Here is a 72,089-nt window from a genome sequence, read left to right as displayed (position 1 = left end):
AGAAAATGCAAATGTATTCAAATATATTTAATGTCAAAACACCAAATAGCACACATCATCACAAAAAGGGTAAACAAATAATCAAAGGTTTAAAGATAGTTACCCATAGACCCTCAACAGTGTACAAATTGCCTTGTGTGGGATACTGCAACCAACCACCATTCATTCCTCAACACTCATACCAACACATATGCCAAACACATATTCACATTTATAAAAGGAAACTCATATAATTAGATGACCCCAATCCAAGGTATCTAATTGACTCATGCCAACTTGTGTTTCGGCCAGCAGTGTTGAAAACTGAGAAGGTCACACACAGCCTTCATCAGGGCAGGAAAAAGGGGGGAATCAGAAACATCTCTACTGCTCGCACAACTTTGATACAGGCTGCCCCTAAACTGCATGCTACATAGGCTTCCTCCACATGACAACTTGTATGCACAGTCTCCTCGGAATGAAATGAAAGTAAGGCATGATTTACTCTTATACACTCCCCACACTGTTTTGAAAAGACACTTCCCAGTCTGTTCAAAGGTGAAGCCAATCACATAGGAGGGATATTCTATAACACCTGCTGCTGCAATGCTTTACATTAGGATGCAATCTGTCTTGAAGCACTATATAAAACCACTGTATAAGAGGTCTTAAAGATGCTCTTTAAAGGTGGCATGCAAAGAAAAGATAAATGGCAGTAGTGTATGATGTGGGTCATTTTGTTAAAAATGGTAATTACATACACCACCAATGCTTACACTTATATTTTGCTAGTCCCCTGCATGCAATTTTCAACACTCTTAAAGGTGATCATAAAAGTAAAGAGTAAAACAAGGCAAAATCACCCTTGCTCTTTACTTTTACTCTCCGCTTTGAGAAAAATAAAACACCTGCAAATCAAATATGCAAGCGGTGCTTTAAAATGGATTCCAATGGAATCTGCCTGCTAGATAGCAGGTGTAAAGCGAGGGGCTGTACACTGGAATATTTGGTTTTATGCCTGCATGGAAATGCTCTCCTGAGACGGAGCAGAAGAGCAAAGCATAAAATGCTATCGCTACAGCATATTTTATTTATCTATTTATTTCATTTGCAAAGCGTACATACAACCCAGAGGCATTGAGGCGCTGTTGCACATACAAGTCAAGTAGAGATAAGGTGTACATAATTAGTCAGACACTGCTTTTACGCTTTCCTTTTACGTGACGCACAATTAGAAAACGGGGCACTTTGTGTCCCTGCCTGTCTCTTCTGCTTATACTTCATCGCTCTCCTTTGTGTTGCCATTAACTTCTTTTCTTTCTCTCTGCCCCCTCTTACCTTACCACCCATAATTCCTATCTTTCTCAGAATCTATTTCACCTTCTGCTTATACTTCATCGCTCTCCTTTGTGTTGCCATTAACTTCTTTTCTTTCTCTCTGCCCCCTCTTACCTTACCACCCATAATTCCTATCTTTCTCAGAATCTATTTCACCTTCTGCTTATACTTCATCGCTCTCCTTTGTGTTGCCATTAACTTCTTTTCTTTCTCTCTGCCCCCTCTTACCTTACCACCCATAATTCCTATCTTTCTCAGAATCTATTTCACCTTCTGCTTATACTTCATCGCTCTCCTTTGTGTTGCCATTAACTTCTTTTCTTTCTCTCTGCCCCCTCTTACCTTACCACCCATAATTCCTATCTTTCTCAGAATCTATTTCACCTTCTGCTTATACTTCATCGCTCTCCTTTGTGTTGCCATTAACTTCTTTTCTTTCTCTCTGCCCCCTCTTACCTTACCACCCATAATTCCTATCTTTCTCAGAATCTATTTCACCTTCTATTTCTCTCTCCTTCCTCGTTTCAAACCTCCCTGTCTTACTTACACATGTTATCATTGTCCTTCTCTTCTCCCACCAGCTCTCTTCTCACTCCTCTATTCCCAGCTCGCTCGCACATTTATTTTCTTACACCTCCTTCAAACTGCTCTTTCTACCTCTTTCTGTGTTCTCTGCCTCGGGTTTCTCTCTCAGCCCTTCTTTCCCACCTCTCTCTCTCATTTCGCCGCCCTTTTGGCTCCTTGTCTGCTTCTCTCTCCTCTTTCCCTCTCATCCGCATGTCTATGGCTCACTCTTCCTGTTCCCCACACCTCCCCATCCCTCTTATATTCCTCTCTCCGCTCTCCTGCCTTCATTCATCTGTCTTCTCCTCTCTTCCATTGGACCTTGATCATTTGCTTACTCAGCCCTTATGGATAGTGCAACCAGAGCAGGAACACATGACACATAGGCCACCTGGCAGTCATGATTAATTTTCGTGAAAAAAGCCCTACTTTTAAGCACTTCATTCCTCTTTATGGAGACGATCTCGAAATATGCTGTGGATTATGGAATTGTCAATTTAAGAGAGAGCTCTGTGATTACAGATTAAAAACATATGATTGTTCTGTTTTTCAACTGGATTGTGAAATGCACTCGTCATGTTTGGTGCTGGGACTCAACTATTGTTGCAGTTTTTGAGTGGATGTATGGGTGTCATCTTTCGCCTTTCATGTGTCCGAAATGCATCGGCTTTGGCTTCTGCACCAAAATTGAAAATTAAAAAGATAAATACTAGATTACAACATACTCAAAGGACTACTGAATTTCTTTTGACAACTAAACTTTACAAAATTGAACATTTGCAACTTTTGTGAAGTGGTATTTACTACATAATAGGCATCTCCAGACCCAGTGAATATTTCACTGAGCACTTTTCCTTTGCTGTCATCTTTCGCATTTCATCTCACATGAGGGCGTGCAACTTTTGTCTGTGGCTAGTCTCACCCTGGCACACAGCAAATATGTTTGAACACCTTTATTTCTAGTGCAGGGAAGGGTGGATGAACACGTATCAGAGGAGATGGGGGTAAAACCGAAGAGGATGGTCTTTTGGTGAAAATATACATAGAGTGAATATGGGGCTGAAAAACAACTATTGGGCAGGGCAATGGCATTCCTAGTCCTGACCCTCCTTTTCATGGGCCCTACCACTATACTCTACTTCTCTCTCATTTTCTTTTGGCAGCTTGACCTCTGCCATCAAAGATAGATGGCAACTGAAGAAGGATTCACTTGACTCCATCTACGCAACTACCACAAGACCTTTCCGCTGACCACTGTGGGTATCGCACGAATCAGACGTCCACAGAGGTTACTGGTTCATTTATATATAGTGTTTCGAAAATCTATGAAATCCGCACATAAGAGTAGATATGATGCAAGTAAACACTCAAGGCCAGCAATGAGTTACTGGGTAACAAACTAGATGAGCGAAAACCAGTAAGGAAGAGCCGGCATAATGAACGAAGGAGAACATGACATGAAACACATGCAAATTGAAGACATCTGCACTGGGCAAACAGCCCTTCACTTTGCTGGCCAGGCAGATGAGAACCCAAGCCAGAGTTGTTGAGGAAAGAAATACTTTTCATTTCAATACCATACCCAATGTAATCAAGCAACATTTTCAGTACGAAGATGGCAGTATATTTTGGGGTTTGTTAGAATCACATTTTAAATTGTGTTTTTATTGTTACATTGCAAGCTATGTTTGACATCATCTGTGAAAAACTGCATGTTAATTTATTTCTTACATATTTAGATATGTGCTTTTAATTAAAAAAGATATTACAAAATCCTCAGCAAATACACAGTGGAAATGCATTATTTAATCTGCAAACCTCCCCCTGGGGAACACAGAGCTTTACAGGCGCTGCTCGCTCAAGTTATTAAAATTCAGGTTTCTTTTATTCAATACTGTTCATACATTTGTAGCACTTATTTAAAAGTAGGCTACACATATGCTCTCTTCTTTAAAGTCAAACCTGTAAATGGCCAATGCAGTAAAGCTGCATCGATTCAGGAGCTGACCATGAACGTCAAAGCTGGCCCTGGTTGAACCTCTTAACCATAGGTCCACTGCCAACCTTGAACTCCCATATGGAAGTGTGAAGTGACCAATGGGTCCATTCAACAATTACTGACACCTCAAAATCCCACCCAAAATTTTACTCAGAAGCTTGATGCCCGTGGGAGTTCCACTGGAACCCTTAAACAGCCAATTGGATCTTCTAACTTTGGCGTGGATGCCGATACTAGCTTAGTAGTAGAGAGATCCCCCTTTTGTCTCAATCCAAATTTAGACAGGTGGCCATGATCCCTGTTTCCAGTCTTAGTCGGGCCCCTTTTGATATGCTTTGATATAAACTTAATATACATTCGATATAAAAAGAGGAGCAATATTAACAACACTGGCGTCTTTAGTGTCAGCAGTATCGATACAAAAACTTGTTGTAATGGTACTGTGAATGCTAACAATGCCAGCATCCTTGAGAAGTGCCTCAAGGGCTGTATAATAGCAAGTAGAGATAGGGCCTCATTAGGGGTTGGGCGGAGTGGCAAAAATGTGGCAGTAACTCTATTACCGCTGCATTACTGCTCTGCCGAATCCCGAGTTTGGGTGGAAAGTGGGAGGTTTACCTTCAGCTTTTTGCTGGAGGTAAATATCTCCCCTTTACGCCCATTTGTGGCGCTATTACCGTGGTGCAAATTGTGCTGTGGTAATATCGCCCAGCATGCCCCATAGAGTTAGATGGGGACATATAGCCTGGCTGCAACTCGGGATAGAGCGCTAATAGCACTGCACCGAGTTGCAGTAACGCTATTTGCAATGGCGGTATCCCTATGCATTTACCACTGGGATTCCGCCAAGGATGAGGCCCATAGTGTCTGAAAACTCCATGGGCGGTGGTGTGCCACTAGATTGCACCCATTCCCCTGGTGAGCAGTCATCAACGCATCTAACTCGTTCAATGTGTTAATATGGATAACAGAAGTAACACCCGATTGTACATATCCCCCCTCACCCACCACCACCCCTGAGTGTCTTCATGCAGAGGCAATGCAAGCTCACCCTGTTGGATAGATGGAGAATGGACAAATGAGTTGTTGACAGGGTTCACTGGTGCATTAGCTAGGTTATCTAAAATGTTGCCAATGGCAGAGCTGTCGGCATTATTCTCGGCTTCAAAACTATTAACAGCTACATTCTCAGAACTAGTTATTGGTGTAACGCCTTTGAAACTAGCAACAGCTACTTTCTCAGAATGAGGTATTGGTGCAGCACCTTCATCGTCACTAATCACAACCACACCGCTCCTGACACATCCCAGCTGTACACAGTTGCTTGCAGTGAACATCCCCTTCTGCTCAGGTGTAACACCCCCTTGCACCTCCCTTGGGACAATTTCTCTTGACGCTCAGTCAGGACTCACGACCCTGTGGCTGTCTTACGACATCGGACTCATTCTGAACATTGTGTGGTAACCTTTGCTGCTTGGAGCATTCAGATTTGATATCAGCACACCCTGCTCCCACTTCAACGCTAGTCTGTCCTACGACTATACACTTTTAAAGCAGGTTTTCACCCCCAAACCAGTGGGAGGTGTGCCTGAAGATGCTGGTTATACAGGGGCCACAATACTCGCACAGGCATAATAGGTTTGGGGGTTTAAGGATCCGCTGATATCCGCCAGAGCCCTTGATCATACCGGGATGAGGAGCAACGGCATGGCGAGGGTTTGAAACCAGACTGCTCCCCTGTGCCGCTCCAGGGTTGGCGACGTGTTAAATGTGCTACCCCCCGTTGCTCAGCCCCTCACACTGGTAGAACACAGGGGGGCAGCTTGCCACATCAGAATCCTGGCTAGGCATCCATTTGTCAGGCCATTTCCAAGATATTGGTTGTCACAGTCCAATGTGGATACAGCACAGAAACCATGTTAGCCCTCCTGGATCTCAGACACTCCTTTGTCACTCATTGGGGTCCCCAATCCAGCAATTTTCATTCCTACGAGTGTTGAAAAGGTTTGCTGTGTTGAGCCCTCCAATCTGGCTGTCCCCGTTGCTGATCCAGCAAAAACATGCGCCCCACCTACTCAGACCTCCAGAACATCCCAGGTTTGTTGTATCAGTCAAACACATTTCCATTAATCCAATGGGTGACGCTTGTCGGTTGGCACAGGTCGTTTTTTCAGGGTCTGCCAGCTGCAACATCCAGTTGTTGGAAGACATGCCAGTTCTAAATAGAAAATATATGGAATCAGCATAGAACACCTTTTACACAGAAACAGTCCTCCATCAATACATAACACATCACCAAACGTCTCAAGCCCAGAGTATCAGCTCTGCAAGTCCCCTTTAAAAAAATTCTGCCATTCTGGCAGTTTGTAGAAATAAATCTTGGCTACACCACTTCATCAAAGGTGTGATCTTTTTTTATTTTTTTTAATTTTTTTATTTAATGGATTTAGTTGAATTTAATCAACTTTTTTCAATTTAAGACAACAATTTATCAAAAGGTTTACATATAAAACACAGTGAATTATAAAACATGCAATCATAAGACCTTACAGATCACCCCAAATGTCACACCATCACTTCTAATGCTAATAGTTACATTTGGGTTTTGCATTATTAAACAATTTATAAGGCAATGAACAAGTATGACAATCACTGTTCCATATAGCAGATATCATTAGGAATCAAACAATTTTAGTAGATTTAAGGCTCACAGAAAGTTAATTGTGGCCAGTCTTATGCTCATACAGTTGGTAGTGGAAATAGCAAGCCATCTATGCTCATGTCTCATCTGGCTAAAGTAAGGCAAATGTTTACTAAAGTTACTTTGTTTTAAGTTCATAAGTTCAGGACAGTCCACAATAACATGCTCCAAAGTTTCAATAGTTGTTGCATTATTGCAAAAACGGCATCCTGTAGATTCCCGCGGGATTTCTTTCCTGCGGGGTTGAATTTCACGGGTAGGACATACATTAAAACGCATGCGCAACAAAGCATTCCTTACAGCAGGAGAAGGAGATTTGTATAAATAGAAGGCCATGTCTCTATAACGCGTTGCTGAAAAAACAGATGGATCAAAATCTTTATACTTCAAACACAGATCTCTAGTGTCAATCCAATCCATCATGTAGAGTTTTTTCTTAGCTCTATCAGGATTGGTGACAAGGGTTTCAATAGGAATGTCTGCATTTAGTAGTATGGTAAGGATGTTTTTAGACCATGTTTTCGGAAACAGATGAGAGGAAGACATCAGGTAACTGGCAACTGTAGCTAAAGTTGATTTATCAAGAACAGATAATAGACATTTTCTGAACAAGCTGCATAAGCACCAGTTATACATTGTCAAAAGGGAAGTCAAACCTACTTCATATCGAATGATCGGGCCTGGAATGCGTTGTGGCAGATTTCGAATAGCACGCCAAAATTTTGCTTCCAAAGCATGTAGGAATACTGGATCAATTGCACTGTATGTCTCTAGACCATATAAGATGGTAGGGATGACATTCTGAATCCAGAAGATCAGAGCAGGTTTAATGGAGAATTTCCCAAATGTATGCATAATGAGACGAGTCTGGCGGATTGCTGCGAGAATTTTAACTTCAATTATCATTAACTGAGAATGAGCGTTCGACGATCCGTCAAATAGGATACCCAAGTATGTATAATTGGGAACCACCTCTAGACTTATGTGCTCTATTTTCCAAGTCATGCGATGACTGCGCTTGCCTTTCAGAGTGTAGACTACGATTTGGGTTTCCTCATCATTCACTACCAGCTCATTAACTCGAAAATATTGACATAATGCTGTTAAAAGATTTTGCAGGCCAATGGGAGTTTTAGATATTAGTACTAAATCATCTGCGTACCATAACGCTTTCACCTCGATGTTATTCAATTTTGGTGCATCTGCACGTACTTCTTCAAGTGCACTTCTAACATCATTAATGAAAAAATTGAACAACGCCGAGGCGAGAATGCACTCCTGCTTCAGCCCCCGATAGGTAAGGACATCCGATGATAGAAGCCCCTCAAAGTTCAATCGTACCCGGATGGAGGTATTCGAGTGCAATGCGAAAATGATGTCCCTTAAAGTTGACGGACACCCAGCCTCTAACAATTTATCCATCAGTCGGGGGTCTAGAAACTGAATCAAAGGCCGAGTGTAGGTCAACAAACGCAAAATACATGGGCTGTTTAACGGACTGTGCCTGATGTTTAATGGCATGAAGTGTTGTTAAATTTACCGAGGTACCCAGACCTGCCACAAAGCCTGTCTGCGCCGGAGCACGCTGTTTTGTTTGGGCGGTCCATTGGTTAAATTCCTTCAACACCAGCCGCGAAAAAAAAAATCCCGACGCGTCTAGAAGGGCAATGGGGCGATAGCATTTTGGGTCTTTACGGTCACCTTTCTTGTAGATGGGAACTATAAGAGAAGTGCTCCAAGATTTTGGAATTATCTTGGTGGATAAGATGTGATGAAAGGAATTAAACAAGATAGTAGCCCATTCTTCTGGGTTCTGTTTAAGCATATGATTCGTAAGACCATCCGGCCCAGTCACTTGTGAGGAGGATGACTTATTAATTAAATCCCTCACAGATTCCATCGAGCATTCCAGGGACCAAATACCAGAAGATCTCTGTATATATTCATATTTGGACATGTTATGATCAGCATATAGGTGGGTAAAATGTTCTACCCATTGCGTTTCTGCAAAACCATTTATTTGGGATTCCAGTTGGGAAGAGGTATTGCACTTGTTCAATAATTGCTGAGTTTTTCGAAAAGCAAGCAGACAGGAAGTTCTCACTGTCAACTTGAAATAAATGCGCTTTTCTAGCACACGTCCAATTGTGATATTAACATTTTTCTGTTTTGATTGCTTGGAGCTGTTCTTTTAGCGGCAGGATGCGGGAATAACGTATCTCTTTTCTTAATTGAGCTTTGCGTTGGTGTGAAGCTAAATCAAAGCCGTGAGTATGAGAGCGAGAAGATCTAATATGTAAAAATTGACCATTTCTGAACATGTCAAGTACCTCAACAAAACTGGTGACCAATGAAAACGATTCTTACCATTGTTAAGTATCGGGGATTGTTTAAACCAATGTTTAGTAGTGGAGACTGTCTGACCACCATTGAAGAGACAATATGTGATGGTCACTATGTGTTTGTTTTATGATTTCGAACTTAATGGCGTTAGCATATATGCTTTCACTTGCATAGATTTAGTCTATGATGGAACTAGAGTTTCCCCTTTCCCACGTGTTTTACGGCGGGATATCGCCCATAATTGAAGCATTCATCACTTTCAGATTAAGATCTTTGATAAAGGTGCTCCATCTCATACTTGCATTGCATAACCCCTTATTAGGGGCAGGCAGACATACAAAATTTAGATCTCCCAACACCATTATGCCAGAAATCGATTTTAGGGCAATAGTTTCAAAAACTGATGATAAGGCATGATAAAAAGCATCATCAGTAATGCCCGCAGGATTTCGATAAAGGTTTATGAGAGCAAATACTTGCGGTCCATGAGTGATTTTGACCACCTGGATGAATCTATTCGGCGACAGCCATTCCCCAATTTGGAAATTTTTGCTAGATTTAACGGCCACCAATAAGCCCGCAGTTGGTCTACCTTTATTGGAAGGCACTGTCGGAAGAGAACAAATAATATGATCATCCCATGTGGGAGCAGATACCAGCCACGTCTCTTGCAAGGCTATAATATTGTAACTGTTTAATTGAGCATTCGCAGACCACTGTAGATGTGAGTGCCCTTTAGTATTCCAGCAAGCCAGAGAGATAATTTCTCTCTTCTCAACTATTGATGGTTATAACATATTTTTTGATGTCAATCTGGTTTGTGGGCAGATAACCTCCGTGCAAAAGGTGCAAGAGCATTCTGTGGTCGGAATCTGTACTGGTATTTCATTTTGAACTGTATTTTCTTGTGTAGGTGGACGGGCAGGGTCTGACGCAAGCAAAAAGCCCAGATTGAATAAGTCCATTTTTGATTTCCATAGAGCATTCTGGACCAGGCCCGATTTAATCCATAATCTTACAATTGATAGATTATTTTCGCAAATAAATTCAATCTGGTCAAAATCACTCGAGGACAAGTCCTCCAGGGACTGAATGTCTCCAAAGATATTCAAAACACTAGAGCGACACAACCTCAAATCCACTGCAAAGGTTAGAACCATATTTTAAATTGTTTGCATAAAATTAACAAAGCGCTGCTTTAAAAGATTTAAAGATGCAGGCCAACACTCTGTGCTTCCCTTTCAGAAGGAGAATAGACACATTTTGTTTTACTTTGTGCCACTTTATGCACAGAAAAAAATAAATTGTAGCACCTACTTCAAAGTACAAAACAAATCCTGCCCAATCTAAACCATTAACTGTTACAGTTAAAAAAAACTTAAAAGAAGCCAACTTGTATACACTGTTTATCCCCCATCAAATCCACATGGCCCCCAAGTACTCTTACTTTGAGAAGATTCAGGGTATGCTTTATGCGTAGCTGGAGGCCCCGCCAGTCTAGCAGAACACTCATAGCGCGCAGACAAGTTGCGACTCATAAGCGCGCAGGAGAGGTTGCGTGACCCTTCTTTGACCACTCCACACCGACTCAAGGCGTTTGGAGTTCCACAACCAAGATTGGACCTTATCCAAGATTTCATATCTTTCTGATCCGGTCCTACAAATCCTATCTGTGGATCCATTTGGACACAAACTCACAGGAAACTCCTCTCTCTCTAGTACTCTGTCCTGATGAAGGCCTTTAAACATAGGCTATTACTGCAGCTGTTCTTGGCTGAAACACAGTCGTGTTGACTCTTGATCCTTGTTGTTTGAATCTATTCACTGTTCCATTGTCGTACTCTGTACTGTTTGTTATAATGCCCATGTGTTCCTTCTATGGTGTCAGGGCTTGTACTTTTTTGTCTAAACATTTACCCAAGGGATTGTCCATGGTCGAGCATTACCTTCATCATTTGATGACCTTTCTCTTTGTTGTAAGTCGAGTTTCCCTGTGATTGTATTTGATCTGTAAATTCATAATACTGTGATGACAATTAAATGTATCACTGATAATAACCATTACTAAACATGTGTGCATTGACCACAGGAGTGTGTGTTGTTTGGTTCTTTGAACCTGTTCATTTGTGTTCTTTAATGTGTATCCCCCATCAATACATAACACATCTTACATAACATATCAAGTAAGATGTAGCACCTTTGCACTTGTAACCTTTTAAAATAATCTGTCATGCCAGCGTTCTTTTTTTTTAAACACAACATATGTGATCTTTGGCACATACTAACTTCACATTGCATGCATTTGAATACAATCTGATTATTTAACACACTAAAAATATGTTATTGGCACTGTGAAACTAAAACAATGCATTGTATTCATGCTAATATGCTGCATCACGGAAAGACAAGTGCACCAAAAGTGCAATTAGGGTTTATCACACACACACACGCAAACACACACACATACAATCCGGCTCTACAAGCACCTTTGCTTTATCCTAGCTGACATGCAAACCCACATAGCATTCTAAGCAAACGGTGCATTTTTAACTAACTAAGCGATATGAAACATCTTTAATTGGCCTCTGTCTGAGTATTAATAAATACAGTATCACATGATTCTGAAAACATCACAAATTGTACATTTTATAGAAAAATACACAAACCAATATAATAAGCATATTTCTTAATTTACCCCTAAGTTCACATTTTTGATGTTGTTGAAATACACTCTGAATAAACAGCAGGCTCAGTTTCCAAACAACAGCTTTGCAGGGGTTCTCCCAGTGTCCCAACACCCACAATCAAATCTAGCCAAAAAGCAAGGTCCCTCACACACAGTTACAACCGGATCTTTCGAGTTGATTAGTGGCACCGCTGACGATCATCAGGCCATCACTCTGACAGTTGGGTTGACACTACCTTTAATGGAGTCAGACTCCCCCCTTTTAAGGGGTGAAAACACATACATTTTCCTGAACAGTTTTCCATCAACAAATACAGATTTCCTGAACTCATGTATTTTGTGCTTACTTTACAGAAACGGGGTTTCTCATAAAGAAAGCGCAGCATTCTATTTTGTGCATACACAGCAACATTAGAGAGTGGCGCTGGACCCAGAAAACATGTCAAATTAACCTGAGGCTGCATCTGTTTCCCATGCCATCATTCCGTCAGTTGGGTTTAGCTGATGAACAACTGTCTGCGTGTATTTTGATTTGGGTGTATTTAAACGCTGTCGCAGAACATCCTGTATTCTGACAAGCTAAACATAAAGACTGTCTGTGTTTTCTGCTGATGTGGATAGCATGCTGCTCTGTGAGTCACCACATTCCCAGGATTCCATAGGCCTTGTAGTAGATAAAACCCACAGCAGCGCTGTTTTCTGGGTCACAGAGTGGCAGAGGGACACATGTAAACTGAGCACCAGATGCTATAGATTCAATAAAAATGAGTTTGACTTTTGTATGGGATCGTGGAAGCACAGTTTACTTATAACGTGAACTGTTTTTCATTATTTAAAAAAACACACCTTGTCAAAGGCAATAGTAGAGGCCCTTGTAAGCACACTTAATTTATTTATTTTATTTTACATACAGCGAATAAAATGGCTTTCTATATACAACACATATGCAATTTCACACAATAAATACATACATCATAAAAACATAAAAAGAGGTGTCATTTCCACCTCATAGAGCACTTCCTGTTATACTTAAAAAAATCCCCTGAGACAAGTTTCCTAAAATATCCATGCATACTGTGATATATGAGATTAACATTATTACCCTGTAGCAACAAAGTCCACTCCAATGTTGCATCATCACAATTTAGTCTACACAAGCGCTCAAACTGGGGTATTTCCCTTTTTGCTCCCTCTATTTCCAATACCTTAGTGCTGTTAAATTTAAGCAGGTGATACTGCCTGTTTATGACACTAGTAGGGTAGGCCTCAATATATTTTGGCACAGCACTACGTTGCAACCAGTACCGGTTAAATGGCCTCCCATTAACAGTTGATGCTAATCGTACAAAATCAGCATTCCGCCAACACTGGTGTGTTTTTTGTTTTACCCATCTGTTCAGCCCTTTTTGCATTGACACCTCAATCTGGCATTCATGGCCTGCCGTCCAGATTTTGTCTTTAGCCAACAAACATCCAAGCGTTCCAAATCTCTCATGCTCATATATCCTTTTATAGGCCTGAAACACCTCAACTATAAGTGTTCCATTGTCTAGGTTCAGTACATTCTCATAGGCCTGGGTACTTTTATTGTTGATCACTGTTGATATTCTCTTGATATCAAATTCCAGGAGAATATATTCAATTGGGAGCGACATTGGCATTCTAAATAATATTAGAAGAATTTTACCTTCAAATTTGACTATCTCTGCCACAAAATGTGTCCCCCGTACTTCAACACCATATAAAAAACAGGGTACAATTTTGGCTGTGTAGAAGCAATATCATCTTAATGGAACATCCACCTTCTCTACTAATGAACAGGCTCAATGATTGTGTGAATCTCATGCAGTTAGCCTTATTTTCCTTTCAATGAGACATCCATTTAAGTTTATTATCAATCAGTAGACCCAGATATTTATAACATCCCACTGTCTCCACTACTTTCTGGTCAAGCTTCCAAATGATATTTGAACTGGTTTTATTATTATGTTTTCCCCTGAAAGCCACTATCTTTGTTTTTTCAATGCTAATGCATAGCTCTTTGACTTAAGCATATTCACCTAATGCAGCAAGCATACATTGAAGGCCTTTATGGGTGTGGTCCAGTAAAAGAAGGTTGTCAGCATATCCAGGCGAACCTATTTTAACACCCCAATCTTCACTGGTATGGCCAGAATGCATCCCTGCTTCACTCCCCTAACTATGGGGAATGAACATGGGACCCTCCCCTCACCATTTAGCCTTACCCTCACACTGGTGTCATCATGTAACAGCCTAATCATTGTCAATAGGTCTGAGAAATGTTCCATTAACCTAATTTGTTTCATAGTCTGTTCCTCATGACCCTATTGAAAGCTGCGCTAAAATGAATAAACGCACCATACACTGGAATATTCGATTGTGGATACCAAAGTGAGGAGGTTATGTATGGTGCTGGATAAGAAATTTGTTCTCTTTTATCCATTGATTTAAATCACTCAATAACACTCTTGCAAATATTTTAGCCAGGATATCAAGCATGGCCAGCATACAATAATTAGATGGATTTTTCCAACAACCCTTTTTGTGGATTGGGAAAATTGTGCTTTCCTTCCATGGAGGGGGAACCTGTCTGTGTTTACCAATATTCACAAAAGTGTATGTAACGCCTGTGCCCATCTACCCGGTGACATTTTTACCAAGCCATTGCATGTACCATCTGAAACAACAGCACAGGATGCAGGTAATCTTGCAATCAAACTAGTTATATCAGAGATAGTGAATTTACAAGTCCAGTTCACAGCTTCACTTGTTTGTGTTTCATCAACAGCTATCACAGACCCAAGTGTACTCCCTATGTGGATCAGCCAGGCTACACACTGTTAATCGGTAGATGTTTCTTGGCTGCTCCCCTCAGCACTAACCATATTCCCGTGTTGTTATTGGTCCTGGCGTGAAGAGCAAGCTGCAATCACAAATCATTCTTACTCCTCACAAAATGACCTCTCAAGCACTCTCCATAACTAGTTTTAAGCAATTTTATATACTTAGAAATATCGGATGGTATCCTTAGCACTGCGTCTAGCTGTAATATTTTAGCAATGTCAGTCCTCAGTTTCTTTTTTTGCAGCCTGTATTCTGTTATCATAACAGTGTCAGCGACCGCTCTTTCGGTTCCAGCGCTCACTGGGGCTGTTATACTTGCGTTTCTTTTGTGTTACTTCCTTGATACTGATGATCATCTCCACAAACTCTGCTATCCTTAGGGTCCCATTACTTGTGCTTTTGTTTAGCCATTTTTCAGCCAACAAGGGAGGTACACTATCACACACAACTCTGTATAGATTGGTGGGATTCCACTGTACTCGATTCGCTCCATTAGTAATACAAATTTCTCCATTCAAATCATGCAGTTCACGATTCCCATGTGTAGTTAACAATACACACGTAGGCATGTGGTCACTTTCTTCATGTGTTAAAACCGTCATATCCTCCACCAGTGTAAGTGCCACATCATTCCCAAAAATATAATCTATAGTGGATACACTCTTCCCACTAATTCGCCTATAGGGTTTCTGAGCATCCACCTCAGAATGGCCATTTAGCATAATCATATTGTGCGAGTAGAGCACTTCAACCCACCCTTTGCTCTGCGTAGTGCTCTCCACCATCTTAAAGGGAGCAGATGCTCTCTTTCCCTGAAATGGAAACTCCATGTTTTCTCCTCCTTGGAATTTGAAAATGTCTTTGGTGACCTGCTTGATTAGGCCTCCCCTAATTTGCGGCTAGGTGTTGCTAGACATAAACACAGAAATATCTTCGATCAGAAGCTTGCCTCTGAGAAAGCCTCCAAGCATCGAATTCTGAGATCTATTTTTGCTCTGGCTGGGACCAACCAAAGAAAATATCAGCATTAAGTCAATAAGACAAAAGTATAAAAACTACTGTAGATCTAGAAAGGCAACCATGATGCAAAACGAAGATGAAATTCTGCTGCATACTCTTGTAAAAAGAGACTTAGGAGCATTTTGGGTGCTGATCAATGTCCAAGACCTCAATGTAATTGTTAACCAACTGAAGGTGGTTTCTGAAGCCCAATGGGTTGATTTCTTTCTCTATGGGGATTCCCCCGGGGGGCTCGATAGAGAACCTTAGTGACTTGTATCCTAACAGTGTCGAAGAGTGGCAGCCTATCATTGAATATGAGAAGGCAAAATCTTCTCGGCCAGCAGGACCTAATGGTCTTACTAACAACACTTCAAAAGGTCATCCTATTGCCTGGGCACAGATGCTTACTTTGCTTTTAAGAACATTGTAAAAAGTGTTGAAATCCCGAGTACCTGACAAACTGCCTATGTAGTTCCTATTTTTTTACACAGTGAGATCAGACAAGAAACTATAGACCCATTCCATTAATAGATGCCAACTGTAAAATGTTCACCTGGATGTCCAGCTGTCATCGATTAAATAAACTTCACACAGGGTTTAGAGTAGGTCATTCCACAAACCTGAATGGACTGGTAATGAGGGCTCTTCAGGAAACTGCATGGGGTAGTTTGGTGGAGAGATTTATGTAGCGTCAATAGAAATGTCGACAGCCTTTGACTGTGTTATCCGGAACTGCCTATGGGCTAAATTGGAAAAATGGGGTCTTCCAGGAGGCCTTTTGCCTTGTCAATGCTCAAGGGTATTCAATCTCCTTCAGGAGATTTTAAGCGGCTATCTTACACGGTCTGCTATTTTCTTACCTTTGTATGTTTTTGAGCGGTCATTGAGTTTGAGGAGAGCGGTGAGTCTGACAGAGTTTGTCAGTCCATGTTTGTTTCCTAGAAGATCACTTACCTGCCACATGATCCATCCTTGTTGCATTATTTCCATACTCCATGTCATCGCACTTCAACCCGCAGACTATCATCTGACATAAGAGCCTTCGCAAATATCATCTCAAACGCTTTTCTTATTAGCTCTGTCTGGTGTTGCTCAACAGGCGGGTGAAGGGGAAGCAGGGACTCCAATGTGAAACTGTTCTGGTCATCCATAATTCTCCTAGATTTAGACAATCATTGGTCTCCATATCACTCATCTGGCAACCCCTCATTGGTTCTTTTTGAGTTGCTGATCTCACCCTCGACCTTCCTCTTTTAGCTCTTCCTTTGGAAGCCTCATGCCATTACTGATTTTTCAGGGTTGTTGCACCTGGAGACAAGTGAGTTTTCACGGCTTGCTGTTTAAACCTGTAAACATAAACGTAAGCATAAGGATATGTATTTTCGGATTGCAAAGCACTAGGCCCACTCAGAGGAAATCATTTTGCAAAATGTGTCTGTGGCTTTGTTAACAGTACCACAGAGGAATGGTGGCCACTACTGAGGAGTGAGAAAAACGGAGTCTGTCTCTGGCTGCTGTAAAAATCCTAAGAGAGCTCTTAACTCTAATGGCCAAATCTAACAAATATTGCAAAGGCGATGAGAGTGTGAATCCTTATGATTAAGGATGATGATTTGGAATTCAAATTGATCTATGTTTGTTTTTTGCAAAGGTTTTTCATATAAAACGGTTAAACAAAACAAAAATAGATAAATAAGGATATATAACAATAACCAATGGGATCCTTCTGTGTTTGGGTGTGACATTTATTCATAATGGTCTTTCTGGACACTGGTAATGCTTATCTCTGTGAGATAAGAGAAAAATAGCCATCTCCAAGAAACATGGCAACCTTGATTGGACTTTGAACTGCACATATGCCGTGCCACTCCTCACAGTGGGCGTGCCACTCCTCCCGGCGCCTGCTGCCCAAATTCTGAACCAGAGCAATAGAAAGAGCAAAGCACAGGCTCATCCATTTCTGAATGCATTCCGGTGTTCCTTTACACACATAATGAAATATTTCATGAATGCAAACAGATTACACTGACAACGCTAGCACTGTGGTGGCTTCAAACTTATTGTTTACATGATGCAGACACATAAAAGCGGGAGCGGTATTTTTTAAATAAAAGTAAAGCAATACCACATTAACACAATTTTGAAATGGTTATACATGTACATGGAACTGAGGAATGAATATAGAAAATACTTTGGCATAAACTACACTAATAAGTGTCTGGAATTCACATTTAAAGATGGCGGTGTCGGATCGACAAATTGCTTTCCTTTTTGGTTTTTGGCAGTGAGCCTTGTGGAAATAAAGGAAGTGACTGAGACGCGAAATGACGTGCATCCGTTCGTGTCAGGGAACAGGTGTCATTCTGCCTTGGAATAGATACCGAATGCCGGTGCCATGTTCTTTATGAGGCAAAGCATGTTCACAAAACAACCTAAATTGCTGGCAATCTAAAAGACACTGCAGAGTATTTGGTGCCAGATTATTAAATCTACTACACTTAGACCACTTTCAGGCTTATTACCTGTAATATAGCTCAGCGGGTTGAGTGCTTGCTGTTGTGGCCTGTCTGTGTTCTGCAGGTCACAGGTTTGAATCCTGCCAATTCCAACTCAGCCATTCATCCTTCTGAGACCGATAAATGAGAACCAACTTCGGATGGGGAAAACTGTACATATACATGTTCTTTGGGTACCGCTTTGGCTGAAAGCACTATTTAAATAACGAATCATTATTAGGGAATCTAGTGTCTTATACATACTAGTTTACTCTGGTTGTGCTTCCTTTCTGCAGTCCTGCAGAGAGCCAGGAGGATGTCTGAGAGGTCCACACAAAATGCAGGGTGACACAGAATACACGTACCAGCAATATGCTGGCCAGTCTTTGAAAGTAACCTTTTGAAATCAGCTTGGGTTTAGGTTAGTAGTTCTGGGCAGAGTAATTACTCTAGATAATCAGCAGACACAGCTGTTTTGGTTCTTTGCTGTTTCACATTACCCTATTCGCCCCCAGCTTTGGTGTATCTTCTGCAATTTTCACTTATTTTCAGACACTAAGAGCAAGGATGGCTACAGATGAAGTGCTTAGGGTGTGTTAGTAAATGTTCTGGAGTATTAGTCTTGACCCCCACTCCTGATAACCGCCCCCCCTTTTCTGTGGCATGTCACTGTATCTCGTTTCAACTTTCTGGAGTCGACTTAAGTTTGAATGCATGTGCCTCCCAAGAGGTATTATTTAATTTGAAGTATGGTTATGGTATTGTAGACACTCAATATTGTGATGGATTAACAAGCACCTGACCATGGTGCCCACATGGGCCACATTGTGGAAGCCCCATGTTATGGTACGTTTTTTTATGTCCAACTGCAACTGTATGAAATGGGAAAGGAATGCAAATATATTGCAACTGCTATGTGTACAATTTGCAGGAAAAGAATGCTTAAACACGTCTTCGTGCTGTAGCATAGATGTGAGACCGACATATCTCTCCTCCTTTTGCACCCACGCTCCCCAGCCTTTGCCCCAGCTGTGCCTTGCAGCTCTGTTCGGTATTTGGTGGCACTCCCACTGACCTCAGCAGATCTGGTTGCCCTGCCGCTTGCTACCTATTACCTTGATACTAGGTGACCCTTTCCACTTTACCACCCAGCCTTTGCTGCAGTGCTTGAACAATGCCCACTGCCATCGTTCTGACCACTGGCCGTACCTTTACCGCCACCCCAACATGCCCCGTTCCATCTGCCTAACTCCAGTTTGGTGCATTGCCAGCATACCATGACTGGAAAATTCAAGGTTAGGTGTTTGAGGCAAAAAAAACTGTAGGTAGACCATTGAATCAGGTGGCTTTCAAATGTATTTATTTTTTATTCATTTATTTCATTTGTTACACGCCCAGACCCTGGGGTATCATGGCGTGGTTACAGACATCTCAGTAATTGGTTATACATTTTGAAAACAATCATACAAGAACTAATACACAATCATTACAGGTTGACCAGGTATAGGTTGCACTAGTATAGAATCAACAGTGTACTAGTAGTGGTTGAACAACCATGTTTGCAGCTGCTTTTTAAAGCCAGGGAAGGAAGTGTCTTTTTTTAGATGTTGATTGGGAGGGAGTTCCAATGTTTGGGGGCTAAAACATGAAAACTTCTGCCCCCTGCTCTGGTATTGTTGTAGCGGGGTGTCACTAAATATTGACTGTCATTAGATCTCAGTGTTCTAATGTTTTTTTCTGTAGGCCGTTGTTAAGATAGGTTAGGGCTTTTTTGACAAGACATTCATGCGTGATGCAGAGAGTTTTAAAGATAATTCTGACTATGATGGGTAGCCAGTGGGCATCCTTCCTAATCTTGGACATGTGATTGCACTTTTTTATCCCTAATGCTGCCCTTAAAGCTTTGTTTTGCATAAGTTGCAGTTTGCTGAGGTTAGTGTTGGAAACCCCTAGTAGAAACACGTTGCAATAGTCCAATTTAGATAATACCAGGGCTATGGCCAAGGTAAGGCAGTTGGTTGAGGTCAGGAATTGTCGACTTAGTGCTATAAGTTTGGATGCGTAAACTGTGAAAGATGAGAGCGTGCTGATATGTTTGGTCATCGTGAGGTTAGCGTCTAGTTATACGCCTAATGTTTTAACTTGGTTGAGAACAGGGATCAGGGTGCCTTCAATGTTGATAGAGGTGTAATCTGAATGAAGGGCCGCTATTTTAGTTGGTGATCCCACGATGAAGACTTCTATCTTCTCATCATTGAGACAGAGGCTATTTAGCGCCATCCAGTTTTGGATGATGGAGTATATTTTCTTAATGGTTAAGGTGTCCTGGTCGTAGTTCCCTGAAATAGGTATCAGGATCAGAGTGTCACCTGCAAAGTTGGTGTAGATGACACCCATATCATCTAGAGCAGAGAAGAGGAGCTTAGTGTTGGCATTATAGAGTGTTGATGAGAGGCATGAACCCTGGGGTACTACTATGGGTACTGGTATGGGATCAGCAGCTTACTTATCTATAGGCACTCTAGAGGTACGTTCAGCAAGAAAAGATTTCACCCACATAGTGGCATTATTAGAGAAGTTGAAATCATTTGCCAGTGATGTGCAAAGTTTATCGTGATCCACAATGTCAAATGCTGGGGATAGGTCTAACAGCAAGAGAATGCAGAGTTTCCCTGAAACTCTGATAGTGTCCATGTGGATTTTATTTATTTATTTATATTTATATAGCGCGCAATTAACCCACAGGCATTGAGGCGCTGTTACTTGCAAAAATCTTAGTTACAGGCATATAGTCATTCATAGGTACAGTATGAGTTCGACAAAGCATAGAGCTGACCTTTTGGTTGGTACAGTATGTCATTACAGTACAGTTTATGCATTAGGAATATATGAGATGTATTCGACTAGTGCAACGCATCTTATGTGAATAAGATTGTTTTCAAGGTTTTGCGGAAGGTGCTGAGGGAGGACTCGCCTCTGATTGTGGGAGGTAGGGCGTTCCAGTGCGTGGGTGCGAGATATGGGAAGCTGGATCCGCCCGCTCTGACTTTTTTTACTAATGGCACAGAGAGCATGTTAGTATATGGTGATCTGGTTGGCCTCGTAGAAGAGACGGGGTGGATCCTCTGGGAGAGGTAGTCAGGGGCAGTGAGGTGAATGCACTTGTGGGTCAGTGTCAGTGTCTTGAAGATGATTTGTTCTTTTATTGGGAGCCAGTGTGCTAGCTTTCTGGCCTCCGAGATGTGTTCCCTTTTGGCAATGCCTTGGGCTGCCCGGAGAGCACTATTCTGAATGATTTGCAACCTCTCTAGGTTTCTGTTGGAGGTGCCTAGAAAGAGTACATTGCAATAGTCAAGCCTAGATCCAGTGATGGCTCTGGCTATGTTAGTGCAGTTCTCTTTGGAGAGAAAGGGCCTGACTGCGTTGATAAGTTTGGCATGGTATGCAGCTGCAGAGGCTATAGCGTTGACTTGTTTATCCATGGATAGGTTGGAGTCCAAGTAGACTCCAAGGGTTTTGACTGATTCTGAGACAGGTATTTTGATAGAGTCTATGGTGAAGTGGCTGAATTGGGAGTCTAGATTTTTCAGTGTGTCAGGTGAGCCTACCAAAAGGAGTTCAGTCTTGTCAGAGTTGAGGCATAGTCCATTGTCTGCCATCCAGGCTTGGATGGTGTTGTAGAGGTTGTTGAGGGTCATGGAGTCAGTGTCATAGTTACCAGTGAGGGTTAGGAGGATCTGTGTGTCGTCGGCGTAGTTAGTGTATGAAATGCCCATGGCGTCGAGGATGAGAAAGAGTGGTCGTGTGAAGATGTTGTAGAGGGTGGGTGAGAGGCAGGAGCCTTGGGGCACACCGCAGAGAATGGTAGTTGGAGATGCGGATGCTGAGTCCGAGAATACTTGCATGGTTCTGCCTTGTAGGAAGGAAGTGATCCATGCTGTGGCTTCAGGGGAGAATTTGGCAGTAGAGGAGAGGTGGTGGCATAGGACGTCATGATCCACGAGGTCGAAGGCCGCGGATAGGTCAAGAAGTAAGAGAAGTGCTGGTTTGGCCATGTCTCTGGCATCGTCCATTTGGTTTTTCAGGTCAAGTAGGGCGGTTTCAGTCCCGTGTCTGGGGCGGAAGCCTGAATGGCGGAGTCCTAGGAGTTTGTTCTCCTCAATGAAGTGTTGAACCTGCAGGTAGGCTGCTTTGTCCAGTATTTTGAGGAGGAAAGGGACAGTGGTGATAGGTCTATAGTTGTTGGGGGATGTGGGGTCGAGAGTTGGCTTTTTTAAGAGAGGGCGGACCCAGGCTTCCTTGAGGGAGGCAGGGACTTTCCCAGTAGCAAAGGAGGCGTTTACAAAGGCTGTAAGGAAGGGAGCTAGCGCTTCAGAGCAGTCTTTGATAATGGTGGCTGGGCATGCATCACCTTTGCAGTTGGAGGGTTTGATGTTCCTCATTATGTTGGTGATGTCTTTTTCTAGAATGGGTTTGAATGAGAAGGGTTGGGGGGGGTCCGGGGCTGGTGGTGGGGCAGGGGTGTGTGTGTTGGGTAGGGCTTGCTTAGTGGCTAGTATTTTGTTTTGGAGCAGGTTCAATTTATTTTTCATGGCTGTTTGTATAGCATCACACCAGGCCTTGTCTTTGGTGAAGTTCTGGGGGGCGGGCGTGGGTGTTTCAAGCTCCCTGAAAATGGCAAAGATTTCTTTAGTGCTGGATTGTGCTTCAGAGATTCTGGATTCAAAGGATTTGGCCTTAGCTAGGGTGATTGCTTTTTTATATCTAGTGGAGCAAGATTTAAAAGTCGTCTTGTCTTTGTCGGAGTGAGACAATTGCCACTGAGTGAGAGCGGCCTTTTTTTCGATGCGGAGTGCGAGGAGGTCCGGGGTGAACCAGGAGTTGGAGTGGCTGGTGGGTTTGGGCTTACGGGGTTTAAGGGAGGCAATGGAATTAATGGCTGCTTTGATGGCAACTTCGTAGGCTGTTGCGAGTGTTTCTGGGTCTGTGGAGAAAGGGGGTCTGAAGGCTGGGCCTTGGAGGAAAGGCAGTAGCTTTTCCTTAGTGAGTTGGCGGGAGCTTCTGGCAAGACAGGGTGGCAGTGGTTGGGGTGGGGGGGTGGTGGAGCGGGTAGTGAGGATGTTGAAGGTGATGATGTGGTGGTCTGACCATGGGGTGGGAGAGTTGCCAGTGATAATGAGAGGGCAGTTGTGTTGCGCAATCCAGTCGAGAGTTCTGCCCTGGGTGTGGGTTGGGCTAAAGATGGTGTTATTGTACCCCAGAGCCTTGAGGGCTGAGTCCAGGGATTTGGCTGCTGGGTCCTTCCTGTCCAGGAGACCTAGGTTAACATCCCCAAGGAGGATGGATTTTGATTGTTTTTTGAGGTTGTCAGAGAGGAGGTGGATGAGGGAGGCTTGGTAGTCACCTGTTGAGCCTGGGGGGCGGTAGACAATGTGGACAGTAATGGTACATTGGGGGGATAGGTTGATTTTGACTTGGAGGTAGTCACTGTTGAGTAAGGATTTCTCTACCTTCCTGATAGAGAGGCAGTCTTTGGCAATAATTGCTACACCTCCACCTTTGGAGAGGCGATCTTGTCTAGTGATGGAGTATCCAGGTGGTAGTGCGAGGGCGAGTGCTGGGCCAGAGGCATCGTGTAGCCATGTTTCGGAGATCATGAGTAGATCGAGGTCATGGGTGGTTAGGAGGTCATGGATGTCTAAAGCGTGGGCGTTGATGGACCTAGCGTTAATCAAGGCGCATTTAAGATGTGGTCCGGTAGTGGCTGGGGGGGGTGGGCACAGGTGGTAATACATTTGGCACAGTAGCATTCAAAATGGTGGTAGATGAATTGCAAACCACAGGTTTTACACTGGGGGGCTCAATTTCAGTGGTGGTGGGCACAGGTGGTAATAAATTTGGCACAGTAGCATTCAAAATGGTGGTAAAAGAATTGCAAACCACAGGTTTTACACTGGGGGGCTCAATTTCAGTGGTGGTGGGCACAGGTGGTAATACATTTGGCACAGTAGCATTCAAAATGGTGGTAAAAGAATTGCAAACCACAGGTTTTACACTGGGGGGCTCATTTTCAGTGGTGGTGGGCACAGGTGGTAATACATTTGGCACAGTAGCATTCAAAATGGTGGTAGAAGAATTGCAAACCACAGGTTTTACACTGGGGGGCTCATTTTCAGTGGTGGTGGGCATAGGTGGTAATACATTTGGCACAGTAGCTTTCAAAATGGTGGTAAAAGAATTGCAAACCACAGGTTTTACACTGGGGGGCTCAATTTCAGTGGTGGTGGGCATAGGTGGTAATACATTTGGCACAGTAGCATTTAAAATGGTGGTAGAAGAATTGCAAACCACAGGTTTTACACTGGGGGGTTCATTTTCAGTGGTGGTGGGCACAGGTGGTAACACATTTTGTATGGGGGTGGCACCCATGTGGGTGTGGTTACGTACGTCATCATCTGCTATGTTGTCAATATCCATAGAAGCAGTAGGCTTTTTGCGGAAGAGTCTATTCGAGGACATATGTGGGGGCGGCAAGATGCGTGAACATAGCCGTGCATTGCGGATGTTCGTGGGGAGGGGATTGTACTTGAAGGTGGCTTGCAGCGTGCGGGTGCGCAATCTGAGGCATCTGGTATGAGGGCATGGGTATGAGCTAGTTGACTCGTAGCTCTGATTCTTACCTCCGAGATGCCGCTTGGATTCCGGGCAGTCAGCAGACGAGCAGCAAAGAGCTGATAAGAGCGTGGGAGGCCTTTCCTTCCGGCCTTCCCTGCTCGGCTTCGCCTCTCGGCCCTCTCCCCCTCCATTTAAAGCAGGAGGGGAGGGGCAGGCAGAGGAAGGCAGCAAATGGGCGCTCGGGCCCGCGGCGGTGCTAGCAGCTGGCTCCGTTGTTGTGTTGGCGTCCATGGCAACCATGGGCGCCATCTTAGGAAGTTGCAGGGCCGTGGAACACGCGGCGAACGGGGATGAGTGGATGAAGCACTCTGAGAATCCGAATTCGATCGGATCAGCTCCCTGCTGATCCGTGTGTCGGTGAGCTCGCAGCAGAGCTGATAAGAGCGTGGGAGGCCTTTCCTTCCGGCCTTCCCTGCGATCTTGATTTTGAGATCCATGAGGGCTGTTTCCGTGCTATGATTTACCCTGAAGTCTGATTGTCTAATTCCTAGGAGCTGGTTCTGTTCGAGATGTGATTTAATTTGTGTGTATGCTATTTTGTCTATGAGTTTAAGCAAAAAAGGGAGCATTGTTATTGGCCGATAATTGGTGGGTACTGTGGGGTCCAGTGTTGTTTTTTTTAGAAGTTGGGTGACCCAGGCTTCTTTAATGCTGGCTGGGACTGTGTTCGTGTTGAAGGAGGGATTGACAACGTTGGTAATGGTGGGGGTGAGGGCGGATGCACAATCTTTCACTAGTTTAGCTGGGACACTCTCTCTTCACAGTTGGAGGCTTTTAATTTGGAGATAGTGTTGAGCACAAGTTCTTGGGTGACTGGATTGGAGTAGAATAGGGAGTTAGGCTTTTCAGTGGGGGAAGGAAGGAGGTTGGTGATAGAAGCATTTTAATCTGCTAATAAGTCTTTTGGTAGAAATTTCGTTTTGTAGCAGAGTAATTTTAGTGGAGAGTGCGTCTTGAATGGTGGTGCACCATTCTTTGCTGGAATTGGCAGGGTCATGATTGGAGTGGGATTTTCTAATCCTCTAAGAATAGCGAAGAGTTCTTTGGAATCTGATGTGGCATTGCTGATACGTGTGTTGTATGCGTTAGCTTTGTAGATGATGGCTGTTTTATAGATTTTATTGGTGTCCTTGAAGGCTTTTGCAGAGTCAGGGGTGGGATGTTTGATATGGGCGTGTGCAAAGGAACGTTTTGTTCTTCTGAGGGACACTAGTTCTTTGTCAAACCAAAAATGGTTATTTTTGTCGGTACGACACGTTTTGGTTGAAATAGGCACTACTTTGTCGATAGTAAGTGTGAGGCATTTATGGTAGTAGTCAGGAATGATACTTGGGTCATTGCTGGCGACTAGGTTAGATTCAAGAAATTTGTGGGTAGAGGTGAATTCCTCTACCGTGAGCTTACGGGGATTTCTGGCTTCAAAGGTGTCCATTGCTTTAGACTTAGGGGGATGGGGTTGATCACTCATGAGGGTGAACTTTATGCAGAAATGGTCCGTCCATCCAAAGGGGGTTGTGGTCAATTGTTATAAATTCTTTATTTATTTTAATGGGTTATTTATAACGCGCTTAATATCCAGAGGTTTTTAAGCACGGGCCTGGGGATCGAACTTGTGTCGCGTCGGTTGACCATGACCTATCCTCGTGAGAATGTCGCATGAGGGGTATTTTTAAAAGATTTTTACACGAACTAAATGGAATACTTTGCTTTCATTGTTTGATTTCGTAACAATGCTCCTATTATACATTTGTAAACATTATTTTGGTGCTAGTTTCTTACTTGGTCGCTCCTAAGCTGACCGCACGTCCGGCCATTCATCTTTAAGTATCAGAAAGGACGGGAAGATTAACCATTACAAGATAGTGTAAGAGGTCACCGATATGAAATCAAATGCACGTAACAAATACAAATAAATGAATAAATATTTGACCCTTCCAAGTCAGTAGCAAATAACCAGCAGCACGTGAATACAGCTGACATATGAAATCCCCCCCATGCCCTCACTGCAGCTCCCACAGCAGCCCGCCTCAGAGATCAATGCCAGCCCCCCCCCCCTCCCCAGCCCTCTGACGAGTCAATGCAAGCTGATGGGGCCACCCTAGAACCGGCCTGCCCCTTCTCGCCTTGTTGAATCGTGAGGTCTCGGCAACTCGGCAGCATTTTTCAGGACCTTCAGAATCCTTGCCTGGGGTTTCATTCATATTTCATTAAGTAACTCGCACTGGAAACCAAGGCTGCGTCCACTGAATGATTAAACACAGAGGCTGCATTTGGAACGTCAATGGGACTGAATAGGACGCATCTGGGGAAATAATGGAGTTCATTCTTTAAGAGATGCTTTCTCCAACAAGAATCAGAACGTTTTTTTTTTGTTTTTAACTGTGTGATCTTGCATTGGGGCAAGTACTTGGAGGGTCACCCTAAATTAATAGGGGTAATCCAGATGTGACCCGCAGTTTGGTCTGCGCATACAGGAATATTGCACCTCAGCCTCAACTCACTTCTCAGTAGGGGGTCCCTCACTTTTGCCCAATATTTTATTTATTTATGTTAGATTATTATTATTTTTTTAGAGCGCGGCATTGCGCACGAAGCTGCCTCATAGCGCTCGGCTGTAGGCGGGTAAGGGGAAACGGGATTCAGGCGTGCAAGCAAATTGAGAAATGGGAAACACGTGTGCACAGGCGCGTTATACATGCCTTATATCATATCATACTGACAGATATTGTAAAATCTCCAGTGCAGTCAATTAGAGAACTTTGTTGGTTATGAAGCTTTGATGTTCAAAATCTAATGCGGCCGACGAGCGAACGAATCTCACTAGAATGTGTGTAGATGGTAGAATACAATGTCGTTAATATTGTTGTCAGAATTGAAAAACATGTCATAAACTCTTCTGTTGCTTCTTCAGGGAATTCCCTCCATGTGCAAAATGCATCAGCCCGTTCTTTCTCTCACAGTGACTTTTGGACGCTTTGATATTGTGACTATATCTCCCAGAAGGCAGCTTCAGGGCTCCTTTATCTTTTGGGCACTGTTATACTTAGCTATATTGCAAAAAAAAAAAAAAATATATATATATATATATATATATATAAATATTATGGACTATATTAAATACAGAACTTAGTGTGAGACTGCCCTAACTCTTAGAGTATTTTTGACTCATTGATATGTTCACTACATTTCCCACAATGTACCATGAGGGCTCTCTTTATCACACAATGACTTTCAGATACTTTTGTACTTTCACTAAATCTGCCTGAATATGCTGCGCTAGGGATCTTTCCCACCCAACGTTATGCCTTTTTGACTCACCAATTACATTTGTAGGCCCCCTGTCATCTAGTGACAATGGGGTGTTTCTAGGTCTGGAAAAGATCAGGGGCTAAGCTAATGGCGGGACACGGGGCTAGCTAGCATTTTTGTTTTAGCACCTGAGCTTCTATCCGGGGCTACAACCAAAAGACCCGGGCTTATAGCCCCCTCAGCCACCTCAGCCCCCCCTAGCAACGCCTCCCAGGGTCTGTTAAGACTTTCCATCTATCACAGAGGCTCAGCTGGCTGTGGGGTGGGGTTACTTGGACCCACTGTTGAATTATCACCACTGGCTCCTGGACATTTCAAAAACAGGGGTTCTCTTGTGGTCCAGCCCCAGCTATTTCGGAGCTCCTCCTCCTCACATTTCTGCTCCCAGCTTCTACAGCTTCCACTTCCATATCTCGTCTCTGGGTCTCTACATCCTCATTGGCATGGAGTCCCATGGACTGTTTCCAATGACCCAATAGGTTTACTGATGTCTGACTCCTTCTCATTCCCGAGCATTCTCAAACGCTGAACACTGGTCACGTGATCCAATGCGGCCAAATTCCTGAATCTCATTATCGCTCTGCTCTGATGTTACTGGTCCGGGGTGAATGCTGTCTGTACCTCAGTCGGACCCAGTTTAACAATTCCATGAATCGGGACCTATATATGCCGGTTTTGTGTGAAAGGATAAGACTAGACAAGTACAGTACTGGGAAAGTGGTTATTTCATGGAGGCACAAAGATGGCCACCTTCCAACTACCCATGTATAGATTTCCAAACTCTCTGAATGACCGTCATGTCTGGTGATGATATGTTCTGTTTTCCCAGTGAAAAATAATGCTGAAGTGTGCATTTTGTGATAAGTTAATGCTTTCAAATATTATTTGCCTTTTGAACAATGAACATTGCAATGCTTCTCATGGAACATTAAACAAAATCAGTGCATATTCCATAGAGGTTCTATGTGATATTTCCGCATTTTGAAGGCTGATCTCAAAAAATGCAGATTTATTTTGGTTGATTTTGTGTGCCCTTCAAAATTCAGAAATATATCAAATGCTGGTCCCACACTGTTAGGATTTCTTGGAAATCGGGGGTTTCACACCCAAACCCCTACTTTCATCCCCGGTTGACACCCCTTCCCAGCCCAACACATTCCTCCTCATCCTTCACCACTCACACAGACACGCAAACACATTTTTACCCGCTCCCCCACCCGATCCCTTGCCCAACACAATCATTCCCCCTTTTTTCGAAAAAACATTTGCTCACAAACATACACACACAAACAAAAAGAAAATACTTATCTCACTCCGGCGAGTTCCTTCGCCTTGCCGCATCCGTCAGCCCCTGCGCGCCATCGTGTGGGGCAGGGGCATGACAGTTTTTTTTATAAAGACACCATGCAGCGGTCTCCGGGTTATTTTTTTAAGCAATTTCTTTTTCTTTCGAGAAAAATAATAGCTCTTTTCACTCCACACCTTTATAATAAGTCAATCCTGGGGCAATAAAAGAATGCAAACAGGATAATATTGGCTCTTCCATCCATTTTAACTCCTCCACTTCAGGAATTGTCCTTCCTTTTATTGTTCAGCTGAGCACTGATTAGGGCGTAGTCGACAGTCATGGTGCTTGTTATGTAGCATATTTTATTAAGCAGGAACAATTGCAATGTACCTTCATTGCTGAAACATGGCTGACAGAAGACTGTATACTGCCATACTCACTTCTCTAGTTCCAGAGAGTTCTATCATTACATCTCTCAACCATTGTGGAAAACCAGGAGGAGGGGTGGCTGTTATCCACAAAAGCAAATTGCAGTTAAAGAGTGATGTTTTGGAGATTGTCACGAGGGAGGGGTGAAGCCGTTCTACTTAATTGATCTGCAAACCATCAAGTCATCCTCATAATCCTGTTCTGTTTTCACCCACTGTGGACAGCTGAGCTTCTGACACCATTCTGGAATCTCAATCCTTATATATATCCCAAATAATGATCTTGTTAATGTTAATTTTTATGTTAACGGTATTTGTATTATACACTGTCACCTCCGGTGTGGTCCCCAAATGGTCTGGTCGTTCTGAAAAGGAGGGTGTGAAAAGAAGGGGGCAAGGGGTTTAGTAGGGTGTAGTGGGAATAGGAAAGTGAGAGATTTGATGTCCTGTTGGCTGCTTCAGTTCGGCTTGCACCATTCGCTGTGCTTAGGTGTGCTTTCCGGGTTGGTGCTGTTGTGCAGGGCTATGTGTTGTTAGTCTGTTGTTGCATTGTGGTGAAGTGCATGTGGATTGCTGTGCAGAGATGTGGTTGAGTTTCTGTATCGTAAGTAAATGTGGAAGGTTGAGGTTTTAGAGTTGGGTTAGCAGGTTTTCCTTACCTATTTGTCTTTGCATTTCTGTGCAGCATCATTGCATGTCCTGTGTGTTTGGTATTGTAGTTTGTCCGCCTAGTTGGCAGACATGTTTAGGAGTGGCAATGATCCCTTGTGTTGCGTATCATTTTTGGTAGTTCGTTCCATGTACTTGTTGCTAGGTGAGAGAGTGATGATCCTCCAAATTTTCTTTTATTGTATGGTTTTGTTTCTAAGCAAATGTTGTTGCTTGATCTGAGTGGTCTTGTTGGATGGTTGATGGTTATTTTTTCCTTTAGGAACTCTGCTCCCTGGCTGTGGATTGTTCTGTGTGCAATACACATTGTTTTGAACTGTATTCACTGTTTTATTGGTAGCTAGTGTAGCAATTTCAGCACTGGGGTAATGTGTTCTCTTCCTGATAGTTTGAGCAGGAGTCTGGCTGCAATTTGTTGATGCGCTAAAGTTTCTTTAATGGTCATCTGGCATTTCTAGGTATAGGCTGTTGGCTTAGTCTACTCTGGACATAACGAGTGTGATGATGGTGAGTGTTTTGTGGGTGAAATATAGGAATGGTAGGATAATTTTTACCTTGTGTAGGAGGACGAAACATTTCTTGATTATGGCATTTACTTGTGGTTCAAGTGTTAGTTCGTTAGCCATCAAGACTGCCAGGTTTTTTACTATCGCTGATGGAGTCAGTGCTGTTCCTAGTTCCGTCGGGCATGGGATGTAGTGATTGTTTTCCCTGCTGTTGGATATGCTAGTTATTTCTGTTTTTCCCAGGTTGCGTTTGAGGGTTTTAGTGTTTCTCCAGCTGTAGAGTTCATGTAGGCAGTCTTCCTGATTTGTCTTCCTTCCTGTGTATCTTGTATTTTGTAGACGATCAGTGTGTCATCAGCATAGCTGTAGCATGTGAGACCGTGTTTTACAATGATCTTGAGGAGTGGTGCCAGGTATATGATGAAGAGCAATGGGAATAGGAAGGATTCTTGTGGTACTCCACAGTAGGATTCACTTGGAGTTTATTTGAAAGGTTTGATCCATACAATTTCTGTTCTATTTGTTAGGAAGGATTGATTCCAAAGTAGGGCTTGGTCGGTGATTCCTATTTCTTCCAATCTCCTGGTAAAGATGATGTTGGGAAGGAAATTAACCTTCCAATGAACAAACTTGAACAGGCCCAGATGCTGATGGTAGAAGGACCTGCACTGCTAATTCCCATATAAACTTCTCTTTATTCCCCAACCTTTGCGAATACTTGTTATCCCTAAAAGGAATGCGATCTGCAAAGCCGTGAGACAGCATCAGGCACCTCAATGAGCACATTCATCACAGCCAGGCCAAAATCGGACCTCCAACCCCTACTCAGCCCACCCGGACTTATGACACCCACAACTGACTCAGTCCAAGACCCGTGAATTCCGCGATAGCAGATGACCTCAGACCAGTTACCATAAACCTAGTGGTCATAAAAGATCTGAAAGAACACAACCATTTCAGCTTATTTCATAATTACACACTTTATAATACGAGGTACAGGGAGGAATACATTATAGTCCAAAGCAAGGATGGCAAATAAAGTGTAATATGAACTGAGTGAAGAATGTGTGGAACAGCATAATCTTGAGCCTAGCCCTTTGCTAGTCCCTGAGTTTCACAGGTGCATGCCATAATGATAGAGTAGCAATGTCGCACAATAGTAACTAATGAGGAATGCAACCTCCAGTCTCTGGAGAGATGAGCCTAGCTGACCTCATGTGATGGAAGACGGACGAGGCTGGGGTCAATTGTAGCCTGGCATCCCCTATAAAGAAGGCCTCCCTCTATAGGGCCTCACCAACCAGCCATGTGGGTTTCTACTGTATGTATGACAAAGTGATGACGATGTGTTGCCTTAACCTTCTGCTTATGCTATTTTTCGGCAGAACATTTTCGTGCAGCAGAGTTCTTTGCGGGCTGACCTATTTTTGTGTGATAAAAAATATGTTATACTTGCAAAACATTTCTTGGCATTTTTTCCCTAGTGAGTAAATTTTTTTCTGGCATGCCTTCATTTGGTGACCCTTACATGATCCCAGTGCCCCCCATACATGCAGAGGAATCCAGGTAGCCTCTCTGGAAGGGCCGCGCCCACCTACAGCGACCAGATTCAAAAACGTGTACTTCCCAGTGGCCGTACAAGAGCCATCTTTGCAGAATCCTGTCTGCTCTTTTGAGTGGATTGAGGCCCCAGGAAGAAGTGCAGGTGGGTGTTGTTGGAACCCTGTGATGGAGGAGTCTGGGTGAACACGCTCAAATGAGTATAGCCTTGCAAGGGATTACTACTCTGGGACAAATGTATGGGAAAGTGTGAACAGTGTGAACAGGCAGAGATTGAAATTTGAAGTGTGGCATGTCTGTGGCTTATTTAGCTTTTAAGCAGAATAATACGGAAAGAAAACTGAAGTGTAGGGAGCCTCCCAAAGTGAGGGCAGAAGGTGACGCCATTCATATTGTTTAACGCAAAAATAAAGAGGAAATACATAGGAGCCCCATATAATTAAAGGGCTCAGGAATAGTAGTGATTGTTATTTTAGCTTGTTATTTTAGTTTGTTTTAATCATGTATTTTATTGTTTAGGGAGGAGGCCCAGGAGGGGTGTTGTGTGGGGTGGAGTGCGTGTAGAGAGTGTGGTTTGTGTGAGTAAAGAGACAGAGAGTAAAAGAACAGGGTCCGGGGGAGAAAAATAACATTTTTGGAAGTTTTTGTTGCCATTAAGAGGGGGAAAATAGAATATGTTTTTGACAATATATTCAATGTGTAGTGCACTAGCACAGGCATAGCACCAGGGAGGACGTGTCCAAAGTGGCCATGGGAGGAGAAACTCCCATAGAATACATGTGCAAGGCTCTGCCGTTCTACTGTGACAGGGTCAAGAAATATCGCAACCAGTGGTGACTGTGACTAGAGGAGTGGGATGGCCAGAGCAGGGCTACTATGACAGAAGTATTCTGGAACACAAGTCCATCTTTTTGACAGCAAAGTACAAAGGGAAACAATTCCAGAACAACAGCAGGGAAATAATGAACCTGTTTAAAATGCTTGAGGACACAGAGGAGCGCGAAGGAGAAGGAGGGGAAGCGTGCAGCGATAGCAAAGGTGCAGGCCTAAGCGAAGATGGGAAGCCGTCAGCGGGACACAAGGTAATATACCCGCTAGCAGATCGTCCTGCTGTGGAATACACAAATCCAGCTTCTGTAGCAACACCAGCAACAGCCCCACCCCCCCATATGCCTCCCCTCACAGTGCACGCAGATGTTAATCTGAGAGACCGAGAGGTAGAGCTGGCATCGACGCGCACATAACTCGCCAGACTATGGGCGGCATGGAACGTGACTTAGGCAGACCCACCGGTACTGCAGCGGATGGATGAGTGGAAGTCAGGAGATTTGTATTGAGGGTAGACAATGCGCCCATAATAACTGTACACGTACAGCATGACAGTGAAACAGACAGCTTGGGTTAGGAGAATGTTGGCTCCCATAGTGGAGAGGAAGATGAGTGAGCACATTCAATGAGGTTGAGGACGATGAGGATGAGGAGGCAGAACAGGCGCCTCAAAGTAACCCTAGAGTAGAGAGCATATGGGATGGCAGGAGGTTTGGCCGGATGGCAGTAGCAAGGAAAAGTGCAAAAAAGGGCAGGAGAAGCAAATAATAAATGCAAATGCCCTTAATACGCAAGGGTACAGGGAGAACGCACTATGTGCGATGGGCACAGAATGAAAAAGACAACCTAATAAAGGCTCTTCCGGCCCTTATGGCAGGCACGGGGAAATTGATATATGCATTCAAAAAGCAAACTAGCAATAGGAGACATGAAAAGATTATTGGTGGCTGCTATCGGACATCATGCCGCCGATGTGTGGTTGAAGGCAGGATACCCAGGAGTAACCCTGAGCAACGATCCACATGATGGAGCATCCTTCAATAAAATGAGTGCAAAGGTGTGGGATGCGCAGTGGAAAGCTTTCCCAGACACACTGATTTGCACGCATTATGCAGTGTACCATTGGTGATGATGAGTATGCCACTTAGTTCATTCTTAAGGTCCAAGAGATTTGGAGGGCAGAAACGGGTAATTTACGGACAACGCCATTGTCTGTGCCACACCAGGAATGTGCACATTGAGGGTGATGCTCGTAATACATGCCATATCACGTGACATAGTGGTGCAAGGCATTCCCGTTAAACCTGATATGTTCATCTATGGCACAACAGTGCTTGTGCAGTCAGTGCCTCAAATTACCAAAGACTGCTGGAGAGTGCCAACTGATTTCAATGTCCACCCTGTAGTTTCCCCAGAATTGGTAGCAGGCATCATGCTATCCCTAGACCTACAAGGATTGCTGGTGTCTGCAAAAATTGTAGTGGTTCTCGGGACAGACAGTCAAGGGTGCCAGTGGTGTACTGTATTGTTCACTGATCCCACCGTACCCCTCAAGGAAGTGACAGATGCAGAACTGTTTGAAGACAATGACAGGGAGATAATACTTGAGGTTATGTATACCCTGTGAGATCATGGTGCAGTAGAGAAGAGTGCAGTGCCCCATAAAGGCCGTTGTTGTGCCACCTCCCTGAATCCAGGCCGAATCACAGTATGTGCCAGCACAATTGTGGACAACCAACCCACATGATGTAGGGCTATTAAAGGAAGTGAACCTGGGGCGAATCACACTAAAAAACGGAGCAGCACTACCCGGGTTAAACACTACCCATTATCAAGGGAGGCAGACGAAGGGGAAAAAGACACAATACAGGCTCTACTAAACCAAGGGATAGTAGCGCCCTCTACCTCACCATGCAATACTGCCATATATTTTGTCACAAAAGCGACAATGGCTAATTGGAGAATGATCAAGGATCTCCTCCCACTTAATGACATAGTACAGAAAGAATGTCCTCTAGTTATGAACCCTGCAATCATTTTGTGTAGTATCCCAAAAGAAGCAACACACTTCACAGTGGTTGATTTAAAGAACGCCTTCTTTCCAATACCCATGCACCCTGACTCACAGTATCTCACAACATTCATACATGGCGGAATGCGCTACAAACACACTTGTTTGCTCCAGGGGTACTGCGAGAGCCCACGCATATTCAACAGGATATTATACAAAGACATCTGCAATATTTATGTGCCCAGCATGGTCATCCAGTATGTGGACGACTTACTAGTTTGCAGTGACAGTGAGCAAAACTCAAACAAATATTCTATCACCCTGCAATAAATATTGGCCCTCAGGGGATACAAGGTTGACAAGGCAAAACTCCTGTATTTCCAGCTTGAGGTGCTTTTATTAGGACAGCTTATCTCAGAAGATGGCAAGAGAATAACACCAGGCAGAGCAGCAACTGTGAGCGCCACTCCCGAACCTGTCACTGTAAAAGATATGCAGACATTCCTGGGTTTATATAATTACTGCAGGGCTTGGATTCTAGACTATGCAGCACACACAAGACCGCTTTTACTGAGTCTCAAAGAGGCACAAAAGGCAACCATAAACTAGAATGGACAGCAGACATGGTACAGAATTTTAATGATTTAAAAGAAGTGATTTCCACAGCCCCAGTTCTTGCCACCCCAGAATACACACAAGAATTCTATATCTTTTCACATTCAAATGGACACTCATGACCGCCGTGCTAAAACAGAAAAGTACAATGGACCACAAGCCATTGGCCTACTACAGCAGTACACTGGATTCAGTAATGCAAGGATAGTTTGCATGCAAACAAGCTCTTGCTGCTGCTGCCTGAGAAAAGCTCTACAATTGTGATGGGATAATCAGTAACATTGTATGTAGAGCATTTAGTGTTTGTGATCTTGGAAAGATTGAAGTCCACCCCGACCGCCCAGAGAGCATCGGCATGCAAGATTATCATCTCTACACCACACATCCATGTAGTATGATGGAAAATAGTAAATCCTGCCACATTCCTACTGGAAGAGTAAACTGACGAAGACTTGCAACAACACGACTGTGCCACATACGAAGGTGAAGAGGATGAAATCCCCAAAATCAAAAGACACTCCATTAGAGGAGGGCGAAGTACGCTTTGTTGACGGGTCAGCAATAATTGACAAGGACACAGGGCAAAGGCATACGGGTGCCGTAGTAGTGCACCTCAAATGAGGAGAGTATGAAACATTAGTAATGAAGAGATTACCCAGGGATTATTCAATACAGGCAGCGGAGCTCGTGGCACTCATCGAGGCCTCGTGACCATTTCTTCAGACTCAGAATATGTCACTACAACAGTGCCTGCTGAGTTGTCACGATGGAGATGGAGCTTGTTCCGCAGAGCAGATGGTTCCCTAGCACAAAACGGCACACATTTAGACACACTCATTTCCACACTATCACGACTTTCTATGGTGGTGGTCATCAAATGCCCTGCATACACTGGTAACACTGAGGAAATAGCCTTACGAAATGCAGCGGTGGGACTGCATCCAAAATAGCGTCTTACCTTCCTTTCGAGGCAATTTCAGCATGCGTCATAACTGCACCATCACATGATCCACAACCAACATTTTACACAGCACTGCCCATCGCACAATTGATTGAACTACAAAGAATAGCACCACATGAGGAAAAAGAACTATGGTCCAAAAGAGGGAGTAAAAAGTCCCCCACAGACCTTCTCTGAAGACAAGAATGCACTGGCAAGGCAGTAATGCCTGTAGAGCTCTTGGCAATAACATTCGACCAGTCAAACCACCCATCCCACAGCCTCAAACAGCATATTGCGGCAGACATACAGCAAGACTGGTTTATACCAAACCTTCAAGAGCACCTCACAAATATGATCATACACTGCACCACCTCAGACCTTCAGCACTGGAATGATGCTCCAGACAATATGAGGCACAATGCCTCGCTCCATTGGGCCATTCCGTGAGTAACACATAGATTATGCGGATTTGGGATAAAGATGCAGCGGTTTATGATACCTAATAGTTGTAGTGGGCCCTTTCTCATGATGGGTTGAGGCTGGACCATGTGCACATCTGGATGCCAAATGCGCTTCTACATTTTTGGAGCGCAATGTTTTCCCTAAAAGGGGGTGTGCAATACATTAAAATCTGCCAACAGCATCCGTCTTTTCAATGAGCTCTTCAAGGAGATCACAGCACTTCTTGGCATTAAACACCGGATTTGCTCAATTTACCACCCCCAAGCAAACAGCGTTGTGAAACGAATTAACAGCCTTCTCAAAAATAAGCTCTCCAACCTCTGAACCACCTTAATGAAAAATTGGGTAAATTGTTTGTCCCTGTCCTTGTTAAGCTTGCACTCTCAGCCGAGTAAAGACCATCACCTTTAACCACACAAAATAGTAAGTGGCAGGCAAATGCACACACCCATCTCCCCAGCCAGGGGATCATCAGATGCCCATAGAGCTGCAGAAGTTCTGAGTGAGGAATTCGAAGAGTAGTTAACAAACGTAACACTTGCGACCATAAATGTCTCCCAGCAAATCGTGCCAGCCCGCTCTGAGAGTACACATTGCACTGCAGAACAGCCCACCATAGACACCAGGCCCACCCAACCACTGTTGCCAGTTGCCCTGACATATTTCTGGAGCTTTGTGCACAAATGGAACAACCCTAGATGTCACAGTCCTTATGAAGTGGTGTTTTCAACCCCTCTCGCAGTAAAAGTCAAAGGGCTCCAATATTGGATTCACCTCTTATTAGGAAAGATTAGGATTTTTCGGTTATTGTGTGAGTGTGCCTGGGATGAACTGGTGGCAGCATTTACTGTTCATAATGTTTTACTTCTTTTTACTGAGTTAAACCGACTTTACTGTGTTTGGCTCAAGACTGTGGCCAGGTCCGAAAATGGCTGAGCCACAAAGTCTTTTGTTCTGTCCCATGGCCATTTTGTCCCTTGCCTTCACCCAGGTCCAGAAACCCGAGTTGTCCTTAATTGGGCATGCAGCCTCCTGCGAAAACCGATCTCTTTCATGGGCTACTGCCTGTCACTTATGTGTGCCCAGGAAGTGGCTGGGACTGTCTCGTCCCAATTCACACCACTGGTGCCAGGATGTCTGGAGTGCCTGAATGACTGAGACCACCATGAACTGTGATTGGTCCACGTCTGGGATGCCTGCAAGAGAGCATATCTTCTATTGGAAGTCCACGATTCTGGCACAAAGCTAATCTTGGATAAGGGAAAGGGCTCTGCAGCCATTCCGGGTCAATCACCTGTGTTCTCACTGAAGTACAGAAGGAGCCAAGTCTCCTACATGAAGAAACAGAGTCGTGAAACTGCCAGATACGCTTTGGAAGGTACTGGGATACCAGGCAGACTTTGCGAAAAGGGGCTGTCCCCTATGTGAGGAACCCACAGTTTTGGACACAACCCCACACACCCTTGCGAGGAGTACAGAGTTTGTGGGGTGCTCATAATGCAATGGGCAGTGAATTAAATGAACTGCCGAGTATATCAAACTCCTTTCAGAACACTATTCCAAAACTATGGGCCTCATTACACGGTAGGCGGTAAGGGTTTTCCGGTACCGGTATTTTACCGGTACCCGTAAACCCTTACCGCCTTACTACGAGGACCCTTTGCGGGTTGGGGAATTTAACGCCTGCTTTTTGCAGGCGTTAAAAACCAACCCGCAAAGGGACCAGGGAGCTAATTACGGTACCGCAATTTGCAGTGCCGGAATTAGCACCTTCCCCATTCCCATTATGCCCTATGGGGCAAAAATGGGAATGGGGAAGGGCAATGGGGGAAGGGGGAATTACCGCCCCAACAACCTTGGAATAGGGCGGTAATTCCCCTTTCCACCAAGGCGGTGCCGGTATTTTACCGGCATGGACCAAGGTGCTAATAGCACCTTGGTCCACCGCCATCCGTGTAATGAGGCCCTATTTCTTTTCTGCACCCCCCCTACCACCCCCAGGGTTCTTTATCTGCTCTGAGGAAGGCATATATGGATGCCCTCTGTGCTAGCATGCTAAAACGTGCTTCAAAGCCCAGAAGACTAGAATGGGCACTGTTAAAACATGAGATTCTATACTCACTCATAGGCAGCCTCAAGGCATGATTATTAATTAATCGTGTCCCGACAGACTTAAGGCATGACTATTAATTAATCGTGTTCTACCTTCAGGGTATTACAAATTATACCAAGAAGTACATCACAACCTGGATTGTAAACAAATACTGTATGATGTTTATATTCCTGGTTTTCTCTCTCCTTTTTATTTTTGTCATTGTATTATTTTTGAATTCATCACTGTTTTTGATTCAGCATTTGTCTCACCCTTTGTTTTAGGTAGATATGCTTTCTATGTTTTGTCTGTATGCTTTAAAAATACAAAAATACAGAAATGATTTCTATTGCATATATAAACATTGTATTACAAACATTTGAGATACTCTGTGACTTTGTTTGCGCAATATGAACTTCTATAAATTACTGTAATGTGTACAACATATTAAGTTGTTTGCAGCATGGACATTTCATTATTTTGCTTGGGTGATGGCTTCACCCTTGGATCTCCCTCGGTTGGGCTCAGACCCCTCTTTACTTCACATTAACAATTGTCAAATATCATTGGGGTTCACTTCTCTTTCTTTCACATTGCTTGTAGACCAAAGTCTTTCGATTGTACAGGGATTTTGCTTGACCTTCTATATGACCACTTTGACCTATTTCGGTGGCCCTCGTATGGCCTTCTTGTAGCTGTAGTTTCTCTCATATGTGGCTCGACCACAGTCTCTTGATTTAGCACCCACATGGTGCAAGTTTCTCTCTGCAGCTGGTCTCCTCTTCACATTCTTTAAAACTTGCCACTTTGTGATTCTCACTCAACACAGCCTGGTTCTTATCGGTTCTCCCCTTGACTCACCGGCTGTGATGAACTGCTTGACTGTTGGCTTCTCTGGAGTCAGGGTCGGTACCACGGGGGCGTGAGCTTCCCTTCGCTGCTGCTTATAGGCATACGTTTGCGCTGTGTACCGTTGACATCTGCTGCAGGACACTTGTGCTATTGTTCGCAGTCTTAGGCTCTCTTCCACAAAGGTTCTGCTGGTCGGTGATGAAAAGGGCAAAGTCACTTCTCTCCTCGCCACCCTCTTGATTCGTGACGCCTTTCTCCTTCACTTGAACTGCCACGCCCGCTTAGCCGTCTCATTGTGCTGTCTGCCGTGCTTGACTTGCTTGTTTTGGGCTCTCCTGCCCCACCTTTTATCTCTGTGGGGAAAAGGAAGGGTCGTCAGTGTGTGTGATTTAAGTCAATTGCTTGACTTTGCCTTACACTTGTGTAGGGACATGTCAGGTAAACAGTTTCATTACAAGGCCGTTGTGTAAAGGTTTTTGTATTGGAAAGGGGGCGGGGGAAGTCAGAGAATTTGAGTATGCTATGGAGTCTAAGGGAAAGAGGTGTTGTATAGGGTCATATCCTTCGTATTTGGTTTTGAGGTGCCTTCGGAATGGTAGGTTTTGGAGGATTTGTCAAATGGACGGGAATGACCGGAATGGAGAACAGCACAGAGGGGATTGTGGGAACAGAAGTGTTCTGTCATAGTGGATTGAGGGGTTCAGAAAATGACAATCCGATGGACGGGATTGGTAGGGTTTGTGGGGGTCGTGAAATGAACAAGGGGAATTGTGGGAACAATAGTACTTTGTCTGAACCTTTTGGGAGTGTGGGAAAGAATAATTAGAAGGACGTGAAAAAGAGGAATCAGGAGTCTCCGGGTGCATAACAGGAAGGCCAGGATTCTTGGAGATGTATTTTCCCATGGTAATGGGTTTTGGGTTCTTATGGGGTTTGGGAAAGATAGATGGATTATTGGTTTTGGCTACAGAAGATTCATCAGGAGGAGCGAGTTTAGAATTGGAGCATCCTACAAAGGTCTTAGGGATCTCCTCCTCCTCTTCTTCTTCTTCCCCGGTATTATACCGTATCTAACCTGGGGCATTTCCCCAAGCCCAACCCCGGGTTCCCTTACCCAGGTGATCCTCCCTCGCTCGTCCACCCCTAGGGTTGGGATCTGAGAGCGCCAGCCATACCCTGGCCACCTGAATAAGGGATTCACAAGGTTTTGCGGGGAGAATACCCTGCGATTTCTCACATGCCCTTCCCCTATGTTGGTTGGGCGGAGGGGTTTCACTGAGTGACCTCTCTGTGGAACATCCACTTTGTCAGTCCAAGCTTTCTAGCATTGAATTTGTTATGCTCGTTCCTTTGAATGTCCCAGGATTACTATGGCTGGTGTTTTTCACCATTGTTTGGTTCAGTTTTTGTGGAGGAGATGTTTTTAGGAGTTCTTTCATTTCCTTCTCTCTTTATAGAGCAAATTTGAATTCTTTTTCTAGCTTGTCGGGGAAGATCTCTGTAGCGGGGCCCCATTCCCCGCAGAACTGGCATTGTTCACCTTGGGAGGTTTCTGAGTTACTCAGAGAGATATTTGATATAGATTTTTTTCTTATTGAGAGGGCTGAAAAATCCCCAGATTGTGGTCCTCCTGGTTAATATATGGCTCTTCTTGCATATTCCTGTTTGGGTTTCTCCCCTTCTCTCTCCCTGAGTCGTCTTTTATTTTTTTCTTTAAGGAATAAGAAGGGATCTCTAGTTTTCCTCCTAATGTTTTCTCATGGGATATTTCCCTTACGGTCTCACATAGGGGGATCCTCTCTAGGTGTTCTCCACAGGGTTTCATATGCAAGAACTCCTATTAGGTCTCCCCTATAGATTTTTACTGGGTTTGTTGACAAGTTCAGAAATACAAAGGTAAATTTGTGGGAAATAATGGGTAACATTTTTAATCTACCTTCTTTACAAGGCAAAATAAAAAAGGCCCAACCCAAAGGATATTGCACTCTTATTTGCAATGAGGTTCAAACGTTGTCTCTTCTCTGTAGGAAACAATCCTGAGGGTAAAAAAGATAGTAAGTATTGTCCTCATGGGCGTAGGACATGGGAGGAATAGGGGGGACAAATCCCCCCCACAATTTGAAGTGGGGGGGTACAATGGCATTTATCCCCCCCCCCAGTTTCCCCCAGTTTGTGTGTCTCTCTGCTGCACCATTTTGTGTGTCTGCAGCATGTCTCTGTGCAGTGATGAAGTTTGCATGCAGTTCAGACACTGGCGTAACAGGGGTCCCCACAGCCCCTGCAGTGCGGGAGGCCACGTTAGCACACATCCTGGGAGATGCTCCCCTGGAGAAAAAAAATGAAAAAAGATATTTTTTCAAATTTTTCTTTTTTTTTATATTTCTTTTTGTAGTCACTCTGCATTCATAAAGAAATTGTTTTTGTAGCAGAAATAATTTCGTTATGAAGACAAAGTGACTACAAAAAGAAACTTTCTTTTTGAAGTTCGACAGCTCTCCCCACCCCATGACATGGAAGACCGTAGGCTGGAGGCCTCCATGTCACGGGGTGGGGGAGCCCTACGACTTCAAAAAGAAATAGTTTATTTTTGAAGGCACTCCGTCTTCATAAATAAATTATTTCCATTATGGATCAGTCCTCAATGTCTTTATGAAGTCAGAGTGACTTCAAAAAGAAACAATTTCCTTTTGAAGTAATAGGTCTCCCCTCAACCCCATGACATTTGCGTGTGTGAGTGTATGGTGAAAGGGTGTACACTTAAATGTGTAGGTGGCTGCCTGTGTAACTATATGTAGAAAGGGTGCACCCAAATGTATGGGTGGCTGGGCGTGCGTGTGTGCATGTATGGTGAAAGGGTGCACACTTAAATGTATGGGTGGCTGCCTCAGTGTGCCTGCATGGTGAAAGGGTGCACACTTAAATGTATAGATGTCTGCCTGTGTGGGTGTATGATGAAAGGGTGCACACTTAAATGTATGGGTTGGTGCCTGTGTGGATGTGCCTCTGTGGTGAAAGGGTGCACACTTAAATGTACGGGTGGCTGCTTGGGAGTACCTGCATGGTGAAAGGGTGCACACTTAAATGTATGGATTGCTGCCTGGGTGTGCCTGTATGGTGAAAGAGTGCACACTTAAATGTATGGATGACTGGTTGTGAATGTGTGTATATGGTGTATGGTGTGTGTGCTTGTGTTCAGGGCTGCAACAAAACCTACATTTCGGGGGGCTAATCCTCAAAATGTTCGGAGAGTCGCTAACTTCACGGGCGGTGGGGGAGGGGAAAACTTATTTGTGTGGGGGCATCTAACTTCTTTACACATTTTAATGAGACTATTCTAGTGCAGCTTCTGAAAGCACCCATTTATGGACTGCTGTGAGAATGAGCGGTCTCCTGTCCCTTCTCTACCCTTCCAATCACTCCCCTGACATGCAAGTATTAAACCCACATCACGATTTCAATTGCCTAAAAAATGTAGCATTTGAATGCAGGTACTAGCAGTGAAATGCTTTACGTTAGTAATTGTTGGGCCCTTGTTAACAACGAGCTGGGCCCTTGTTAACAGCAAAACCAGGTGCTGTTTAACATCTGTGTCCTGTTCTGTCCGGCAACTGCTCTGAAGGTCAGCTAGGTTGAGTGAACATAGCCCAAAATTTGAAGGGGGTGCGGGGGTGCTGAAGCACAGTCAACTCAATGGTGTTACGCCACTACTTGTGTTTAATGCCTTGATTACTTATTGGTAATCGTCATTACTCCTAGCCCTATTCTTCCTCGTCCCTGTACTTGTGTATGAGGCAGTACTTGTCTATGAGTCACACTGCCTCATACACAAGTACTGGGATGAGGTAGAGGTACATGGAGGTCATGCCTGACTTAGCTAACAGTAATCTTCATTACTCCTACTCCCACTCTTCCTCATCCCAATACTTACCTATGAGCCAAGGAGCCTCATACATAAGCTATGGGACAAGGAAGAGGGACGTGAAGGTAATTCTGGGCCAATGAGCTGATTTTGGAGGATGGGGTAGGAGGTGGGAGACAGAGGGGATATGTGGGGGTCGGGATTGTGCGATAAATCATAATGGTTGTCCATGTCCAGGCTAAGTAGGCATGACATGTGCTATTGGTGCCTAGAGAGGCATTTTGGTGCAGCCAGTCAAGTCATTCCTCAGTTTGGTATGACTTTTCTTTAACTGCGCATTTCTGATGAAGCAGACCTGCTACGTGTAATTACCTGGCGAAACTGGTATTTGGGTTCCTCCAGTATAGCCGTTTCTTACTCTGGCATTGTATATTTTTCTGGACATCTATGATAAAATGATATAATATGATATAAGTCATTTATAACAGGCCTGTACACAAGTGTTTCTACGCATGACAAGACAAGGGAAGGAAGACAGAGGGAGGACAAGACAATCGATCTTACCAGGCCTTGTGTCATTCAGGTCGTGCAAGTGTAAGAATGAGAAATGCAAGGTGAAAGGGAGGAGGGAAGTGCAAGGAAAAGGGCAGGGGAAAACAGGGCAGTAATGCTCTCAGTGGGTGCAGCCAGGGCAGCACGCCTCTGGGTAGTACAAGGAGAACAAGGGACTGTAGGGTTACAGTTACAGCCCCTATGTGCGTGGTAGGCCTGGAGGCAGTACAAGGGTGACTGATCAAGAAAGAGCCTGGACTAGGTGAGACACTGAGGGTAGCCAAGCAACCCGTCGGTACAGCAGGGGAGGGAGAGAGAGAAAGCAGAGGATAAGAGGAAAGTTTTGAGCTGCTTCCGGAACTTCAGATGGTCAGCTCAAGTTTAAGAGTGGCAGGGAGGCGATTCCAGAGGGAGGCACCAGCAAAGGAGAGAGATCTACCCTCCACTCTCTGCCCGGTGAAGCGTTTAACCCTTAGAGAGTTGGAGGTATCTGGGGGAAGGGATCAAGAAGGAAGGTATTTTGGAAGAGAGCGTTGGATGTAGTGTGGGACCTGGCCCCAGAAAGCCTTGTGGACAATGCAAAGGGTCTTGAACTTGATCTTTGCAGCCACTGGGAGCCAGGGCTGGAGAGATACAATCCCTCAGCTTGAGGCCAAGGATAAGTCTTTCAGTCCTGTTCTGGATTAGATGCAGAGGGTGGAGAGTAGAGGAAGGCAGATTGAGAAAGAGGTGTTGCAGTAGTCCAGCCTAGAGCGAAACAGGGATCTGGAGACAGTGAGCTTCTGGGGGAAAGTGAGAAAGGGTAGAGTCCCTTTGAGGAGGAGCAGCTGGTAGTGGGACTTCTTGGCGACGTCTGAGATGTGAGGCGAGAAAGAGAGAGGTTTTTTGCCTTGAAGGAAGGTGAAGGAAGAGGGCCCAAAGGGGGCGGCCACAGTGAGAGAGGGAAAGGCAGAGATCGTTGGAGGCGCACCAATATTGAATCGCGGATAAACAGTCAGGAATGAGTGAGAGAGGAGAGGAGTCTGAAGGAAAGCTGAGTGTCATCCGCATAACACTGAAAGTTGGAGGAGCGGGTAGAGATCAGGCCAATGGGGCCAAGTAGAGTTTGAAAAACCTGGGTGAGAGGATAGAGCCCTGGGGAATGCCACAGGTAGAGACAGAGGTGGCAGATAGAAAAGGACCAAGTTGGACCTGGAGGGGCAGTCCATGAGGAAGGAGGTCTGCCACTCCAGGGCCTGATCCGTGATGCCCAGGTTCTCACGTAGTTCATTGATCAGGATGGCGTGGTTGACTGTGTCGAAAGTAGAGGAAAGATCAAGGAGGAGTAGGCCAGAAGGAATGCTGGCATCAAGGTTAGAGAGCAGATCTTCACGGGTGTTCAGCAGAGCAGTTTCCATGCCTCTTGCAGCTCTAAAGCCAGACTGATGGTCATGGAGCCAACCAACAGATTCAATGTGGAGAGTAGGCTGGGAGATGGCCAGCTTTTCCAAGAGTTTGCCCAGGAAAGGGGTGATGGAGATTGGGCAATAGTTTGCCGGGCAGGTAGGATCGGCAGACGGCTTCTTGAGGAGTGGGTGCATAAGGGAGTGCTTAACGGGAGATGGGAACCTTCCAGTGGTGAAAGAGTGATTTCAGAAATCGGCCAAGGCTGGAGTGAGGGTGTCAATATGGTCCTTGAATGTTCTAGAGGAGCAGGGGAGCACCTGTTTGGACAACACTTTCATAGATCATACTTCTCTAGAAACCTTGTCACGTGTTGTCAGAGAGAAAGAGGAGAAAGGTGGAGGAGAGGTAGAGATGGCCAAAGGGGGGAAGAGAGAGGAAGAGGGAGAGGAGATAGAGGACATCATGTCCTGAGTTTTAGCAGGGACGTGAGAGGGCAGAGCCATACGGAGGGTCTGGGAAGGAACAGGAGTGGTGGAGACCGCAACAGGATTGACCGGTACCTTGTAGATTTTAAAGAGTTTGGCTGTGTTGTTAGAGGCAGCAGAGACCCCGGCTTGAATGTGTGCTCTCTTCTTGATGAGTGTTATTGCTTCCTCTGGCATTTTATTGCAACCAGTCTAGGTTTGTCTAAATGTGGCCTGGCATGGTTTACTGTAATGTTGTTATGTGCCTACACTGGTCTACATTGTGCAGCCAGTGAGACATGTTTTCAATGTGGCATGGAATTTTTAATAGCAAAGCATTAATGTTCCTGTGCACTGTGGGTGACTTGCATGTATTGGATTGTCATTACCCTACAAACCAATTGCAAACACTCTGACTTTTTAGCCAATTTTTCTCAGAAAGTGTGCTGTATATTGCAGTAAAACACATATTTCTACATTTCTTCTAGTGCAGTGTGTGCGGCATACGCCTTCAGCAGCACGTTTGTGCGTATTGTGCAAACGTGATAATCTAGGCTGGTCCAGAGTGTGGCATGACCCGTGATTTGTTGCCAAGATGGGGGCCCCCTCAGCATGGCTCTCAGGCGGGCTCCCACGTTTTGTGTTACAACACTGAGTTCAGACAGTCAGCAGCAGCGCTGCGGCCCAGGTATTGGTAATGGTAAGCAAACAAGATTCTTAACTCTGCTGCCTGCTGTGCAGATCGCTCAAGCGTTCCCCCTCCACCTGACCCTCCCACCGCACCAGCCACCTGCACATTTGGAGCGTCACATACCCAGGCTGGCATACTGCATGTGCCCCTGCGAGTGCTCAGCCTCAGCTTCAGAAGCCACTAGCCAGGCAGAGACGCGTGCTCCTGACTACTGACAGCGTGAGAAAAGTGTGACTCCGCTGACTCGACCTCCTGGAGACTGGAGTCCTGAGGAGAGACCTCACACTTACTCAGCCTACTAAGTAAGGTAGGTCAAGTCAAAGTGGCCCCAGGCAGGTGTGTTTTCATGCAGGGGTGCCACAGCGATGCAACACTGCCTGTTTAGTCAATGTTAGAATTCAGGAAAAGCCAGCTAGCCCCTTAATTCGCCCCACTTGTTAATCCATTTGCATACGAAAAATTGTAACACTTCCTGGCTTTCCTGTCTGGCACCTTTAAAGCTGCATAAACTGCTGATGGCGGCAAGTGGGTGGGGAGGGGGGGTTTGTGTGGCACAGTTTCTCACCACACAACTCTCCGCTGCTCGTTCACACGCCGTGGGTCTAAGCAAAAGATTGTGCACAGCTGTGAAGTGCCCCACCTCCACCCCCATGCCCTGTCTGACAGCCTTGGAGGTGCAGTGCAGGCCAGGCCGGCATCGGGTTTTGGGGGAGGAGGATTTAATTAGAGGGAATGAACGAGCAACCATCATATTTAATGCTCCGCGTGTGTTAACTGTATAAATGTGATATTTATACATTTAACATGCGTGGCACGTTGAAGTTGAAGGAGTTGATAGTGCGTCCTCAGTGTGGGCCCACCCCATGCCGCCTTGCATGCTCCCTGTGGGCAGGCGGCATACTTGCCAACATTCTGTGACCAAACAGTCTAAAATGTAGGATTTTTCAAGTTTCAAAAATAATACTTAGCATAACAATGAAATCACAGGAAATTACAAACCATACATTGTTGGCACCACTGGAGCATTCTAAAATGCACTACCCATCAAAGAGCACAACATGGAGAGATGTTGAAATGTTTACAATGTATAATTTTGAATGGTAAGTTTGCCACTCCTCTGTAGCATCAGCCAGGAAGTACATATTTATTACTGCAGTGGAGGTGGAACACTGAACAACATGGAGACTGATACCCTCCTCAGTCTGATAGGCAGATGCTGTGTGATGGTGGAATGCTCTGCCACTTGCCTTCACTGGTGGTTCACCTAAGGTCTGTCCCTGCAAGAGTGCAGGGCAGAGTCATGTAGCTGTCAGGTCAGTGGATCTGAGCCCATCACTCAAATGTATCACTTTTCAACCCACTGCACAGACAGATTAATTGCCTTAGAGTCACATAAATTATCTGCCACTGTAAAAAGCAGTAGGATCTGTCACCCAAATCTGTAGGCAGTAGGACTGCTTAAAAAGCAGTAGCCCGATAACTGCCTAAATCAGTAGGGTTGGCAAGTATGAGGCGGCACACAGGCCCAAAACCGCTATCAGTCTGGGGCCATGCTGTTTGTGCAAAAGTTGAGGGGCAGCCATTCCAGAACTCTTATACCCTGCCGGCCTCCAAAGAACAAACCTATGCTATCTTTGTCTTGCCCTTTAGGCACTGTTCAGAAAAACAAACATGTTTTTGCGCAGGACCTGCCCCTACACGACTCAACAAGCACTGCACTGGCTGGCAATCAGCTGCATCTTGCTAGCTGCATGTCCCTGACTGTCTCTGGTTGTAGCATTACTGTGCTTCTTGATAGGAACGTTGTGAGTTTTGAATTTGAATCCAAACTTATATCTCTTTACAAGGGGGCAGTGTCTTTGCACATGCACCCCTGTTACATCTATCCATGGAGACATGGGCATACAAGCTTCTTCACAACACCACCCCAACCCTCGTCCCCCTGCACCGCCCCCCAGGGAAGAACATCTTTCTTCCTAATCCAACAATGTCAACCTAATAATGTGCACCCAACAAATATTAACCACCACACACACAAAAATAAATACTAGCAAATATTGTAATTTTAAGCTGTGGTCGCAAAAATAGGCTGCACACATGTTAAACCAGAACATTGCATTCAAACGGAGTGTCATAAAGAGTATCATGCCATCACTAGGCAACCCAAAATGCCGAATCTCCACAGCCCTATTTCACTGCATCTATATATATTGGGCGGGGGGTGGGTAAAGTTAATACATGTGAGCGGTTATGGGGTTGGGGGGGTTGCACAGGGTCTCCTCTGCATATATATGCAGTGAAATGGGATCAAACAAAAACTTCTGCATTTTATTGATGCACAGTAAAAAATGCGCAGTGATCACATAAAGTTAAGGACGTAAATAGACATTTTTGTTGATAACTTTTAAGTTACTTATCTTCATGCAATGTGTCTAATACATCAAATATATTTCAAAAAATATTCTCCAACCACCCATTTGTGTCCCAACAAATGTCATGGCACTACAGTTAGTCTTTTTGGGACACATTTTGAGCAACTCAAAAGTTATCAATAAATTGGTGCATTCAGCCTGGAATTTCCACTTACAAACATGGATAACGCGCCCAACGTGATACAATAAAGGAAATGCTGTGCAGTTTGAGTGTTACACTTATGTCCAGCAACAATCAGTAGTACTAAAGTGCTAATACTAACAAGGGAGACAGTGACTGATCTGGCCAGTATAAGCAGAAACCACCTGTGCCTTCTCTCACATAAGTGGGGTATTATTTCACCCTCTGTGGTCAGATAAGGGTCAGCATTGATGGGAAACAGTAGTTTGTTACCCTTCTACACCAACCTCTGCTTGGTGTGTCGCTTGGAGACTCAGGTGAACTTTAATCTAATTTATGTTGTTCATACATTTACATGAAGTCAAGTATTTTTGCAACAGGGCAGCCCTTCTCAGCATCTACAGGTGCATTCAATCACGAAAAGCCTAATCAGGGGTATTGCTTGCAGAGCCCATTTGGATGAATCTTATTCTGCTGACGCTTCATATTGGTTCTTTCCTGTCCTGTGTTGCGTTCCTATGCCTCAATTCTTTCAGCAATAGCAATCCAGTGAACCATAACTCTCTTTGCTGGGCAGGTTGCAGACGGTTACCTGTTTATAATTAATGTGCAGGTGCCAAGAGGGAGGTAGATGTTTGTGCTACCTCTGCGCAAGACCCTCAGCAGATCCTGACAGCGAGGCTCTCATAATCTCGCCCATAGAATAAGGCAACACATTCCTCTCGGCTCCTCTCTCTCACCTTTAAAAGGACTTTATGTGGCAGCTTGCGTAATCACACACTCTTCTCAATACAATCACACTCACAGTGCCGCCACACTGGTCGTTTTTCACACAGGCTTTCACTCCCAACTCACCTTCTCTACACAATGTTCTACATCATAATTAAGGCCCTCCCCATCAAGAAGGCATCACCAGTAGCCTAACAATCTAACTGCACCACGAGGCTACCATTCCAGTGAAAGCTATGCCCAAGTCAAGCTGGAAATCTCTAGGTGTAAGAAAGAGAAGACATGCAAAGCCTGTCTTAACTGTATGACCAAGGATGTAGCGTGCTCTCCCCAGTTCCGTCAGACAGTGGAACTGCAAAGTGAAAAAAGGGTACAAAGGGTGCAGAGGACAGAAAAAGAGAGGAGCAAGGGAGGGGAGAGATGGGAACAATAACGGAGTGCAGAAGAAAGATAGGGATGGTTTGCAGCACAGGGTGACCAGTCAGTGCAGGGGAAAAGGGGTGCATGAAAGACCAGAACAAATGACAAGTCAGGAATGGTGGGTGGACACCCAATCTTTTTGGGACGAGCTATGCTCTGGCCATGAAAGCCTTTTGACCTGGGAAGTGGTAACATTTTTACGTGAACTGAGCCTTCTGAAGTGAGATGCTAAATTGAAGGATTTTGTACTCTGAACTGCTTTTCTTTTTCTTAATTTTCTTCTGTTTTCTTTTTTCCTTTTCTCTTGTTTCATACAGTGATGATATATGTGATTTACTACGTACTGCTATTTTAATTTTGGGAAAAGTCGAGTTCCTTGACTAAAACACAAACAATAAATAAAACAAGCAAAGTCCCAAGGTGTCCACTGTCACCCCCAGATTGTATGGGTCTCATATGGCCCTGATTGTCCTCAACGTCTTTTCAAATGGGTGAAATGGATCAAGAGGTCAGGGAAGAAAATTGGACTCCCATTCTTTGCTCCAAGGACTGAAAAGGCGTTGTCAGACTTCCCGTGGATTTTTCCTTATTAATGGAGAAATGGGTCTGATAGGGTTTGCCTCTTGACGCCAAGATGTTTGAGTCGCCTGTGAGAAAATTGTTGTGCTGCTCATTCTCCAACTCTGTGGGTAGGACATGGAATTCTCTGTTTGGATTCTCGACCTGTGAGTGGGCTCTCCAACTACTATCAATTGGATCATATCCCAAATCCTGACACCATATGTGAGAAACTCATGGTAACAACAAGTAAGACAGACACAAGTGATCAAAGTTCAAGGGTGTTTATTGAACAGTGGATGCTGTATGCAGGTTGGAAAAACACCTAATCTAAACCTGTATCTAAGATGGGAGCAAGCGCCGATCATCAAATGAAAAATAAGACAGTCCTAGTGGTGTTGTGTCAAAATAAAAAGGGCCTATACTAAGAAACCTATTACCATTTCATCTGGGGGGCAGGGATCCATGGGGGATCCAGCTTAGTTGCTGTTGCTTACCAGTTTGACGAATGTCTCTGCTGATATTTGGGGGAAGCTTCAGAGTTTATTCTGGCGATCCTCGGATGGCTGGGTATGTTGAGTTGTAGTTGCTTGTTCTGCTTTGTATAATCTGCTGGATTGTGCTGATTTTGTTTTTGAAGTGGTCTGCAAGGTTGTTGCATAATTTAAGTGAAGGTGTTGGTGTGTTGTTGCAGCCCCGGGGTTTCTCATTTTGTTCATGATTTTAAACAGTTCTTTTGGATGTTGACGGCTTTGGTGATTCTGTTGTCATAGTATTTCTTTTTGGCCTTATGAATTTACATTTTGTAAAATGGATTTTTTGTTGGAATTGTAATTTCTTCACCATGTAATTTTTTTCCCTCCATTCTAGTTCAAGATTCCTGTTTTTTTCTGTTCATGGCTCTCAGTAGCAGGGTAAACCATTTTGCAGTTGCTCTTATGCGCTATGAGGTTTTTTCTTGGAGATCTTGTCTGTTGTTCTGGTGATCCATTTGTGTAGTAGTTTTGTTTTTCTGTCAAGGTCAGCTTCATCCAGAGTTGTTGCCAGTGGTTTGTTCGTTTCAAGGATTTCTACTTTTGTTGGTCTTCTAGTTTATTTTCTTGATAGTCAGCAGTTTGGTGGATTGTTTGGTTGTTGGTATGGCTAGCACGATTTTGAAAGAGGGGTGATGAAGTGGTCTCTCCAGAGGATGTGTAATGGTGGCACCATGGTGGTGAGGTTTTTGTTGGCAAATATTGTATTTAGTGTATGTCCCGCTGTGTGTGTTGCTCCTTTGACTAGCTGATGTAGTTTCATTGTCTTCTGTTGTTTGGCTAGTGATTTTTGTGAGTTAGCGGATTCTTCGTCAAACCAGATGTTGAAATCTCCAAGGATTATTAGGTGTTCCTGTTCTATTGCTAGGTTGGTGAAGGCTTCAGTCAAGGCGTCCATGAAGGTTGCATCATATGTCAGTGGTCTGTATAACAGGATGAATTTCAAGTTTGTTTTGGGGTTTGCGTTTGAGCGAAGGATTAAGGATTTGCAGTTTCCGATGGTTAGTGGTTCTTCAGTTTCAATTTTAAGGTGTTCCTTGTATGCTATCACCAGTCCTCCTCCTCTTTTGTTTTTTCTGTTTGCTTGTGTGCACTTGGAGTTGTCAGGGAGGGAGTTATGGAGTGTAATTTTGTAGTGTTGTCTAGCCATATCTCTGTGATCAATAAAATGTCGATACCTTCGTCGCACACAAGGTTGTAAATCTCGATGGCATGCTTGGACATTAATCTAGCATTGATTAGGTTGCAATGGATCTTTTTGACATGGTTAGGTTTGTTTTTTGATCTTTGTTTTGTCTTGCAGTTGTTTAGGTGGAGTGCTTCTGTGTTGTCGTAGATTGGTTGGTGATCCGTGGAGCCTGCTTCATCCTTAAGGCGATCTGTTAAGTTCATGGTTGGGTTGATGAATTGTTCTGCTTCATCGTCTTCTATGTTTTTATTGGGGTTGCTGGCAGTGCCCTGGTGTTTTCATTATGTATGGAGTGAGGACTTTGGATTCGCACCTTTCTCTTCTGGGGACCATTCTTGTTTCTTTTTTTTGTGGGGTTCCAGTTGGTTGGCAGCATGTCTGGTCTCTGTGGCATTGGAGTGTTAAGGTGTTGTGGTTTATGCGAGGTACAGTGTAAAATATTGGGTTATTTCTCTTCTCACAATCTTTGTTCTGTTGACTGCAGTGTTAGTTGGGGTTTGTTCTGTATTCACAGCTGTTTCTACTGGAGGAGGGTGAGGGTGTGGATACGTTCGGTTGTTCCTTGTTCAAATTCTCTTTGGCGGCGTCCAACTCTGTGTCGTGGCATTATGTGGTCCTTGGTAGTAGGGTGGTTAGGGTATTGAGGTTATCAACATTACAGAGGCAGGAGCCCGCCTGTAGGGCCTTGGGTGGTTTAGTTTGTTTTGATTCTTATCCTCTTGCAATGTGATAGCTGGCTGCGCTCTATGTGTGGTTGTTCAATTAGTGCTTAGGTTCGGGTGTTACTTTATCTATGGTTGGCCAGTCTTAGCAGGGCTATGGGAGGTGGTTGAAGGGTTCCTAGATAGTTTGGGAAGTGACCTGGCTGTTGTTATTTGCTTTCAGTGGTTGATGGACGATTCTGGGTGCAGAGTAGAACTAGGATTCGCAGTTGGCTAGCAATGGGAGAACACACCTGGATCTGAGACTCCTAGTTGTGGGAGAAAGCCCTAATTTTCACAAAGTGGCAGTAAATGATAAAACATACCTAGATTTGAGATTCCTAAAAGTGGGAGAATGGCCTAGGTATCACAAAATGGCAGATAATGAGACAGGCAGACCTGGATTTGAGACTCCTTAAAGTCGGAGAAAGGCCCAGGTTTCACAAAACAGCAGTCAATGAGAAAAGCACATCTAGATTTGAGACTCCTGAAAGTGGAAGAAAGGCCTATATTTCACAAAATGGCAGTCAATGAGAAAAGCACACCTAGATTTGTGGCTCCTTAAAGTGGGAGAAAGGCCTAGATTTCACAAAATGGCAGTCAATGAGAAAAAACACCTAGATTTATGTAATGTATGACTAGGAGGCGGTTCGTGGATAAATACATATTTTATATATATATATGTCTATATATAGATACAGTGGGATCGTATCAGCCCCGCTCTCTCTGGCCACACCAACGGTACTCCTTGCAGCTTGCCTCCTTGCCGCTCGCGCTGTTCTTCCCTGTCTCCCTTGGTTACATTGCATCATGGTTCCATGACCATGATGCGATGTAAGGGACACTACATATCCCCTTTCTTAGTAGGGGATGCCACTGCTGCTTCCACTACTTGGCATAGTCATCCAGGAAATGTGGGCTCCTATAACTCCTTCCACATCTCGATGTGGACAGCAACTTATCTGGTCCATTTGACAAGGACAATTTTGCACTCCTTTCATCACCACTTATCTCCCTAATCTTTCTGCCCATATCACCATCCCATCTCAACTCCATCACCATCATCCTTTCCATATTCCACACCCTACCATCTATCGTACTCACTGCATGCTTAAACACCTCCATCACCTCAATAGTGTAACGTGGGAGTTTCATGATCAAAAAGGACGATAGGGAACACGAAGTGTGAGGTCGCTGCAACCTTCTTCATGCTCGACAAGCGGACCTCTAGACTTGTCGGGCACTGGAGTTTTCCGCCATCTGTTCTTTTTTGTCCTGATTAATACCTCCAATAGGTTTCCGAGCAGGCTTCACAGGGCAATCTTTTAGAAAATGTCCAGCCTTGCCACAATATAGACACAACTGTTGTTGCCGTCTCTTTTCTCTCTCGGCTTGGGAGATGGGGCCTTGAATTCCGCCCAACTGCATAGGTTCCGGGCAGGCATCAGCCCCCGTTTTAGCCAATGGTTCTCTGGAACGGACTACAAAAAGTTGGTTGACTTGACGGGCTCGATCTGTTCTTCGGTCCTAAAGACGATGATCCAACTGAATAGTTAAATCTATAAATTCTGCAATGCCTTCAGGCGGATTCACAACTTGGGCCAAGACATCCTTCAACTCACTGCGTAGCCCACGATAAAACAGGGTAGTTCTCTTTTCTGTCGGCCAATTTGTTTCTGCCACCAACCTGTTAAAAGTAGCTACATATGCAAGTAAATCTCGGTTGCCCTACTTTAGCGATAGCAACTCATTGTCTAATGCCTGTCCTTGTGTGTGACGAGCAAACAGCTTCTCTAACTCTCGTTGGAAATCAGCAAAGTTCTGTAACACTGGATCGTCCCTATTGACTAAGGGGATGGACCAATCCGCCGCATATCCACCCAGATAGGACAACACAAATGCGACTTTGGAGTGATCATTTGGGAAAGTACCAGGTCTGCACAGAAAATGCAATCTGCACTGATTTAGAAACACTGCAAACCTTTTAGGGTACCCAGTAAAACGCTCTGGAGGGGCTAACAGAATATTCCCTGGGAGGACTACTTGGACTGGAACTGGTGGTGAAGTGGAAGTGGAGGCCTGAGCATTACCTTGGGGTAAGGGTACCTGCCCAGCCCGATTCTGTAATAACTGACAAGCAACCTCTTCAGTCCGTTCTCTGTTAATTCCCAGTTCTCTACTAAGAGCATTAGTCTTGGACCGGGCTGCATGGACTTCTGCCCTTAGTTCTCCCAAAAGTTGAGTTAGTTGATCTACCTCAGAAGTTCCCATGGTGTTCAGGCAGAGTATTTTTCAGTATGGCTTTGCGTTCTGTAACGCTTACCTTAGACTCTGCGGGAACACCACTCCAACTGACCTCTTCTCTTTTCTCAGAGTGCGTTGTTACCCTTTCTCTCTCTCTTTTGGCTGAAACTATCTTCAAGTTCACAAAGGGTCTAAGAAACAACTAAAGAAAATACCAGGAATTATTTAAGGGGGCTTTCCCTGATAACTGAGAGGAATAGTGATTCTATCTCAATCTGATTCTGAATCGAAGTGACTCCAACCCCCTTACCTTAATTTATGGTATGGTGAACTATCCATCCTGCAACATATGCAGGGGCGCAGGTACTGAAGATGGGATTGATTGCGCACAGGGCTGGAAAAACAGTATTTTACTGACAGAGGAATGAGGAGATTGCTATAAAGGAGAGTTCCGTGACCACGACTCCTATGGCCAATTCTAAACTCAAGGCAATGTAAACACCACAGTGAATTCTAGAGGAAATACGGAGCAACCGTATATGCCTCTTTTCATCCTAAATGGTAAGCAGAAAATGTACACATTAATACAACAATTGCCAGAACAAACAATGCGCCTACAGACACAAGGATGCGGGTTTTTTCTAACGCCAGTTCGTTTAGTGAGGCGGCGTGACTTGTAACAGTGCATGCAGGTTGTGAGGTGAGCACTTCGTAAAAACAAGTGACGAATTACTGTAACAACTGCCTGCCATAAACCATAACCATAAAACTCCTCACAACACCATGGTACTTGCGTTTCGCTGAGGTAGTCGAGAAACAATTGGAACAGTTTTCTCTCAGAAACCTCACACACGTCAGGAGCCGGGGAAGGACAGGACAGTGGAGGGGTTGGGCACTGTGAAAGGACCGGGAAAATTACTTTGACGACTGAGGGCAAGAACTGTGACAGAAACAATTAGGGAAATCAGAGAATATCTCTGACAGGAATCCGGACCGCTGTAAGCGTCGCTGATAACAACAGATGCGAAGCACGGAACAAACAGAGGGAGGGTCTTAAATACTCTAGGAGCTGCAGCAACTAGACTGCTGCCTGAAATTCAAGGTGCATATTCAGACCGCCATGTTGGAAGATGAGGAAGTGGTTTTAGATCCGCTAACCCACTAAACTCTCCCTACTCTTGGACCAGGAATTGTAGGCAACTACCCAGGAAACCTTTGAGATCTTTTTAAGAGGGATACCCGTGGTCATGACAAATAGGCCTAGACCATTGACAACCATCACCACACAACACACTTGGCAACTTTATTCTGACCCAACCTCCCACCTGGGGAAGCTTGCAACTTCTAGACTGCTTGCTATCTTGGGTAGCTTTGTTTTTCAACTGACAATCTCTGATCTTTCCTTCTGCACCATTCAAGTTCAATTCCATTCCTGTCACAATTCGCATCTAGCCCGGAAAGAGCTTGGTTGTACCCTTTCTCCATTTACTATGTTCGATCAGGGAAATCCCTGTGGTGCAGTGTGGGGTAAACCTATGGGCACAAATCGTTCTCCTCACCACATCCTTCCACTCAATGCCCACTGATGGCTTCCTTAATAATTTGTTTATATTTCTCCACAATTCCATTTGTTTGTGGGTGATATATGGCATGTGTTCTATATACTATAGGTCTTTTCTTGAAATACAATTCCAGTTCTTTTGATTTGAATGGTGAACCATTATCAGTGAGAACTAAACCCGGATAGCCCTCTCGCTCACACAGTTCTTTAAAAAAATCAGTAATGCTTTTTGTGGTGGCATGAGGTATCATCTTCACCTCTTCCCACATTGTGAAGGCCTCCACAACCACCATGCAGTATGCATTACCACCATTCCAACGGTTTGCGGTTGGTGTGTTGTTCAAATTTGGTACCTCATACAAAGCTTCTGAACGTTTTAATAGCCCACTTCACCGCCAGGGCCTCCTTCTCAATGGTTGCATATGCTTTCTCAGGCCCTTTCAATCACTGTGAGGCAAATGCTATAACATACTTCTTTTTGTCCTCAAATTGCAAACGTACATCACTTACTGGCATGATATGATATGATTGGTTATTTATAACTCGCTTAATACCCAGAGGTTTCTAAGCGCAGACCCGTGGATCAAACCTGTGTTGCTCGGTGTTGTCTTGCTCCTCAAGTAGTTTGTGTGATCTGCAAATCCCTTAATAAACTTAGAATAATATTCAACCATTACTAAAAATGTTCTCAGCTGATCTTTACCATTTGCCGTGGCCATTCGCTCTATTGCATTAACCAGTTCCTTCTTTGGTGGAATACCATCCTTAGAAATTACATGTCCCAAATGCTCAATGTCCGTTTTGTTGATTTTTGACTTCTCCTTTTCTAAGAGCCATTGCTACTCAATGCAGTTTCTTGAGGATTTTCTCTAACCTTCTATCATGTTCTTCTTTGTTATTGGCATAAATCAGAATATCATCCTGGAAAAATATTACACCTTCTTCCCCATCACATATTTTATACATAACTTTCTAAAATGCAGAAGAAGCAGAAATTGGGCTAAATGGCATCCTGTGATATTGGAACAATACTTGCAGCAGGATAAATGTGATGAGATGGTGATATTTGTTGTGCAATTTAATTGGATGATAAGCCGAGATGAGTTTGAGCATCAAAAAATATTTAGCAGGCCCCATTGTAGAAATCAATTCTTGAATATAAGGCAGAAGGTGACGTTCAGGTATGACACATTTGTTTAGTTGAGGGAGATGTACACATACTCTGACCTTACCAGAAGGTTTCCGCACAACCACCAGGGTTGACACACACTCCGAGGCATCAGTACTTTCTATAATGCCTTGCTTCTATAATTTCCTTAGTTTATCTTTTACTTCCCTTCTCCAGGATAATGGTACGGTGCGTAGTTTTTGTGCCACAGGTTTGCACCCATCTTTTAATAAAATGCAATGCGTGAACCCCTCTAGATATCCAATTCCTTCCTGGAATACCTCACACTCTGTTACTCCTCTGCGCCCTACTACATCTTCAATTGCAAATACTGTTTCATTGGCATTCAGATCCAGGCGCACCTTCAGGAGTTTTTGATGTGTCCAACATAAAGGGAAGACACACCCTTTTTTTATACATGTACCCAACCGTCAGCATGTCTCCCTTTCAAGTCCAGCGTCGCTTGGAACCAACTAATCACATCGAATTTCACTCCTCTGTATACTCTGGGTTTTATGTCAACCTCATGTAAGTATTTAGGGCTGAGTCTCCTCCACACACCTTCCAGGATAAAGGTGTACTTAGCATCCGAGTCAGCCATCATGGTGATCGGAGCATCGTTAACCTGGACAATTGTCATCGGTCTATCCGTTGTATCTTCTCCATCACCCCCGGCAGATATACATTCTTCACCTTCATCACTTTCTTCATTGCCAATCCAATTGGCAGAATCTTTGTTTCTCCAACACGTCACCATGTGACCTTTGCCTTGCAAATCCTACATATCATCCTTAATGCTGGACAAGTTGGGCTGTTTGCTAGATGGTAGGGGCTTTTACACCTATAGCAGGTTCTGACCATTCTTTGTCCTCTTGTGTATTGCCCTTGGCCACGTCCTTCCATGTCTTATATTCTTCCAGTGCCTCTCTCCAGTGTCCCTCACTCTCATAGTTATGTCTGAAAATTTAGCTATCTTTACTCCATTTTCTTAATCCACTTTGGCCACTTAGCATCGCAATGGAGTAATTGCCTGGCTGCGGGGTACTTGCAGGCATGGATGTGACAGAGGTCAGTTGTATTCTGACCTTTAAGGTCTTTACCCATTTTCTCTGTATGGTCAACCTCTTTGGCCACCCTCAGAACTGTTTCCAATGGAGGCTCATCTTCTGCCCACAGTCTTTTTCTGACTTTTTTCTTCCTACTTCTGCACTCCAGCATAAATCGATCCCTAAGTCTCTCATCCAACTATTGATTAAATCTACAAGCTCTTGATAGTTTGAGTAATGCCGTAATGTACTGTTTGACACTCTCTCCCTCTTCTTGTGTGCGTTTACCAAACTAGTATTGCGCTAAGATTGTACACAGTTTCTTTTCATAATGATTATTCTTTTTTATGGCCTTTTTGTATTCATTCATATCTTGAGCCTCATCAGCACTTAGATCTGGTAAATCCTCAACTTTTCCTGACCAGCTGGCCCTTAACAGTGCAGGAATTACTATTCAGTCAACACTATAATTTGCACTACACTACATTGGCATAGTGCTCGAAACCCTGTAACCATCTTTTCCAGGGTATGGATGACTCACCAAGCTTTGGTAGGAACATAGTAGGAGGAGGAATGCTCTGCATGACCATGTGTCCACCACTTCTATAAGTAGCTATGGTGTCGAAGTCACTATAACCAGTCCATATATTGTGCTCAAATCTCTATAATTAGTTCATATATTCAATGACCCATTCACAGCATTGTATTGCAGTAATTGTCTTTTCTTTCCTTTTTATTTTTTTAATTATGTAAAGACTGGGACGAGGAGGAGTGTGCTCAGAGCCGATGCAGATCCCTGTAGTGTTGCCTAGCTCTTTAAAATGGCTGCACGCCACGTGATCATGATCTAAGGCCGGGTGCTTTCCTTAAGCTTTCCTTTTGCTCCTTCCCCTTTTTCTTTAACAAAAGGAGTTGTTCCGTTATGCCTAGTCGCAAGCACACTGATTGCGGCCGTCGCTTCCTGAGAACCATCACTGATGACATCATATATCTGGGCGACTTGTTTTTGTTCCTTGACATATAAAGGCCAGGTGGTTTTGTTCACTGGCAGTCAGAATAATACAATTTTAAAAGGTGCTATATATCTAAATGTTAACCTTGTCATATGTTCTTTAAGTACTTTCCTTAGGGTTTGGTCTCAGCTCATGATGCACATACATGGGGGAATGAGCAGGCCTCAAACACACAATTCATTTGTATACGTGAAGATGAACTTTAATGTCATTAACATTTTCTGATGATGCAGTTTCTTTCTTCCTTACTTTAGTTTCCCTGTATGTGCCTCTGATTTGTGTGCATTGTGGTGCTTCATATGTATGGTTTGTACCAGCACAAGTGCTCTATGTCTTGAATTGTTAGCTAGTTATTACATATTTAACATTGCTCAAAACTCTGATAAGGGAGCATTCATTATTGTACTGTCCAAAATTACAATATTATAAATAGTGTACTTCTAAGGTGCATGCTGCAGTCATTGCCTATGTTTATATATGATTAGGTTTCTGTATTAACAACAACACTCCAATACAATGATATTAGATGAGTACATTCTTTAATAGATTAAGTAGTTCATGATAGGTCCCCCGATCACTCCTGACATCTTGTTATCAACAATATAAACACAACTCCTTGTAGAGACTTTTTATCAAAATGTATTTCACGTGTGATGTCATCAGTGATGTCATCACTGATATTTGTGATGTCATCTTTAATGTCCTGGGTGTTAGTCTTAGCAGTGCAAGGTGGCGGCACGAGTTATGGTTGATTAGCCTACCATAACTGGCGAATTTCAGGGGTTTTTCGGTTTTACTAATGCCAGGTGTGTAAAGTTTTTTTAGTGAATTTGACAGGTTTTTAGTAGGGCAACTTAACCATAACATCCCCTTAACAAAGTTTTTTTTATCAAATTTTATGGGTTTTTAGTAGGGCAACTTAACCATAACGTCCCTTTAACAAAGTTTTTTTTTAACTGAATTTCACAGGTTTTTTTAAGAGACACATAATCATAACATCTCGTTAATAAAGTTTTTTTGCTAAATATACACTTTCATCATGTGATTTTGGGAGATATGTAATATAATTTCCTTACTTTATATACATGTAACATAGAACATACTGAACCACCTCGCTAATGATATTTGAAAGGCACGGACTGAGCGCCTGTCTGCGAACGGGCGCGAACAAGGTCAACAGTACCCAAACAGTCAGGGGGTATCAGAAATTGTACTATTGTGTTATATAAAAAACTTTGAAAAAGGACACATAAAGACATTATAAGTACTAATAAGTAAATAGATTAACCTAAACGTCTGAAACAATAACCATGCATTTAATGACCAGGTAGAATTAAATGGATTATACCATAACAAAAAAAGGTATGCCTCCAATGTAATTACCTCACAGAAACTGTGCAGCCAGGAGCGACAGTAGACGCACACAGTACAACAAAGACAAATTACCTCAAAATAGTAAGTGAACCAAGTGTTCCATATATGTGTGTGCACTTTTTTTTGTATGAGGGGCAGAAAAAATAATTTCTTTCTGTTCTTTTGACACAGAAATGTGCAGTACTTTGGAGAGGCTGGAGGAGAATTTTCCGCATGGGGAAATGTCCAAAGGTAGTGATAATAATGGTACAAAGTATTCTGCATAAGCAAATTAATGGTCAGTATGTTATGGACATTTAATATATATATATATTTATTTTTAACAGACCAGGTAAAAGAAGAAGAAACGCCAACAAAGGACACAGAGGAAGATAGGCTTAAAAGGATAGAATTGAAAATGGACATACTAAATGACAATTTTAACAGTGTAAGGGAATTTGTGGAGGAATTTGTGAGAGGAAAAATACGATATCACTGTCCCACCTGTACCTGCCCCCCTTGTCCATTTCCCAGTGAACCATCCCCAAACCTTCAAGAAGAAAATAAACGTTTTGATGAAACATCCATCCCTTCATCCACTCACAACCAGCCCGTGTTAAACCCTAATTCCCCTATATTTGTTTCAGTATCTGCTTCCCCCTGTATTTCTCTTGATTGATGTGTGTGTGTGTATTGAAAGTTTTTTATGTTAGTTGTAGTGGAAGGTATTGAGGCAAAAAACATTATTTAAAAAGAGTTAAAATGTCCGCGGACAGCGCGCCTGTTTGACCTAGCCGTAAGCAATAGAATTTGGATGTTCTAACAGCAATACACCCACCCGTACCAATGGCAACCAAGATGGAACTGATCTTAGAATGCACCATCTTTTCAAGTTGTACGTAAATGAACAGAATGGGGTGTCCTAAGGACATTATACCTCTCTGTACCGCTCACAAACGAGATAAAACATGTTCTTAGAACACACCAGGTGTCCAGGATGTTTGCAAATGAGCAGAATGGGAGTGTCCTAAGGACACTGTACCTGGCCGTAGAGTCAGCAGATCATGTACGCACATGTACACTACACCCGTAAGTACTGCGAACATCATGCCTGTCCCCAACTGTCTGTCTCACTTGTGTCGCACTTTTAATTAGTTTCAGGACCCAAACACTGTCCGTAGAACACTTGCGCGCATTTGCACGTCCGTTACTCTGCATTTGCTGTCCTGCGAGCACCCATTTCCCTCGTGGATGTGTTCAGGACGTCATCATGTGACCGCACCCACGCTGAGCGTGTGGACTAATTTGCGCACTTTGTCTGCTTCCACAACATTGCAAAATAACTTATGCAAACATGGGAAATTATTTTACAGGATAAGATCACCATTTCACATGATATGATATGATATGATATGGCATTTATAACGCGCCTATCAAAAGTGTTTCAAGGCGCGACACATGTCCCATACAATGGCTCTACCTTTGAACGCATTGTTTAGAATTTTTGCAATGCTTTTGAGGGATCAATATGGTCATGAGCCGCACCCCTCCACCCCTATAAATGGCCACACCCCCGAGCTCATCTTCATTGTGCTTCTGGCTATAGTAGATTGAGTTGTACTGCCTTTAGTGCTGTAGCGACCATTAGCCAACTAATCTTTATGCCATCCATGGCTACTGTTGCTTCATTAGCCTCAGCACCACCCCCAAACCCTCCACCGCCACCACCTCCCCAAGGGCCTGCAGAGGGAAATAAGGGTGAGGATGTAGAGATCAAGGAAGAAGAGGAAGAAGAAAATGAGGTGGAGGAACTCCGCACTACAAACACTCGCCGGGAGTCGTGGTTGTGCTGGTTGTTTTCCGTTTTTGGGAACGTACCAAAAGCATGTGCGAACCTGGTCAAGTGTTACCAATGCCAGTTGGTGCTGAGTCGCGGGAGACCTGGAACGTACAGCTTTGGTACGACAACCAGGAAGTGACACCTAACTTCGTTCCACAGTGTGGACATTCACAAGGTGGTACCATGTGAAGGACGTAGTAGATTGAGTTCCTCCACAGCATCCTCCGTGTCCAATCCTCTCACCACAAGAGACACTCCTGTGGGGGAGCGCATCGCTCCAGCTGCTTCACAAGCCATTCGCGATGCTGTTGATATACCACAACGTTCTGCATGCACCTTCAGCCAATGTATCCATGAGTCTCCCAAAATCCAGATAATCTGTTTTCGAGCACACAGAGCCATAGCTGTCTGTTCTCCTCTCAGGAAAAAGACGTTCTCTCTAAATCTCTCCGTTCAGAACACACCCACTGAACTTTACTGACCAATTCCTACCTTTGCACATTCTCATTTGCATGCGTCTCCACCCCAGAATTCCCATTGGTAATACGCGCTGCCTGCAAACTACCGCCATGTTCACGGACACGTAGAGGATCAGAGCGTGATGACTGTACATTTAAATATTATTCCCCTTTTCCCCTTTAAGGTGGGCTCTGAAAAGAGCTGTTTTTTCTTTTTTTGGGAAGATGCCTGACAGACACCTGTTATTTTGTATTTGTTTAAATATTTTTTCTTCTTACTTTACTCCTACAACCATTACAGAACCTTCTCCAAAGCAAGCCTTACATTCCAAAAGAACATGGCATTTCCCAAAGAAGATAACGCACCACCATATGCTTCAAAATAAGCTGCGTTACTGGGAACAATGTTCTCGTGGCTGCAGAAAAACCTACCAGCTCGTAACATGAAAGCACGCATGCTGCGATTGATGTTACACCTCCCAATACTTTGATCAGTACAGAAAACAGAACTGTTGTCCCATTTTCCTCTAGCGAGTAACCCAGAAAAAATTACTTTCGCATTTGGAAAGATGTTCATGACTGCTTGAACCAACTGTTCCAAATCTTCCAACAAAGTAGGTGAACTCACATACCCCAAATGGAAAGCACCATAGTGCAAAAGTACCACATGGGGAGTGGTCATCCTACGCATTTCTCTGCAAACTTGGAGAATTGCTGCAACATTGCGATCAGTCTCAGCGCTCCACACCACCTCCACTCTTCTCACATCAAAATTGTGTGCCACATGTCTACTTTCAGCATAGTGCTGTAAACCATGGACAAAAACATCTCCAAGCACCAAAACCCTGACCCTCTCCACCTCTGCCATCTTCAGTATACGCACCGTCTTTCGACACAAAAGAACAATGTGAACATCTGATTGGCTGATGCCCACAGTTCGCTTTCCATGCTGGATTTGCTGTAGAACCCTGTATGTGACACACCCTACCCGCGGACAAGCGTTGTCTACGAGCGCCACTTAACTCTTAGCCAGTCCATCTACCCTTTCCACATCACTCGCGAATCCATTCCCCCATTGGACACAGCTAAGCAGTCACACAACCATCCACCAATCACATTCAACATCTCTACATCTAACTCCGTCATCAAAATTTCGCACTTCAAATGCACTATTGATCACTCTGAATGCAAGTCGCATATCATTACAAAGCACCTACTTTGAAAACTACTATGCAAGTGTCGCGGATTTCTACGTACAGCTCCATGCATGCGCACATGCATGAGAATAAAGTACAGGTATAAATATTTTAATCAGAGAACATGTGCAACCCTTATGATTTCCTTTAAACAAATTAATGCCACTAAATCTGCATAGCCAATACATACCAACGCTCCCCCTTTAAGTGCAAGATGTCCGATTTTTCATTGACAAACCGCACTACTTCTTACTGTCTCCCGCATAACCTATACATATGTTACAACCCTCCCTATTAAGCGCGAAACTCAATTTTCCATTAGAAAATGTCACAATTTTTACAGTGTACCGCATACATTAATGCTACTTCCAATGCGAAATAAACGCTCCCGATTGCTGTGGTGACATCTCCCTCTGAGGGTCTCCCGATTTTTGGGATTCGTACTTATAATATGAAAGTAGTGAAATGTTTCCCATCTCCTATAATGACCTATCACTTACAAACCTCTCAAAACAGGGCATTTCACAACCTAAAAATTGTACTCATTTCTGATTCACGTGCAACTAACATACTGCAAATAACATACAAAGGCAGTACATGGTGAAGTGAAATGCACACATGCACTGTGTTGAAATATCAAAGGAGAATACTCCGACGAAAGATGCAAAATTAATGTGTACAGTAATATCACTGATTTCAACACACAAAGTTACTAACTTTTTCTTTTTACAATCGCAGTGAAAACTACTCTCCTGAAAATCAACAGCATCTAGACTGCAAACGACATAGCCGAAGAAACCTGGTCATTCCGCAAAAAAACTAAGTACAGTTTTATCTATATATTCTAACTATTCCTCAAAGAGACTGTGTGGGTTATTTATTTAATTTGCGCACCAAAACAAACATTGATTTCTGAACCATTCTACCCACAAATCCCCATTAATTAAACAGAGAATAACAGGCAGAATGGCTCACCAATCCCTGTGTTCTTGGAACTCAAATAACATACAGAAGTCATAGAATGTTAGTACTAGAAAAAAAATAGCTGTTTCAATTTTATACCATTATGTTCACTATTAATGCTTCTCCTCACCACTAGCTCACTTGTATACTATCATCTGAAGAACATTGTAGTAGTATACAAACAGAAAAATAGCCTTCCCAAATCATTGTAACAGACCAATGCAAATTCACACACCACCATAAAGAGCTTCCCCATCAAACTCAAGCACGCATGCACACAACACACATACATTGTACAACAGACCAAGCCATGCCTTCTTTTTTTCAACAAACCCCAAAGAATGCCTACCAAAAAGCAAGTCCGTAGAAAGGAACACAGAAATAGAGCAAATAAAAATAAAAGTGTCCAAACTAAGCATCCATCTGTAGCAGAATTTGTAGAGAATATTGGAACAAAACAGCTAATACAGTCATTTAGCGAAACAAAGGAAGCTTCAACTACCGAAATTTTACCTCCTCCATCAAAATGTGGCACGAAACACAAAACTCTTCACAAAAAATCGGCTACCAGTACTGCTAACAATGCTCCTATTAATCCTGATATAGTAACAAGAATCCATAGTAAAAAAAAGTATTTTAGGAAAAATATTTCACTACAGAGTCCTTCAGAATCTAATAGAAGAGGACTGAAATCATCCTCAACCCTTAAAACCTACCGTAGAAAATTCATCCTGCAAGCTCTTGTGGACAGTGCAATCCTTCTCAAAAGGAAGTTGTTCATATTAGTGTTAAATAGGATGAAAACACTAACAAAACTAAGTACCAAACTACAAAAGAAACTTATCAATAAACGGAATGTCAACAAAAATAACTTCTTACATATTTCTGGAGGTGAATGGAGTCCCACAACAACCACAGAACCATATTTTAATGAAGAAGCATACAAACAAAATCAAACAAACACAATTGCCATCCATAGCAGAGGACCAGGGTATGAAAAAATCAATAATACCATCATAAAATAAGAAATACTGCTAAGAAAAGTATCCCCTGAAAACTCAGAATTACCTCTCGATTTGACTTAACCATACCGTCCAGTATACAATTGGCCGTGCACGTCAATGTGTGCCATTCCTAACAAATCTTTCAAATCTTTACGTCAGTTCCTCAATCAGTATGTGAAAGGTAAAGACAAAATGTAAATGAAAGTGCTGCAAAATATGGATATCTGTCCAGTGCGCAAATACACAGGACTACAAGGACATTGATTAGCCTGCATTTCAGGACCTATTTGCAAAAGCATCTTCCATGATATCAAAAGGATATCAATACATCATTCAAATGTAAGAAATCTAGTGTATAAACTGTACTATTCTAAAAGTCCAGCTTTAGAATTAGCCAATTTAAATAACACTCTTCTGCATGGTGCACCCAGATACCTACAAGAAGAAATCAACCGTATCCAAAGAAAATATTTTGGAAGTGAAAGCCACTTACAAAATGCAATAGTTTCTGAACAGATTAGCAACAATTCTGCACATAGCAACCTTCTAATACACACATACAAAAAAGAAATACTAACATTTAAAAGTGCATCGGCTGAAGTACCAAACCGTGTGTGTGTGTTGCGGCAGAACCTTTTACAAAAGATACACAAAAAAAATAGACATAGCATAGAAAATAGAAGACAATGAATATTCCAAATGGTTTGAATTAGCTCTCTATCTTTTAGCAGAAAACAAATACCAAATAAATGAACCCCTAATATGTTGCAGTTACTGCAGTACAAAACTGGACAACAACCAAACTCCTTCACGTGCTATCACGAATAATTTGGAATTGTTCCCACTACCAAAAACATTGCAGCAACTCAATTTGTATGAGAGCATCATAATTCAAACAGTTCACCCATTTCAAGCAATTATACGCCTTCAACCAAAAACAGCAAAATTACCTCCCTCTGAATTGGTGAAAGGCATTTGTGGCAAATTAGTTTATAGATCTAACAGAAAATGTACACACTCTAGGAGTGCAACGTTCAATAGAGTATTCTTTAATTGTCTTGGTAAATGGTGTACCAACAAAAGACAAAATAATTTGGCAACAACTGGTGGACTTACATAAAGTTAGACAAGCCTTGCAATATCTAAAAGACAATAACGAATACTACAAGGAAATAAATATTGAAGAAAGTTTAAGGGAAACAACTGAAATAATTCTACAGTCATCAAGAATTTACAAAATGCGACAAACCAATGGGTCACCAATGAGCATATGGGAACAAAGTATAGAAGCACAAGCTTTTCCGCTGCTATTTCCTACTGGCAAAGGTGGAAGATACGATGATAGACCCACTCAGATTACGGCATCAGAATACCGCTCATTACGAATGTATTCGCAAGATCCCAGATTTAGACAAAATGTGGAATACGTATTCCACCTACTCTTTGAAAGTGAACTAGCAACCCTATGTTACGGAATTCCACAGAGTTGCACACATTTTGAAATCTGGAACCCACTTTCAAAATATGTCAGCTACACAATTAATACAAAAAGTACAAGAAAAAGATGAGCTTTTACAATCAAGTATAACAAATCTGTTTGCAAACATGTGTGGTACAAAAGAATACTGGTTCAGATGGCACAGAGACGTACATTGTATGATCAGAAACCTTGGACCACCAACTTGGTTTGTTACACTAGGTTGCGCAGAATATGCATGGGAAGATTTACATGAGTTCCTACGCATATCAAACAACAACAAAACCAACATAGATATATTAACACCTGGAGAACTTTGCTCTGTAGATCCAGTTAATGTGTCAAGATATTTCCATCATCGTTTCATTGCTATCCTACACTTTATTTGCAATAAAACTGTTCCTCCCCTAGGAGAAGTGCAACGCTTCTTTTGAAGAAAAGAATACCAAGCGAGAGGAGCACCACATATTCACATGCTTTTATGGATCAAAAGTGCACCTAAATTTGGTCACAACAGTGATGCCACTGTTTTGCAGTTCGTCCAAAAATATGTCACTTGTGAAATCCCTTCACAGCGGACACATAGTGACCTGCATGCGCAGATTTTACAATTTCAAAGACACAAATGTGGCAAAAATTCTCATCGCAAATACAAAATCAAAGGGAAATAGTACACCAAATGCCGCTTTGGTTTCCCTAGACCAGTTACAGAAACAGGTGAAGTGAACAACTTCATGTCTTCAGTTCGACATAGTGTTAAAGGTAAATCACCTAAGAACACGTATTACATAAAAAGAACAGAAGAATCAAAATATATCAATGATTACAATGCAATCATTGCCCTCTTATGAAATGCAAACATAGATGTGCAGTACATTGCAGACAATTCCACTGCTGTTGCACGATATGTTACAGACTACTTAACAAAAGCAGAAAAAACATAGCTTCAAGACCTCTGGGATGACCTATCATCAGACAAAACACTATCTCAGAAATTGTACAGCCTAGGCATAAAAATGCTCTGTCATAGAGAATGTGGCACCTATGAAGCGGCAGATCATTTAACCGGTACTGCTTTGTATGGAAAATCAGACAACATAGTATGGCTAAGTCTTGGTCCTGCTAAATCTAGAAAAAGAGTTCTCAAATCATATGAGGACATAGAAACAATTGCCAGAAATTGTCCCAACAGCCAAGACATTTTAAAAAACTATTTACTGGACACATACTATCCGAACAGGAGTAGCACTTTGGAAAGCATGTGTCTATACCACATAGCTCAAAACGTTGCATACAAAAATAATATAAAACCGAATGAAAGCAAATGTAGATATAGAGTGACAGATTTTTGAAGGCAGCTCAGTGAACCTTACCAAACGAAGCTTAATTAATCATATCAAATTGTCATTATAAAATCCTCAACAGAAAGAACTATATTACATGTCTCTGCTACAACTTTTTAAACCATGGAGAAAAGAGGAAGAGATACTAGATAACTATGACTGCTATGAAGATGCTTTCAAAGCAAATGAAACCGATATCACCGATGTGAACTTTACACAATACAAAACAATGTTGCACAATGAACAGCAACACGAAGAAGAACTTCAGGCCCAACTAGATAATGACTCTTCCGACAGTAGTCAACCTTCTGTAACAGGAAGCCAAGAACCACTAGTACACAGCCACTACTAGCAAATGAGGCAGAATTAGCTATGACAGAAGTGGAAAACACCATGTGTCACTATCAAGGAGATAATGAAGATGTAATATCTCTTCATCCTTTCATCACGAGACTCTGCGCGAGCCCCCTCGTGATGGAAGGATGAATAGAATGTAGAGACGTATGATTAGAACGCGAGTTTCAAACCCGCTTTATTTCAGTTGCTTTCCGTGGTCGGTGGGGCCGATTCACTTTCACTAAGCACTTCAAGTAAATAAGTAACGTGTGAATTAACCACGTCATCCTGCGTGTATTTGACCACTTCAAGTGGCGACGAGGATCTCCAGGCCCCACCCCCCCCCGTGTGTCCCAGGCTTTCATTTTACCTGCCTCTGTTGACCGTTTTCAACTCATAGTCTGCGAGAGCGCAGCAGGCCGTGCAGCTGTGACAAAACTGTGGCCGCTCCGTTCATCTCGTCAGCTGCGATTTATGTGCGTGAGCAGGCCTTGCAGCTGTCCTAAAAGCTGTGGCCGCTCCACACCGCTTACAAGCAACTCTTCTTCCAGCAACGCCGAGTGAGGGTCAATTAAGTGAGTGCCTTTTTCATCCTGCTTGTGTTTGCTTCCAATGTATGCTGTCCGGACACGCCTCTTGGCCTGTTCTGTTCTGTTATTTTTGCCGTATTTCACAGAGTACAGGTGCTTTCTGCCTGCTACAAGCCTACCCATCTACCGTAATTCTCAGTGTATGGGCGCAAATACATGGGAAGTGAATGTACACAAGAAATTGAACCGACAAGTGTTTATACTGCAGAAAGTCATATGTTTGGCTGTGCATACCTTATTTTATTGGGACACATAATCTACTACATTTGAATTGCAAGGAAAGGACGATAATTGCCTGCTTCAAGCCTCTCACCACTATTCTCAGCACATATGTGCAAGTGCACGGGAAAAAAAAAATACAGAGAATTAAAGTGACAAGTATTTGTACTGCAGCAAGTCATATGCTTGACTAGCATCTCTTATTATATTGGAATTTTCATTCACTGCATTTAAATTTAAAGGAGACAATAAGAGAACTGCATTTGCATTTTTGGTCATTCCTTTTCAATTTTGTGACACATACCCATCTCGATCAGCATGTCTTTCAATAGTGTACCGCCGCCCATGTTCTTCCTCTCTGATGTTGGTGAGCCAGCTATTCCATGGAAAAGATGGATTAAATCATTTGAACATTACGCTGGCGTTGTGTGTG

Source organism: Ambystoma mexicanum, chromosome 4p, assembly GCF_040938575.1.
Source record: "Ambystoma mexicanum isolate Mex_15411 chromosome 4p, UKY_AmexF1_1, whole genome shotgun sequence".
In the NCBI taxonomy this organism is placed as follows: Eukaryota; Metazoa; Chordata; class Amphibia; order Caudata; family Ambystomatidae; genus Ambystoma; species Ambystoma mexicanum.
Note: the sequence above shows the minus strand (reverse complement) of the source record.